This window comes from Trachinotus anak, unplaced genomic scaffold (assembly GCF_046630095.1).
Source record: "Trachinotus anak isolate AG129_WGS33_773 ecotype Australia unplaced genomic scaffold, CSIRO_AGI_Tana_v1 ptg000011l, whole genome shotgun sequence".
In the NCBI taxonomy this organism is placed as follows: domain Eukaryota; kingdom Metazoa; phylum Chordata; class Actinopteri; order Carangiformes; family Carangidae; genus Trachinotus; species Trachinotus anak.
Window position 1 is genome coordinate 8,220,692 of NW_027273862.1, and position 60,948 is coordinate 8,281,639.

Below are 60,948 nucleotides of genomic sequence, written 5' to 3' on the forward strand. Positions count from 1 at the left end.
CTCATCAAAGGCAACTCTTCCTCATCTCCGCCGAGATTTGCTGCTGATCTGAGTTTCCAATATTGCATCTCAGAGCGTTGCGGCTAACCTTTGCAACTGCCAAGAATGTGATTAATTTTTTAAATACAGCTGTTGACCTATTATTGAGATGGAGAGGAGCCACAAGAGACACTCATCTCCTCTCCTCTGTATAATGGAATGCATTATTGCATCAGTGTTTACAAGGCGTGCTAAAAGAGAAACAGAATGAGGGAGAAAGCATTAAATAAAGCAATTCGGCTAATGTCGCTTTGGGCCTTGTGCTCACACAAAATGTCAATCAAAAGTTGCAAATCTTTGATTCATTGCGGTTTGCTCTGGCAGCTGCATCTGAGAGAAGAGTGGTGACACAATGTGGAACAATAATTACACTGCAGTGTTAAAGTCCTCCAGTGTCTTGGTGCATTCATAAATAAAATATGTTCAAGATAATGGATTTATGTTCAATAATTCATCATCAGAATGTTTCAAACCGAGTGATATAATATGTGTCACACTATTCTGTAACACAGTGCTTAGCCAAATTAAGTTATCTTGAAACAGATTTATTGACAGGGCTGTTGCTGCATTCATTTACTCAGCAACCATTGCTTAATTACTCCTGCAAAGCACATAAAACAAACAATGCCAATAGACTGATTCTAAACCACTCAGTGTCAGAATTAACTGCACACCCAGGCTAACTATGCATTCATGTCCGAACCAAACAGCACTGAACATTACACACTTTATCCTCCCAAGCACTCTGAGCAGCTCAGAGTTGGAGTGAGAAGAGAGCAGTGGGACTGTGATATTTGTCATTCATGACCTTGGTGCTAGCCAGCCATACAGGCAGTTTGGTTTGATGACCCATCAGAGAATCTGTCTGGGTCCTTGCAAGAGCCAGAGGACCAGGGTGAAGGAAGAGGGTGACATCCAGGGCCGCGGTCTGTTCAGCTGGACCTGTGTCAATCAAGTGGGCCTGAAGATCCAGAGCCAGCTGGAGAGCCATGATACGACTGGCCCTCATGTCCAGAATGTCCCATTCCCAGTCTCAAGAGGAGGCCATGCTGGCATGCTGGAGGAAGCCACTTGTCCTCATAATTAATTACAGGAGTTTGTATGGTGTCAGACCACAGCATATTGCAGCTTTGCATTAAGTTGCATTTGTATAAATCTCCTTCAAACTAAACAGAAATTGTTTATAATGAAGGTGACATATATGGTTTTTATGTTGTGGTGTAAATGTTGAAGTACAAATCAGCTGTACTGGTGTAAAGCATTCCACAAAACCAGTATTGTGTTTAAATCAGCTATCTCAGCAACAAACAAATACAAATGGAAGAGATGCACCTGCAATCAACAGCAACAAGACAATTTTTTTTTGAAAGCTAACAGTATTTCATCAAATCACACTCACACTATGTGAGGTATTCCAATCTAGACGAAGCTTAAACATTCAACGGAGGCAAAAAAAAAAAAAAAGAAAAAGAAAACAATTTACATGCAAATCAAACCTTATCATCTCAATCTCTTTATGCCACTTTCGCAGACAAAATTGCATTCATATGCGCAAAGGCATTCAATTACTGTAGCTGTGGCTCAACTTTTCACATCTCAGCCTTTTCTATTTGGAGAGGCAGGCCCATGTACATTTAATAGGTAGCCATTCTGTTCCCCGGCTCTGCGAGGGATCACTGCGAGTGTGTCAGTTAGAAGAGATGGCAGCATGTATCAGTGCATGAAATAAAGCTCCTGCTCCAAAGTGACAGGCCCTGGATATTGTTGGCAAATGGATGTTAAATTCACTCTGCAACCACCAGCAGCAGCCCCAGCTATGAAAAATTAACTGTACTCTGGCTAAAGGGAAGGGAAATTGCTTTGCTAGATATACCACAAAATCCTGTTTGTGAGCTATCCATCTGTCAGATCTCCTTGCAAAAAAAGTCCTTCAGCTCTCTCTATTAAAGAGGCTGCATAGTCCTCATATGCTGTTCAGAGTAAACCAGTATGAGTGGAAACAAAGACGTGTCAGAGAGAGTTAGAGTAAATCCTAAATCTATGCCATAGACAGCAACTCAGTAAAGAAGTCTGGCTCCATGGGCCTCACAGCAGACGGAGGTGCCAGGTTCAAGTCAACCACCAGAGGGCAGTGATGCTGATGGCCCTTCACTGAAACCTCAACTCACTTTGTACAGTTTGTCTCAAATTTGTCTGTAGCTCAGCAGCAGTGAGTCACTAGTACAGAAGAAGCCTGATTTCTAGCAGTGATTAGGAGCCTGTTTCACCGAACACTGAAACTGTGATGAGTCACTGCTCTGCAACATGGTTTCATGCTGCACATGGTGATTAGTTTGCAGCAACACAGTCAACACACCTCCCCGGGGTGAGGTAAGGACAGTGGAAGCAGTTTAAAACATCTGTTATTCTTAATATAAAATTAATAAAAGATGAGTTTCAATTTAGGTTCATTAATGAGAGACAAAATGCTCACTCCACTCACAGTGCATTGTGGAAATGCTCCTGGAAGCCCCAGCTTTCAGTGCACTGGGATGATTTTGGCAACATCTGCAAATATTTCATCTGCGAATATTTATGCCTCTGAACACTCATAGCCCCTTCTCTTCTTTTACATCTACACTGCAAACTTTTATTTCCAAGCTAATTGTGCAAAAGTTAAGTGACAGAAATCTCTTTAGTTTAATAAATTATGACACAGTTGGAAATTACTTACAGCTGCATCATTTTGGTGTATGTGTAAGTAAATAGTATTTTTTGAATAACTTTATTTAAATGATGGTACAAAACCTGAAATAAGACCAGGGTAAGTCAGTGTTACCAGGTTTGTGGTTTTGTGATTCACTGGACTCTTTTCGACCTGAAACCGAGGTGAGTTTTCAAATCCTGCCACCAGATGTCAACACAGCACTTTAAATGTCTTCTGGCCAGTTTACAGATGGGTGTCGCTGTGGTCCAGGTCATATGACACCATATGACATATGACATTCACATCAAAAATGTAGTTTTCTGTCTGTGAAACACAAGTCACTTATAATGATCCTCCTTTTTCCCCTTGATGATCCTAGTGTCCAGGTGGTAAAAGACATGAGTCCATTTTGAGCAAGAACGCTGAGCAACATTTCATCAATGTCTTCAACTAAATGCACTTAAAAGCAAAATGAAGCGAGCTGGATCATGATTTTAGGACCATATGTGCCTGCAGAGGGGAAAATGGTTTCCTGATGGGAAATAGCAGGTCCGTGTAGTATTAAAGGGTGAAGCAGGAACACTGAAATAAACAGATGTGCAAGATACAGGCAACACCCACTTCCAGTTGTTTTTAAGTCATATGCATTGGTGTGTAGGACTATAGGCTATGACACAGAAACATAAGTTTGAAGGCTGTCATTTTGTTTTCTGTATGTGTCAGTTATGGAAAAACAAGAAGAAACCTATCAATAAGAAATCAATCACTGTCCTCACATGTCCCAGTCTGTCTGAAAGCTGCAATCCTGCAAAATTTCAACAAAACACAAACAAAACACGCAGATAGGTTGGGTTTCACAGCCAAGTGTTGATGACAGGTATGTTAAAGTGATGGGGGGGGGGGGGGGGGGTTGTTAGATGAAGTCACTAAACATAGGCTATAGCTTTTATGTATATCAGTCTGTCATGTCAGGACATCATGCCCTTTAATCCCCTGCTAGCTATCCGACTGAAAACTCCATTCGAGGTTTCCAATAAAAACAAGAGGGAGTCAGAAGTCCAACCATATGAGTAAGCATGAAGTTATCCCCCGCTCCTCTTTCCCAACCATGAGACTGCGCAGAAAGCATAAAAAAGTGCATGTGCAAGCAGAACTGAGAAAGTTCCTAGAGCCGGGGTGCAGGATGTCCCGTTAAGGAGAAAAAAAAATCCTCCAGAGGAGCAGAGGCTACACAAGCTGACGGGCTGGAAGGATCGCGACCCGGAGTGAACGGCACTGACCACCTTTAAGTTTGCATTGTTAACCTGGGAAAATGGGTTTTCCGACGATATTTAGTTGTCGTCGGATTGTTCTCAAACTGTTTTTGGTTCAGTTCATCGTCTTTCAAGCAACATACGCTGCCCCGTCGCCTATTATCAGGTTTCCAGAGGACGATACTATCCCCAAAACAGACAAAGAGATTGCTCTGGTAAGTTTGTTGGTTGTTTTTCCTAAAATTACTTTAAGTGGGTCAGTCAGCTGTGAATGAACAGTCCTGATTCCTGAAACAGAAGAACTGCACTACTGGGGAATAGTTTGTGTATTATTTATTTATTGCACTAATTCACTCGAAGAGAATTTAACGGTTTTCATGTGCATTTTCTCTTTTAGCACTATCTGAATAAGTTTTATGGATGCCCACAAGACAGATGTAACCTTATGGTGCTGAAGGACACGCTGAAGAAAATGCAAAAGTTTTTTTCTCTGCAAGAAACTGGAGAGATTGATGCCAAAACTGTGGAGATCATGAAAAAGCCCCGCTGTGGCGTCCCAGATGTGGCCAATTACAACTTCTTCCACAGGAAACCCATGTGGCAGAAGAAAGACATCACCTACAGGTCAGAGAAATAGCATTACCTGCACATTTCTGAAGAGACATTGGATTATCTTGCACTTCAAGTGAATTCCTACAAGGGCCATTTCATGATGGGAGTGAGTCCCAATTTATTCTGACTCTCAATTAATGATATCATGGCAGTTCATGACGGTACATGGCAAAAAAAAAAAAGTAACTTTACCAATGGACACAATGCTATAGATACATTTTATGTACCACATCAGGACATTATATATGATGTCACAGAAAGGTGAAATAACTTGACCCCACCCAACTGCTGCCCATAAACCAAACCAAGTTTTGAGAAATACTACTTAGAATATGTCTGAGCCACTCAATAACACTACAGCCAACCAGTTTGTATTGAATTCCCAAAGTGGTGTTTGATGAATGCACAAAGTATAAATTCAAGGCCAGAGTCTGCTTTGAGAGATGGGCCACGTCTTGGCCCCAGCTGACCTCCCCCACCCTCTCTTCACCCCCCAGTCCACCCCACTCCCATCCAACCAGTTGTGAAGTGCTTGCGTCTTGTGTCTTGCTAACAACAGCATTCCTACACAGTATGTGTCAAGTCTTTTGTTTTTGTTCTGTTTGAGGCTTACAACAATGTGGAACTGGTTTATTTATATCAGCGGTTTTGTGTGCCCTGATCATTCCAGCCCGTCTGCCTGTGTGTTTGTAAGGAAGACTGCAAGCCAAAGACAATAACAACTAAGAGATCTTAGACTGTTTTTCGGAAAAGGACAGTGAAGACAGGCGTATAACACAGTTAGTGGCAGAACATTGTTTCAGGAAGCATTTTCACCAGATGACTCATATACAGTACTGACTGACTGGCTTTAGCTGGATTCTTTTCCATGATCTTAACTAGAGAACGAGGTCTAGTGATAGATTTATGTACCTTCAAAACACAACACTGAAAGACTAGCCTGATTACACTGGCCTTTTGTTACTATGATGAGTTTTGTTTTCGTTGTACTTTGCTTGTCTTGGTTTAGAGTGGAACTTACTTTGTGTTTACTCTGTAGAATTCTGGGATACAGTCTTGATCTGGATGAGGAAGTCATCAATGATGCTTTCTTCAGAGCCTTCAAAGTATGGAGTGATGTCACCCCACTCTCATTCACTCGCATCATGGACGGAGAGGCGGACATCATGATTAATTTTGGCCGCAATGGTATGCCATGTATATTGTGAGATTTGTTCAATGCCGAGCTTAAAATGCAACTGCAGTGAGAATGTGTCCCTCCAACTCAAATTTAATTAGTAAATTGAGTTTATTTGATAGCAAAATGACCCCATGTGTCACCAATTCTGATCCCTTGTCTTGGGATATGATAAACGGTAGTGAACAGTAGTTCTTTCAGATCTTGGAGATACTTAATGGGGTCTTAATAGGGCACAGGGATGATATCTCAGGTTAACATTTCAATATTTTCTCCACAAAAACAGCTTAAGCACTCTAATAATCAACTTATGATTAAGTGAGGTTGACTTCCACTTCCAAGAGGAAAATAGAGCCCAAGTTTAGAAACAGTTGAACAGAAGTTCACTGCCTAGTTGACTGATGGTGAACAGTAACAGTAACACATGTTATTACAGTGTCTCCCCTCCTTGCCAAAAAATACGTTAGGAAATTGTGGTTATAAAACTGGTCAATCCAATTAAAACAACCATTTGATATTTACTCACATTGTTATTATAACACTCTGTCTAGCCATAGCTGAAACTTTCGAGAAGGAATTCAGCAGTGATTGAGGAACACAAGCAAAAACCAGCCAAATCTCGTTTTAGCAACAAAAATACTGAGAAATGATGTTTAAATAAACACACGAATGTCACGTCACATTAGAAATATTTCCCCACTGTAATTTGTAGTATGTCCTCGTTGAAACAACCTCTCTGAGCACATACTGACTGACCGGTTAGCTAACAGTTGTTGCCTGTTGAAAAAATAAAATAATTTATGATATTTGTGTTGATTTGGTTAATCTTGAATGATGTCATCAACAGAGCATGGAGATGGTTATCCCTTTGACGGCAAAGATGGCCTCTTGGCTCATGCCTTCGCTCCAGGGCCAGGCATTGGGGGAGACTCCCACTTCGATGATGATGAGCAGTGGACCCTGGGAGAGGGCCAAGGTAATGGAGAAACACTATTTACAAAAACACAGAAGTATATTGCAAAAGTTCCACTCACACTACAGCTGTCAATATAATTTGTATCAGTTTGTCTAAAGATAGATGGAGGTCAGTCTTTTATTTAAAACAAATTAAAGGGAGCTCTACAGTACAGGTGATGTGAATTTGATTGACAGCTTAAGTATGTGTCAGTTGAGATGACAGGACACTTATTTTGATATTGATAACACTAATTTGACTTTCAGATACTTTGTTTTGACTGTCTTAACTTTGTCTGAGCTTTCTGGCACTCATTATGGCAAATCTCAGCCATCTGGAAGCTGAATAGAAAGAAAAATCTCTGCTGCCTGCATTTATATTTGCACAAATTGGCGCACATAGTTTTATGTATTTCTCATTATCATTTCCTCTGTCTGAATTTATCACTTGTGTCAAAGTAATCTCTCACAACATTCAGAATGAACTATTTTCTTATTATATCAGTGCTTTTACAACATTGCTTAATGCTTACACAGTACCTTGCTTTTGAACTACTGACCAGTACTTTTCAAATGTCTTTCCATAGTCTAGGTAGCTATTTGTTTCCATTTTGTTCAAAACAATATTAAAGAGCTGCTGTTGCAGGAACTTTAAACTAGCTTGAGTAGGTAGTCTCTCATACTGAACACCATGTCACCCATATGGATTACAGTAATGCATTGTATTAAGGAATAAGAGAAAATTTGTTATAGCATCAACAAGCATCAGCATGATCCCTTATCTTTTTAACAGTGGTGAAGGCGAAGTTTGGCAATGCTGACGGAGAGTTCTGTAAATTCCCCTTCCTGTTCATGGGCACTGAGTACAACAGCTGTACATCCCAGGGCCGTGACGACGGCTTCCTGTGGTGCTCCACCACTTACAACTTTGATGAAGATGGCAAATATGGATTCTGCCCTCATGAATGTAAGTTTGTCCGGTGGCTTCCCTTTATTTTTGACTTAACAAACAGTCGATAAATAATATGACATTGCACTGTCTGTTAACATTTTTCCTTGGTGTCTGTATGGATCATATGTTTGTGGCCCCACTTGATGTTAGCAGCATTGTTGTCATGCCCTACTTGTATCTTACTGAACCACAAAGTTGGTAGAAGTTTGGTAAATATAAATAGTGCTTTCTGTAAAGGCAAAGTACTATTTCATATCAGATTATTGCTATATCCAAAGCTGTTCTGCTGATTTTGGACAGAAAGAAAGTAGGTTGGACCGTATGCCAGGAAACTGTTGTTTTTTTTTTCTGTTTGGAGTGGAATATGGAATATTTCTTTTCCAAGTTACTGCCCCACTTTAGAACATTGGGCTTTGTCAAACATTTTGTTTATCTGTGTTATGTTGCTGTCCATGGTACTAACATCATCACATGCCCATTACAACAAACTGCCAAAGTACACATGTACTAAGTTGTTTTATATGATGAGAACACATGTGAGAACTGGAGCCATCTGTTCTGTTAAGCCTTTGTATAGATGTAAGTTCCATTCCACCTATTTTCTTAATTATGGTTTATCTTCCTCTCTGAACACCTTTGTCTTAAATCGTCACTCAGGGATCACAGGGTCTTATTTGCTTTCAATGATCATATAGGAACTGGAGCTAATTCTTTGTAAGCAATTAAAACCTGTTAAAATGTTTATAATACTATGATTAGGTTTTGCTCTATATTTTTAATCTACATTTCTGTTTGTTTACCTTTGTTCTACAGTGTTGTTCACCATGGGTGGAAATGCAGAGGGCTCTCCCTGTAAGTTCCCCTTCATCTTTCAGGGGGAGAAGTATGATGGATGCACCACCCAGGGCAGGGATGATGGTTACCGCTGGTGTGCCACTACTGACGACTATGACCGTGACACAACCTATGGGTTCTGCCCTGAAACAGGTGGGTGGTGTCGTACACTGTCTGTTACACTGTCTCAGTTAGGATGCAACCAAGTAAAACCTTAGTTTCCTTTTCTGTCATAAAGATGTTCATTTAGTGTAGGTGTGTATACTGGTGTATACATTGTCTTCACTTTATGTGCTTGTGTGGATGCATATAGTGCATTTTACTGTCTATGTTTATTCTGTGTGCTGGTCTACAGGAATGCTCCAGTTGGGGTTTTCGGTCTTGCTCGTGGTCTGCTGAATGGCTGTTAAAGTATTTTAATGTGCAGTGGCAGGGCTGATTTTCCATTCTGTCAGTGGGAATGGTTTTAGGGTTGAGGTAGTGTAGTAGGGAGGGAGAGACAGTGAGATAGACAGAGCAAGGTACAGCCACTGGGGCTTTCATCTGGTTCTAATTGATTAGGAATGTAGCTTTGTTGTAAAGCCTTGTGCGATAGCTTGTACTGAATAAGAAATGATTTTTCTTTAAAACAGCACAAAACCAGTCTTGCCAAATTGAAAATGATCTCTCTGAAAGAAAATCAATTTGGGCGGGTGCTTCTTGGTTTTGTTCCAGGTGGATTAGTTATTGATGTTGTGTGTGTTGTGCCAGCTGCTTTCATGATGTTGTTTTCAACATCATCTGCCTTGATTTCACAATATAATACAAACCAAAGTGCTCTGAAGAAAAAAAAAAATTGGCATATGAATGAGATCATAAGACAGTGAGATCAACTGAGATCACTGCACATTTCACTTTTACAGTTTTACTTTTTGTTTTTCCCTCTAGCCATGTCAACAGTGGGAGGAAATGCAGAAGGAAGCCCCTGTGTCTTCCCCTTCACCTTTTTGGGAGACACCTATGAGTCCTGCACCTCATCTGGACGCAGTGATGGCAAAATGTGGTGCGCTACCACCAAGAGCTATGATGATGACCGCAAATGGGGTTTCTGTCCTGACCAAGGTATTACGGCATGGAGTTCTTGCTGTAGTTGTGGGAACAGCAGCCAAGTGGATTTGCAACAAAGGACAAAGATGAGTGCCAGACAGTTTAGATAATTACAAAAACTATGGATTAGTTACCCTTAGTAGTTCAGACAACTGCCCATCAGTCAGAATTGAGGGAATTTAGATTTTATTTATGGTGTAAGTGTTTATAGGAGCTGTTTATACGTTTTGCTATCGCTACATAGCCAACGTTAGCATTAACAGCTGTTTTCTTACCAGTCTCGAAGAAACATTGCAGGTGTAGCATCAAACTTCATTCCTTTATTCACCAAAGCTGTCCCCAGCAGTGGAAAGCAACGCCAATGTTAACTCTTGTCTCTCTCATATTTTCGCCTACTGAAATTGACACGCTAACCAGCTAGCTTGTCACTTTTTGTTCGTGAGTCACCATAGCCTCCAATCTGTCCTGAAGAAGTAGTGTTGCTCAGAGGGTGTGTTATAGTCTCTTGTCTTGTAAAAGCAACAATGATTGAAGTTCTTGTTAAGGGACAATCACCACCACCTGCTCCTGCCAGGAAATCACGTTCAACAGCAGTGAAAACTTAATCTGACTTTATCAATGTAACACACTGCATCTAATGTAAATATATTCTCCTTGTTCATTGTGTTGAATGTTTTCAGGCTACAGTTTGTTCCTGGTGGCGGCCCATGAGTTTGGTCATGCCCTTGGCTTGGAGCACTCTCAGGACCCCGGAGCATTGATGGCCCCAATTTACACCTTCACTAAAGACTTCAGACTTTCTCAGGATGACATCAAAGGCATCCAGGAGCTCTACGGTGAGATGAAATGTCATTTGTGGCTAGTTTCCTGGTCACGGATTAAGTCTAATCTGAGAACAAAAAAGTGTGTTTTCCTTTTCAGGAGCCTGGAAAGATTAATGTACTGTGAGTGTATAATTACTCCCTGAAAGATGAAATATTCTTGTAAATCTCTTACAATCAGGTGTGCCGACAGGCAAGCCTCTGCCTCCAACTCAGGGTCCAGTTACTCCAATGGACATCTGTAAGGAGCCAGTTATCTTTGATGCTGTAGCACAAATCAGAGGAGAGACCTTCTTCTTCAAGGACAGGTAATCACATCAAACAGGAAGTCCTAATATTGTTTTGACCTGAACTAGACTTCGCCAAGTTTGCATTGTTTGAATGTGCTAGTTGCACTGTTTTCATTAGCTCCATGTTTTGCTCTCTTGAAACTTGCAAGCACTGCCAAAGTCTGGCTGAATTTCCTGTCTGTGATCTATGGGAATAACGACAAACAGAACCCAATAGCCTAGTTCTGGCTTTATGACTTGTGTAAGTGAAATAAGGCAGTCTACGCAAGTTCGATTTCGTAATCATTTCCCCACAAAGAATGAGCAGTTTGACATGAGGTTTCCTGTTAATTATTGTTTCTCATATTGCAGTCTTGTGTCACTTGAAGATTGTGGTTTAGATGCTTGTTTCATGATGTGACAATTAATGAGAGGGTAAAACAACCTATTCCTCCACGCATGCAGTGATAACCAAAACAGTCATCAGTCATAAACACAGTCCACAGTTCTCTCCTCCGCCGGCGCCAGAGAATCCAAAGTCTTGTAAGATTACTGTGTGTCTACTGGCTGACCCTGTGTACAGGAGGAGTTTCATGAAGTGCTGTGGTTTGGTCAACAGTCATTGTGAGTCAGTGCATTTTCCCGTACAAAGGTGGGCATTTTCAAAAACAGCTGAAGTTTATTACAGTCATAATGTCAAGAACAAAACAATCATGTGGGAAAAGGAACTGATAGAAAACACAAATACTGTCCATTGTTTGTTATGATGTGTTCACACTTACAGATGTGCTGTGTAACATCAACTCCTTGCAATTTCAAGGTTAGCAGAGCTTTATATCTCTCATGGCCATTTTTTGGAAAACTTTCCAAAGTAAACAGGCCAGCAGACCTCTGTACCAAAACAGTGTAGCCTTTCAGTTAGCCTGGTCTTCCTCGCCTGAGAACGTGGACTTTTAAACCGGAGAAACAAGTCACAATCCTGCTCAGAAATCCTGCTTTAATACAGAATTACTTTTCACCTTGTTGTGGTTCTTTTCCACACATTTGGAGTGATCGACAGAGCAGCACATGAGCTCAGAGGGTGCTCTGTGGACCATGAAACTTTGGCCCAGTTGTTGGAAATCAAGCTGTTCCAAAACTTTATCCTCTTTGACACTTCAGACCGAGATGCAGCTTAAAAAAGAAAGATAAACTTACCTGATCATTATCTGTGCTGTCCTGGGCTTGGGTTGATATTTGATAATATTAAATATTGCCATATGCAATCTTTTTTTAAATACCAGAAAAATATATTATATGATATTCATGGTGTTCCCTGTGTTCTATTTGAATGATGGACTGCACCACTCTTCTGCAGTTTGGCCTATTTCAGCAGATGTTTAAACTATCATAATCCTCTGCAATAGTTTGTTCAGCAGCTCAATGTCTTTGTTGGCTTTCATGTGTAATCATAAGGCTTTGTACTGTGTGATTTTTTCAAGAAATTATTAATTTGGTATGCCTTTGATTTTGAATTTGAATTTCAGTATTATGTGAAAATGTGTCAGTGCTGGAGAAAACCAGCCACTTACTGTATCTGAAGGCAAGGGGTGAAATTTGAGGACAGAGTTCTCTCAAGACACTGAAGTGATTGTACAGTACAGTACAGGCTATAACTCTCCAAAGTCTGAGATTAGTAAAGTTTCCGTATGGGCCTGTTGTTCTGACCTTCACAGCGACTTAATTAGTTGCCTAAAGGCCGTGTCAGGCTTGTAAGCTGCAGAGCTCTGCAGTAAGCTAGCTTCAGAGAAAGAGCAGTGCCCTCTGGGCTCTAAGACTAATACTCACTTCACTGTTCTATTTCACAAGTTGGAGCCTCTCTTTTCTCCTGGCTTGGCATATTTATGATGTAGGACAAATCTTTACATGATGCAATGAGCAATGGTTGTAGCACTTCCTGAGCTCAGCATTTAACTGTGTCTGTCTGTCTGTCTGGAGGCTTAAGAATAAGCCAATTATAATGTCTGTCTCACAGAAACAGTTTGGCCAACCCACTAATTAGGTTCCTTGTGTATTTATGATTTATGGTAATTTTATAGAGCAAATACTCACATAAGTAACACATACTCATGTGCTTGTACCCTAGCATGTAGCCACAAGTAGAGGTTGATTACAATATACAGCACTTTCTATAGTTGTCATCCTTAAGATTCCAGTCCTAGTTGATCTGGCAACACGCATGGTGTTGATGGTAACAGAAATTGCAGTTTATTATTACAACAAACACTCGTTCAGCAGCTACTTTGTCAGATATACATCAGAGGAGCAACTGGTGTTGTCTCTTACAACACAACCAAACAAACTCATGTTGTTTTAATAGAGAAGTCAGTCAAGAATCATTTCAAACAAAGTCTGATTTCATGCTGCACATGATGCAAGTATTTTTCTACACAACAGCAGGTCACAGTAAAGTTGGTTACCTTGCTTAGGAGTTGGAGTTGGGCAGCTGACAAAAATTGCCAAATATAACCATTGTTTGACGTTGTGGTTCATGTTTTGCTGTTTCAAAATAAAAGACACCCTTTTTTTTTCGAGTCAAACACTTTTATGTGAAGCAGTAGGAAACAGTAGGAATTGTGCTATTTGCATTAGCAGTAATTTAGAACAGCTCTGATGGTGTAAACACAGTGAGCAGTAAACAATGAAGCTGTTATTAATAACATAAAATTGACTGAATTACATGCATGCATTGTTTTCCTGCAAATGGCTCAATTGGCCTTTTCACCAAACGTGCCACCCAAACAGATGAAGGATTTGTTGTAGCATGTTTTGGTAAATACAGCGTGTTTGCCAGTCTTAGTCCATTTACAGCAAATCACATACTTAACACAGACACAGACATTTTCTGCAGTACCTCATTATTTAGAATTTAGAAGTTTAAACTGTTTTCTAGTGTAAAACTTGTCTGAGATGTAGAAACAATTAAGTGAGTGCCGTGGCTGCTGATATTTCTGTCAGAATTACAGGACTGTTGCATCACAGACCTTTAACATCAACTTGCATTAGCATACAGGTACAAAATTATTTCAGTAGCAGTAAATGCAGGATGAATGGATTGCTACTTCAAGGTCTGAAGTCTCAGCAGTTGTATAGTTATACTGTACAAGAGAAAACTTGAAGCCAATGGCTGCCTAAGAGGTATGGCAAAAAACTGACAACACACTCAAAAACATTACCAGTGCTTTGTAAAAATCTCTATTCTTTCTGTTCTTACCAGCCAACTTAGGCAGATAGTTTTTTTGCCTTTTTATTGAATAGATGCAAGTAAAAAACACAAAGGGAGGAAAGGACAGCAAGCCCTCGGGATATTGTTGGTACACGGCCTAAACTTTGCAAATTGATTCGCATGAACATATAAAATAATGCAATTTATGATTAGTTCAGATTGGAATCTGTCTCCTCTTTCATCCTGAAAATCTATACAAAACTTTGTGTGTGTGGTATGTAAATATACTTAAAAGTTTCAGTCTCATCTTCATTTTGTCATTATCACAGCTCATCTTTGCAATTGGTAGATCTTTTTCTTTTCAAAAAATAGGTCAGTGGAAAAGAGTTTGGGAAGCTGCCGTTGTTGTGCAGCTGTGTATTGGAAATCCGGGCAAGATGGGTCTTGTTCCGCTGGCGTCGGCAGCCTTAGTCCTAACGAGAACCAGATGCTCATGAATCAGGCCATTGTGGCTGGCTCAGCCTGTGAAGCACTTGCACTAAAACCCCCTCTCTCTCTCTCTCTCTCACACACTCCCCACCTCCTCATCAACCCCTGCTGCTCCTCTTTCACTCTCACTCTCATTTCACCCCTGGCTCATCTACCTTACAATCACTCATCCGCTCATTCTCTGTGTGCCAGGTTCCTGTTCAGATCAGTCAACTTCAGAAGCAAGCCCAACGGTCCTATGCTAGTGGCCACCTACTGGCCTGACCTGCCTACCAAGATAGATGCTGCCTATGAAAACCCAGTGGAGGAAAAAACAGTCTTCTTCTCAGGTATGCTGGAGAAGACAAGTAACTGTGAAGAAACAACTGATTTAAACCTTGCTCAATATTGATGTCATATTACTTGAACTGCGCACCCTGTTCATATCATCCCTGTGCTTCTGTGGTGATCTGAGAAACAGAGTTGCACTTCCATGAGTAATGAAGAGGTGTCTTCGCTTTTTTTACCACTTAGATGCTTTTCCCTTAACGGTCAAGCACTTCTACGAACTGCAACATTAGGAGTAGCAGGAATGTTGGCTGAGCACTCTTGTGTGCAGTGTGCCCTGTGTGCACTCGCGGGACACTTGAGATATTCCACCATAGTTATTAGTGGTTTATGATGCATTCCTTGCATTTTACTAATATGACAATCTTCCTGAATACTGATGAGATTTACATAATATATTCGTCAGCTTTGAAGACTCCAAACTGCAGAGTTGGTTTGGCTATAGAAGTAGGCTTACTACCCTGGATGGTCAATGCATAACCTCACACTCATGATATGATATATTTGGTTAAAAGATTTTTAGGAATATGGGGTAAAACCTTGTTTAACATTCTTGTGTTAAAAGGTTATATCAGTATAACATATCTTTCTTTTTTACTTACTTTTTTCTCCCAGGCAACGAGATGTGGGTCTACAAAGCAGATGAGTTGGAGAGAGGTTACCCCAAGAGGCTCTCCAGCCTCGACCTTCCCACTGACCTGCAGCAAATCGATGCTGCATTCAACTTTAGGAAGAACAGAAAGACTTACCTATTTGCTGGGGACAAATTCTGGAGGTAACTTACGCAACCATTTATGAGCCTAAAACCCTTGTCTGACACACCCTTGCCTGTGCTGTTGCTGTCATTACCTCTTATTGCAGTACTACATCTGGATCTAGTTAGTGCTTGGAGTGACTTAAACTGTACTGTAAACCACAAAAGCTCTGTTAACTCTTACACAACATGAGAATTCATAGTGTTGACAACTAACTGTTTTATCTCCATGGGAAAATATGAGCATGTTTTTGTGTGTGTGAGGGAACTCTGAGGAATTCTGAGCATGCACTTTTACTTTCACATGTGTACAGATATGATGAAGATAGGAAGAGGATGGATCCCGGTTTCCCTAAACTTATCGCTGATTCCTGGAATGGCATCCCAGATGACATAGACTCTGCCTTCAGTCTTAATGGCATTGGTAAAAAAAATCTTTCTTTTTGCATAACTTGTAAACCTGTAGCATAAACTTTTACAAGAAGGTAGCAAAATGAGTTGCTAACATGTTCACGATGACAATGATGCATAGAGAGTATAATGTTTACCATTTGCAACAACTTAGTTTAACTTGGTAGAATGCTAACATTTAATGATTAGCACGAAACAAAAAGGACATTTAGGGATGATGAGAATGTCATTAGTTTTTGGCAAATTGTGGGAACCACAAGAAACCACAAGAAATGTCAGAGGATCACCAAATTCAAGCAATTCATCTTGAAGAGGACATTAATTTTATACATCAAGTTAGAGGGTAATCCATCCAATAGTGCTCAAAACATTTCATTGAAAACCACAAATGTCAACCTCTTGTTGGCGATAGATGGAAAGTCAGAGCACTACCAAAGTCATTATGATTCATCCTCTGACAACCATGAATGTCTGTGCAAAATTTTATGTTTGTTTGATATGAAGACATTTCACCAAAAAGTGCAGGTGACGCTCCAGAAAAAATCATGGGATCAACAAAGTTATTAGGATTCATCATCTGGAACTGTGGCTCTCTGCACCAAACTTCATTTCCATCCATCCAGTAGTTGATGGATAGATGGATCCAATATTTCACAAAAAAAACAAAAGGACAACCTCATGGTGGCATTAGAGAAACAGCCAGGGAATAATAAGTCATTACAGTTCATCCACTTGGGATCATGAATGTCTGTCAAAATTTCTTGTGTCTTTAAGAAGAGCTGAGTGAAAAGAGTTTTTGTGGTTTTGTTGGGTTTCGATTTTAAAATAACTGGTGCTGTGTGCTAGTTCCTTGCAGACTGGCTTTCCCTCTGGTAAGATTGCAGACAAATCCAATCAGCTCTATCAGCGAGTCTGTCACTGTGCCTCTGTCAATAAAATTCTTCATATACCAGAACTCAGCAAGCAGTGATAATGCCATCTAGCCAGAAGTGAACAGTTTAGAGCAACTGACTACGCAGAGAGAAATAAAGAAGTAAAACAGGCCAAAGGGAGGAGTTCTGAAGTTAGGGAGTCATCTGTGGTCTATTGCTAATAGAAGGAGACAGTCAGTGGGAGAGCAGTTGCTTTATATCTCTTGCTCAACGCTTGAATTTGCTATGAGTGAATAACAGATGAGAGGTTATGTTTGCTTCGCTTGTTAGTGAACAGGGCATTGCAGTACAAGAAGCCCAGTCTGTGGCAGTGAACCTTAGGCATGATACTGGTAAACTTCCTCTCAGACTGTCACTGTCAGCCATGTATCTTTGGGGTTGGAGGTGGTATGTAGATTTTTGTCTATGGCAAGCAACCAAGGATTTTTCCATTACTGCTCTCCTAACATACACACAGCACTGTAGGCATCACATAGCCCCTTTCCCACACAGTGAACAAACAAATTTCTATAAAGAAAGTCTGTTCCCTTCCACAGAGGTGCCTCTGTATGCTTCCTGATTAGCATAATTCAGAGAGAGAGAGGCCGGAGGCCTGATCGAGACTGATTACACTGTTAGTCCATATGCTTTTATTAGCTTGATTGTTTTACTGGTATTACAAGTTAGTTTTTCCCTTGTTTTACACAAACTATTTTTATGCTGTGGAAGACTAACTTGAGCAAGTATTTTGAACACAGTGTGCATTGTCCTTGTTTTTAACAGATTACAGCTACTTCTTCAAAGACAACCACTATTTCAAACTGGAAGACAGCAGCTTGAAGATTGTCAAGTTGGGCGAAATCACAAAGGACTGGCTTGGTTGCTGAGCATGTCCAAAATGTCTCGCAACTTGCTAATTCCTGTAATGATGACTGGCCTCATGAGGACATTGCTATAGTATCGTACACAACTTGAGGTCGCCGCAGTGCACACTGTTGTAAGTTTTTATCCTGGGAACTATGCACGCTTCTGTGGGAGACATGTCCTTTCCAGCCTGTATAACAAGCCTCCAGCTTAGTAGAAAGGCACCTTGGGACCTTCTACACAGGCTGAACATAGGCAACTGGATATTTGCTATATTACTGTGTGATATTGATATTGTATTTGTTATGCTGATGCAGATTTATTAGAACATGTACCCCCTGTTTTATTGTTTTATAGTTTTTTGGTTTTTTTTTTTTTTTAAAAACTCAGACATCAGGTATGTCAACACTGCATTGAACGCAGTGCTATACTGTGCTGTGAGATATTACCGTTTTATGCAAATTTGATTCTGAAAGGCTGTTTTACACCATATGAGGAATTCATGTTGGCTTAGAATCACTTCTATGTCCAGTGTACTAGGTGCAGTTTTATAAATGTATCAGTTTAATTAATTAATTTTGTCATTGTTGAGCAATACATTTGAAAAAATGAATTTGCACAACGTGTTTGACCGAAAATGGTGCTTTAGAGATTGCTTTTTGCATATAGTCCTAAATATACATATATATATATATACACACACACACACAACTTATATTCAGTGTAACTATGTCTGATGGGACTACTTAGTATTCTCAGAATGTCAGAAAGTAGTATTCGCAGGCACACATTATTCTTCATTTGGTTAGCACTTTTTATAGGACTATACAAGAGAACTGCACAATATGGAGACCAAATTATTGCCATGGCAACTCCATGTTGCATTTCACTTCACTAATGGTACAGAAAGATTAAAGGCACAGGTTGCCTCTAGAGGCTGTATAGGTTTGGTGCATGATGGAATCATGACAAGAGTACCGCAGTAGTATTGTTTAATAATCTTTTTTATATTCTCTTTTCATTCTTGGGTTTCAGCAATACAGTCATTGTGTTTTGTGTTGTTTTTAATGCTTGTGCACTTTGTTACTGTCATCAATAAAGATGAAAGATGGTCAATATAATGTGGAGCAGTGATAAACAGAGGAGGAGCTCCATATAGTTTGCAGTGTTGTGGGTTGACACAATTACAAGTGTTCACAATCCAGATTGTGAATATAGCAACCAAATACTAAATAACAGTGGTGGAAAAATGTTTCAAATAATTTTCTTTCAGCAAAAGTAGTAATACCACAATGTTGAAGTATTCTGTTGCAAGTAAAAGACCTGCACTCAAGTAATTAGTAAGTCTTAGCGGCATAACATACTTTCACAAAACTTTCAAGTTTCAAAAGTAAAAGTACTCATAATGCACGTAGAATGGCTCTTGTAAGTGATGTATTGGTATGTGTTATTTGACTGTTAACTCTGGAGGCAGCGTTCCTGTAGCTGGGCGTGGTGGATCAGTTTTCAGTTACTTTATGAACTGCTGGGTAATTCAGTCTATAACAATGCATGACAAACTGAGCATATCTTTTGTATGGAAAAGTTGAATTAGCAAAGTAACTAGTACTACTGTAGTAAAATAAATGTATATGGATAAAAAAGTACAATATTTCATCCTTAAATGGAGAAGCATTCTGAATGCTTCGTTGGCCACATCTCATCCGCTCTCTTCACGTTCTCAGTCACAGCGGTGTTATGAACTCCACTGAAAGTGGCCATTAAACACACAAGAAGAACATGCTAATCCAAGGGCTTGGGTTATACCTATAACCTTAAGTTACCCTGTGTGCACCAGAGCCAACAGAAAACCAGCTACAACTAGTAGCCCACAGTAGTATGGCTTTGATGTTCTCCACAGCAATGCTGGCAGTGAGCTAGCTAGCAATAGCAACATTTGCAAAACACATTCATAATATCTGTAACAGCAAGTTAGCTAACATTATAATGGATTTAGAAAGGCCTATCCAGATGGTGTTTATTATCATTTTTAAATATTGGAAATAGCTTTGCTAATTTCATACTGTAAGGAAAAACAACTGTTTGAAAATATAGGTCAGAAGTCTTACAATATAATCATTGACTTTCTTAATAATTACCATGTCAATGCAATAACATCAATTGAACTTTTGTTTTCAAATTGTATTACTTTTTCAATTACATTTTCATTTACCTCACAAAGGAACATGAAACAAATATTACTAAGTGCCAATACTGTCAAAATAGCCATTGAGATCATCAACAATGCTTTTTCAATTACCCACTTTAGCATCAGTGCTATTCAAAAGTAATTTGGAAATAAATTCAGATTCATAACATCTATTCACAATAATATCATTAATTACTTTCCAGGTCCTTTATTCTTACTGTAATATTTGTAATATTTTGTTATAATACTCTTTTCTTCTGTAATCTCATAAAGGAGATCAGTTTATTCTTCTCCAACTTCTGTTGTTCTTTACTTTCACTGGATCTTGGTTGTAAAGATATCTTATATGGTATTTTTTTTCTTTTTGCACACCCTTCGCAGACTTCTAGTCATCCATGGCTTCAATAGGACAATGTTTGTTAAACAGTCATGCTCTGTAGGCCTGATTAGAAAGGCCTCAATCTTTTTCTGGTGTCCTTACTCTTACTAATTTTCAGGAAGGCTCACTTTATGTGGGATTACAACAGTAGGAAGATGATCTCAAACATCACTTAAAAGCAAACCACTTGCTTGGTCATGAACATTGTTAAAGATATTAACAAATATGTGGCGCCTGCTCGGTAGCACCTCCTGTGGTGAAGAGTCAGGGCTGTCTTTGTAGGGCATGGCCAAATGAGGTTTTTTTTTTTTTTTAATGAAACTGCGCCATCTTGTGGGCTTTTATGAGAAGTTGTAAACACGATAATACATCACATAATACTCTTGATATCGGCACTCATTCGATAATTATACATCACCTCCTGTATCTAGTAGTATCTCTGCATGTTTTACACGGATCCACACAGTCTCTCTGTGTGGTAGCCTGTGTATGGCCAGTGAGACCAGTGACGCCTCTTTCTATTTGATTTGTAGTATTTCTCGCAGATAAGTCTGACGGGATGATAGCACCCATCAAACGTCCATAATGAGGCCTCGCAGAGAGTAGGAAACGGTGAAGATCTGTCGGCGGGGGTAAAACCACACAGCGGCCGGACTCGACCCCTGGTGCAACCAGGAGGAGGAGCTTCAAGCGCCGGAGTCCGGTTCCGCTGTCGCTGGTGCGTGTCTGCGGGTCGCCGTCTGACACGGAGAGACATGAAATGAGGGAGCAGGGCCCCCGCTGAGGAAGTGACATGATAACACAGCGGCGTCTACTCTACAACATTTGCCTGCGTCTTCGCTCCCTGGACTGCAATGCCTCCACAACGAGTCTTCAACCTGCCGAGGCAGCAATCTCTGCTCCTGCCCGCGGTCATCAACCCGTTTGTACAGGACACAAAACTAACCAAAGCTACCGTACTTAAAGTGAGTATGGTATTTAAGTGTAACGCTCATGTAAATGCAGGCTTTTGGAGAATATAGCCGTCGCTTGTAGAGGCTCACACCGCCGTGTTTCATCTGATGTGTGAGATTACATCCACAGGCTGCTGGGTAACCAGGGCCTATAATCTCCAACGGGGCTTTGACAATCGGCTTGCAATGCCTCGTTATATGCAGCACAAACAATGAGAGCAGTTGTGTGCTTTCTAGAAAGCTGTCCAGTGCTGTGGATTTCCACACTGATTCATATTTCAGCTCTGTGGAATGTCAAAAGCCAGGGTGTAGTTGACTCTGACGGCAGTCTTCCCTTCATGGTATAGGCCTACTCTAATTGATGGTGTATCTATGTGCCCCTCTCCATGCAGTGTGTCCTCCTGGGAATCTTCCTGGTCCCCCTTCGCGCCATTCTGCTGTCTCTGGTTCTCATGGTGACATGGCCAGTGGCTGTCATAATAACCTTCAGGCATCCTCTGAAAGGAGCTGTGGAGCCAATGACAGGCTGGAGAAGGTAACAAGGATACAAAGATCATCCCACTGCACCACAGCCTCCCACAGGGTCCCACACTGCCATCAAAGGCCATGGCCTCTTTGATATCAGACACACCTAAATGCTCAGAATTCAAACCACTTAGCACAATGCTGTGCCTTTTTGACATCGGTTTTGTTTACATCCACATTACATTAAAATTCTAACTTGGTTGCTCATATTGATTGAATTTGGCTTAAAGAAATGTTCAATTATCCAGGGTAGGACATCAGTTTTTTTTTTTTATAACATGTGACCACCATTTTGTCACCATATTTTAAATTTCACCTACAAAGAGGATGTTGGCCACTGAAAATGTATTTTTTGCATGTAGGTCCAAGTCATCCCTTTCAGTGCATTTAAACATGAGCTAATAGTGAAGAAATAGATTTAGCAAAAATGTGTTTACTTTCACTGTATTATTTTGATGAAGAAGGAGCAGAAGCAATGTGTTCGCTGGGTTCATAAACTAGACAGTAAAACACAGTAAAGGCAGTATATTCTCAAAATAATGATTCCTGACATGACTTGAAGAATGTGCAACTGCCTGCACTCCTGCTGAATCATGCTTCTCTAGATCATATCTGCACCATAGGTATAACTCCAGTTCAACTCCCCTCATTTCCTGTGGGGGCGTTAAGGGGAAGTGAAAACTGAAAAAGTGCTTTTCCCTTTATATACCAACCAAATTTTCATCATCAAATTGCTCTTTTTATCATTATTGAAATGAGCAATCCAATGTGACATGGTGGTTGAAATGCAGTATATTACCTGTGAGTAAAACTGTTGAGTTGTTCAGATAATAGGTGCAGCACACACTAACACACTAGCACAGTTCTGCAGCTGACAGAAAAATTCTTGTGACCTTAGACCACAGCTTTTTATGAGATTATGACCAAGCCTGCTCTGTGTGACAGAAACAAGACTAAGCTTATCTTCATGTGTAATCATTTATAGTTCACACATTTATTGGTTTCCTGTTAACAGCTTCTGAAATTGCCACAGTGGTTAAAACCCTGTGGTTTAGCTTTTTACTCTGATCAGTGAATAATAAAATTTCATAATTAAATTAGTATTTGTTTGTTTTTAAAGTGACTATTTTAAGTTCTTCTTCAAGTAATATTTATGATGGTAACAATGGAACAAGTGACTCCAAGTAAAATGAAAGTGAAAACTTATACTGTGAATCATCCACCAAATATTTAAATAATTAAGTGGTATTTGGTTGAGGGGCATAAAGACAAGTACATGTGGTGAAAATCTCCAAATGCAAGTCCGTGTTGCTCTGTGTCCTCTGCATATTTAAGCAGGCAATATCTTATTCACTTTATTTTTGTAAGCTGACAATATATTAAGATGTTGTTGATTACTTATGTTTGTGCTTCACACCTTCTACTGTCAAAACTGTGTTACTAAGCATCCTATTTTTAAGCTCCCTGCCACATTGAGCAGAAACATTAATGTAGCTTTAAATACTCATAGGTTAGGGTTAATCTACAGTATACTATGGCTTCCTACTCTTTCTCTAGATTATGAGGAAGTAGCTGGTAGAGGGAAATTTGTAGGATATTTCAGGGTTACAGAAAAGCACAAAATGGTGCAACCCTTCCTCTTACTAAAACATCAATTCAGTCCATTTGTCAAAAAAAAAAGTGACAGTACATTGTCACACTGGAGCAGACTGATCAACAAAGAGGGTCTAAAGAAACATGCAGGAGACATATTTAAAATACTTTATCAGCCATTACTATTAATTTGGATTGCATACAGTGCAATTATACGTGCACTGCTTTTGGGCTACACATTTATTTTTACTTTTAACAAAACTTTCCATAAATTCATGAATTCATTAATATAAAGTGTTGTGTTGTCATCACCAGGTTCATGTGTCGGAGGATAATGGCTGCCTTGGGAAGAGCTTACTATTTCTGCATGGGCTTCAGAGTGGTGGTCAAGGGCAAGCAGGTCAGCAGCAGTGAGGCCCCCATCCTGGCTGTTGCCCCCCACTCCACCTTTTTCGATGGGATTGTGTGCATTATTGCAGGCCTACCCTCCACCGTCTCCCGTGTTGAGAACCTGGCTACACCCATCTTTGGCAGTGAGACACTTTTTTATTTGCCTTGCTGTTTAATGACAGGAAAGTTGGTGCTTCAGTGTGCTTACTTGTTCTCTTAACCTCATGTGTGTGTTTGTGTGTGTGAGGTGTGAAACTTGTGTCACACCTCTTTTTATTTTACAACCTCTTGTTTGTTGCAGAGGGGTTGTAAGCTACGTAAGGCAAAGTCATTATCTTATGCTTCCTATAGGATACCATTCAGTTCAGCACACAGAACATTGACTTAGACCCTTGTCAATCATGACTTTTACAAATGTGGTTTGTAATGTAATATTCCATTCGTCTTTTTTGATAGCAGAGACACCACAGAGCTTTTTTCATTTAATAACTGTCACATAATGGTGATATCATCAGGAAATGACTGTTAATGGAAATGGTCTTGCTCTGCCTAATGCTAAGAAAACTTCGTGATTACCCAAGGCCTGCACGTGTAATAATAAGTGAAAAATATGACAAAAGCCAATCAATGTTTTCCTCTTCTAAGTGTGTACAGTACATTAAAGGGCAGTATGTCGTTTGCTCTCTCTGAAGGGTTTGTGCGCTGTCTCCAGCCTGTGCTGGTGTCCAGAAAGGACCCAGATTCCCGGAAGAATACAATCCAAGAGATTGACAGCAGAGCCAAATCAGGAGGGCGCTGGCCTCAGGTCTGTTACAACACACATCCACATGGACTGTCAACCTAGTCTTATGTATAGTTGCTGAGAGAGCTTTGTGCTTTTCAGCCAGGAAAACCAAAAAGCCATAACTCAGGATGTTGGTTTGTCTTCACAGTTTCCTTTTTCAGTTTTAGAGTGCCGTGTTCTATGAAAATGCCTCCTCTTCAATGCTGTCATAAAATTAACCAACATGCATACAATGTCAATGTGTTTTTCAGAGCCTTCCTTGCATATTGGTGGCTGTGGATTATCACTGTCTACTTGACAGAAGTTACACAGCGTGTGATTTTTAAGATGTACTAATGATGCTTTGTTCCTCAGGTTTTGATATTTCCAGAGGGAACATGTACAAATCGCTCATGTCTTATCACTTTCAAACAAGGTAAGATCTAAAATTCAAATGTAATGTAAATATAAGTAGGAGTATTTTGCAACAAAGCATACTAAAGACAAGGAAAATGACAACAGACAAACAAACAAGCAACTATTTACTACCACTTTCATCTGTTGTTTACAGCACATCTAGCATTTCCTCCTCGCATACAGTACATGTGATCCACATAGCAAAAAGGCTACACAGAAAGAGCACTTACTGCACAGCTCCATTTATTTGACGTGGTTCGTGCATTGATGGAATTCCACACACTGGTTTTAAATGATGCGAGACAATGGGGATATTATACAGTTGTCCATCAGCTTTCATTCATTTGGAATGAGAGATTACAGTCGCCATTTTTCTTCATACTGTGTTCTTACCCCACCTCCAGGTGCCTTTATCCCAGCAGTTCCTGTGCAGCCTGTGCTTATAAGGTATCCCAACAAACTGGTGAGTGATTGTGACAGTCATGCAGCATTAATATATTTCACCTTACATCCTTAGAGCCAAATATGTTGGTTCCACACTGTACTCTACTAGTTCACACATAAGATAAATATTTAGAGGCAGAACCATCAATGAATGATACATCCTGTTAGGATATACACACTGATTAACCACAAGTTAAATACAAGCAAAATACACGGATCGTCAGCAAACCGAATCTGAGTAAATTTAGGTATTGTTATCATCTTCTTATATTTGCTATTTGAGTTGTTAAGTTTTGCTGAATGAACCACCAACAGACTTTTGAATGCAGTCATTCACAGAGACAGACTGACAGCAACACCTGGAGCTTAACCGTATCACACCCCTACCAGCCAACGTGTGACTATCTCATCCCACTTTTAATGTTTTATGCAGTTTTATGTACTCCCCTCGATTTTTTTTTTTCCTCCAGGATACAGTGACTTGGACTTGGCAGGGTTTCAGCTCGTGAGTATGCCCTCTACAGATGTGCATCTTTAGCAGTGTCTCATGTTCCACCTGTAGTATGCATGTTTGATGTCTACTGCTACTTCTTCTTAGACAATAAAAATTATTAAAAACAAAGTAACATTATTGCCTTGTACTGGAACAACTGTTGGTCCTAGTGAACCAACACATGTAACCTTGCTTGTATTGTATGCAGGAAGACACTGCTGCTTCTAACACTGTGCCAGCTGTACACCACAGTAGAGATAGAGGTAACAGGCTTCCTGTTTTCTGAATATAATGTCTACATTTGTTTTTGTTTTGTTATCGATTTAAAAAAAATAAAAAATAAAAAAAACTTTATGTGAGGAAATTGTAAATTACAAGCATTTTAATGTTTTGATGTATTATATAATTCACTGTCATTTATGTGTGCAACTTGATGTGAATTCCAGAGTTTAACAGAGCACCTTGTTTGAAATCTTAATCCAGTCTGAATTATAGTTGGATTTTATGCTGCTGGTACTATATCAACTGAAGGGGGAGGTGTGTTTCCTGCAGGAGTTTGCTTTCTGCTTAACTTTTCTTGTGACCTTTTTTTTTTATCTGTTTGCTGTTTTTTCCAGTTCTTGCCGCCGCATATCCCGTCAGAGGAGGAGAGGAAAAGCGCGGCTCTGTTTGCCAGCAGAGTGAGAGAGACAATGGCCCAGTAAGTTAAATCACAGGCCTTAAGTGCACATTTCGTTATCGAGCATTCAAGAGAACAAGGTGCAGTAGAAAAGCAAAAGCATATGTGCTTATACAAGTTATCAATACAATGTTAAACACATGTAAGGTGATGAGAAAAAGAAGTGATGTGAGGGTATGCTGTTTAATTCTGCATTTTCACTGATCAATGTACAATAAATTTGGTTATTGCATTCCTCTGATCGGTCTGACCTTTGCGTATCTGCCTGGCCTGCTGCATCCAGCTCTTTACATGCATCACAAGCCTTTGAGCTGAAGACCGTATATGCAAACTGTTTGTTCACAGAGCTTTGGGAGTTCCAGTAACAGACCACACATATGAAGACTGCCGCCTGATGATCTCAGCTGGTGAGCTAACACTGCCCATGGAGGCCGGCCTGGTTGAGTTCACCAAAATTAGCCGCAAACTCCAGTAAGAAGATCTCACTTAAATACACATTGTTTTTGTCACCAGGCGGGGGAAATTATGACTGCCAAATATGGCTTCAAAAGTTTTATTTTGATATTGTTCAGTATGACATACACCTTCCTCATTGTACCCTTCACTTCACAGACTGAAGTGGGACAACGTGAGAAAAGAGCTGGAGGGCTTCGCAGCCATGGCCACCTCCTGTAGAGGAGGGCGGATCACCATTGAGGAGTTTGCTGGATTCCTGAAGCTACCTGTCAGCCCAGCCCTCGAGGAGCTGTTTGCACTGTTTGACAGGGTGAGACACATGTGTTTCTTTTCTTTCCCAATAGTTTTTATATGGCATTAGACTGCTGAATAACACCAACATAAATGAGTGATTAAATACTGAAGTTCCTGTTGCTGACACACAGCCAGGGTGTGGGAATACAGACAGGAACTGGCCCAAACACAACACACAGGAAACACACCATAAATATAAAGGTTGACAACATAATATGTGACAATCTTAATATTAAGTTTACAGAATCACGTGCATGTGGCATCACTGCATTTCATGTGTACCAATGAATGTAAAATAAGTAGGGGTTCATGTTGTGGGTTCAGGATTTACACAGCCTGAAGAGGAAACTATGATCAAAGCAGTTTGGCCTCATTCCCTGGTATGTCCGCCCTAGTCTGAGTGGGAGGAGGATTAAAAGCACAAAAACAGCCTCTAACATGCAGTTCAATGAGTAAAAAAAGAAATCTCTTTTTCTGAGAATATGTATGCCTCGTAACTTTCTTGTCATTGAGTATTACCTTTTATAGAAATCACTCAGACCTTTGTCTATGTGTTACCTTTTAAGTTCACCACACTCCCTTTAACATTAAAACCTGTTGATATTAGACAATGCTTCTATGTTTGTAGACCACAAAGGATAAAGCACTGTTCATCATAATAATCTGTGCATTTTACGACTCAGGCATTTTTGTTGCTGTCGCTTTCACCCCCATCTAGGACAGAGATGGCACCATAGACTTCAGAGAGTACGTTATCGGCGTGACCATCCTGTGTCGACCAGCAAACACTGAAGATGTTCTTCGAATGGCTTTTCAGGTAGGACAGAAGGATTCTGATATTGCTCTGCTTCTGCTGGGGCCTGTAGGAAAATAGACTGCTGTGTTTGAATGTACAATTATACAGAGACACACAAATGTACATGATGGTATCCATTTTCCTTGGGCCAATCAAGCTTGTACTTCCTGAACTTCCTCAGGAGTCTTTTGCCTTTGAAAGCAGCCTGAATTATCAGGGGCAGGTTTTCAGCACTGTATCAGAAATGTCCCATCTGCATCTGCATTTCCTGCAGATTTATTTATTTTTGTGCTTAATCTTTTTAGACTGGATTTTATAACTATATTAATATTACAATAAAAATAAGCAGATTTTAAAAAGTATTACATTTAAGATAAATCACCCGGCGATACCTTTACTTGATATTAGAGCACAGCGGGCAGTAGCAGTACTACTGTAGGAGGAACACAGGCAGCATTCAGGGGCTTGGATAATGTCAAGTTAACAATGTGTGTCTGTTGTGGAGAGCTTGGAGTCATTTTGCTGGCCATAAGGTCAAATGTGGTTTTGGACAAACAGTTCAAACAGTGTCTATGTAACATGGCAAAAAAAAAGCAAAATTTCATTTTCACAATTTCATGCAAGCTTTGTTTTTTGGTTTTTTTTTTATCACTGACCGTCCCCCATGCACACCTTAGATAACTTTATTTTTCTTGCATGTGCAAACACCTCAAAGGCAAATGTACATTTCTCCCTTGTTGTCCTCTCATGCAGCTGTTTGACACAGATGAGGATGAGAAAATCACCCGAGAGGAGTTTACCGCTCTGCTGCGCTCCGCTCTGGGTGTGTCAGATCTAAACATGGCCAAGCTCTTCAAGGAGATTGATGCTGACGGCTCTGGTTTCATCACCTTCAGTGAGTAGACGCCGCCTTAAGACAAATGTCTAATGCCAAGCAGAATTTTGGTCTTTTGTATTTTGTATTATATTGTATGATTACTGTATTATTATTTTGTATTATATTTGTGTTATGGGATGGGAATATGTGCAGTAAATAGATGCATATAGTATTTTATCATTAATGATTTTTACTTTCCTTATCCTAAGCTGCTCTGCTTCCTCGTGCTTTTCTCTGTGCCTGTGATTCTTCAGGTGAGTTTCAAGCCTTCGCCACGACCCACCCGGAGTACGCCAAGCTCTTCACCACCTACCTGGAGCTTCAGAGATATCAAGCAATCCAGGAGGCAAGGCCAGGTGATCTGGAACTGGCTGGTCAGACCAGTTCAGGAGTAAAACAGGAGGACAGCACATCTGACAAAAAAGACGACTGAGACAGACGACAACTGGAAACCCTGCCTGACTGCACTGAGAGACAGAAAACTGTATTCACTGCACTGAGAAGGAAAAGGCAGCATCCAGCCACTTCTAGCAAATTCACGTCATTTGCTACAGCAGAGCCATATTATAGGTCATGTGCTTGCCTTTTTATATACATGGGTTTTAGAGTGCTTCTATTTTCAATATTAGTGCCTTATAGAGATTTTAAAGAATAACTCCCCAAGTCACTGCAAAACAAAGGTCTTATTGCAGACTATTTCCATCCGTAAATTTGTGTGTGTGTGTGTGCGTGAGTGTCTGCGTGCTTTGGTTAGGCAAAAAAACAAAACAAGTGAAAAGCAAGTTGATGGTGACATGCAACAACTCATCAGTGTTTTAGTTAACTGTCTGAACCCTGCTGCCTTTAGAGTTCTAATGTTAGTGATGGTGTTTTATGATGTACTTAAATATTTTCTCCAGATCGCCATGTTTTTGACTGGGATGCACCATCCTCTGTAGCCCAAGCTTGCCCTGGTTTGGATTGTTGCTTTGTGAAACTTCTCCTTTGTCTTTGTGGTCTTCTGTAAATAAGTGGAGAAATTGCCAAACCAACATCTTTTTGAATATAAAGCAAAGATTCCTCGTGCTTCTGTGTTGCCACGTAATTAGTGTACAGTAAGCTTTATTAAGATCTCTCCAACCTGGCAACATGTAGATGTTCTGTATTAAAGCTATGCCTACCAAGAGCATACATGCTGTGTGTTACACTTTTTTCCAGCGCTCAGGGACACAGACCTTGTAAGACGGCTGTATAATTAGCCAGAGGTTTGCTTTGCATGTGTATCTATTTGCATTTCTACAGAAGATTGTTTTGCTGAGACAGCAGCGTATCTACGCAGCTTTAAGTGTACTAAAGCAAATCAAGCAATGAAAATAGGGCAATTTGTGAGCAAAAAGGCAACAGTGTTTCTTCACAACAGCATATTCCAGCGGGGTATACTTTCACATTAACTAGCACCAATGTTATTTATTTAGCAGGGTGGATTACAATTATGTGATTTTTTTTTTTCTTTTTTGTTAGCTCTGCAAAGTTTGCTTTTTAAAATAAAACAGGAATGCATTTTAACTCTTTCCTGACTTGTTTTTTTTATATATTCACCAGTGAGAGAACTTACAATGACTTTCATTGACTTAGTTTGTAATGAGACATAAGTGCAATTCATGGGCTGCAGCTTTACCTCGGGTTCTCTAAACCACCACCAGGTGCCAGCACCTACCTATTACAACTCTATGGTGTGTGTGTGTGGTCTGCATGTGAGTATCAGTTTGAATTTTAAACCTGTTTTAGCTTGACCTTTAAATTGAGGTTAAGGCTCAACAGCAATGAGTAGTACATAACGCAGAGAAATACTGTAGGTAGCTATTCCGTGTTTTCTGTGAAGTTTTGTTTTTCTTTGATTTAACTTAAAAATTCCCTTGACCTGAATCATTAACTGCTACAAATTGTCACATTTAATCATGTGTGAACTGGGGAGCAGAAGGTGAGGTGTGACGTGAATGATATCTTAAGGAAAATAATTGCATTATTGTGACCTATGCTTTAATTGCTCAATTTATCTGCATTACAGGATTGTGTGTGTTCCATTCCTTCATTTGACCTTTCTGTGATACAACCTGTTTCCACTTTGAGGTGGGAATGAGACTGTATCATGAGCAGATACAGTATTTGTCCACCACACAAACTTTTTTAACATTAAAGAAACAATATAGAATCACCATAAGAGGCCCACAGGAGAACAAATAAAAACATTTAGATAGTTTCTTAAGGACTTTATTTTGTACTTGATGTCACAGACCACACACATGCTTGTCTATGTGAATATAATTTCTCAAACTGAGCATTACATGTCATGTAAATCAGTGTGCATCCAATAAACGTTTTCATTCATCTCTAACAGATGAGTTATCCGTCTGTCTGTTGGTCAGAACATGGCTTTTACTGTGAGTGCTGGGAACATGAATCCACTTTGGGGCAATTTGCTTTTTCCTGCTCAACTGCTGTGAGGAGAGTAGTTCATCTGTAAGGAGGCCATAATGCTAATGCAAACCTGATATATGCTGTTCTAAATAGGCTACCACCTCTGTGAATGTGCACACACGCACACAAACAGACACGAGAAAAAAGGAAAAGACTTGCTCCATATGCACAGAGGTGGTTGAAATGAATGATGGCAAGCGACTCGCTTCATTAAAAGCTCGCTGTTAGACAAAACTGAGATTACCAGCTGTGATTTCCACCTTCAATTTGTTTTAACCTTTTCAAATGTGAAGAGGCTCATTTCATTTTAATCAAAATTGATGAGATGGCATGGAATCAATTAAGTCACATTGTTGCTGTGCTTACAACAGTGTGACACCTCCCCTACCCGCACAGCTCCCGCTCTCCTCTTTGGCCCCACACTCCTCCATCCTCCCTCTTTCCGCTGCATGGTTGTTGTATATTGCTGTATCCATTTCAGCCCTGCCTGGGGGGGTGATCCTGTCGCAGTAGATTGTGGGAGATATGTGTTGGTAATCTAATTTGGTCTCCATAGGACCTGAGTGAGTGAGCATCCTCTGTTTGTGGACCCAAGTTGGACACAGGCCTCATACGGATGGGGGACTCACTGTGCCAGGCTGGATGGAAAGGTCAGAACCGACAGGCCTCGCTGTTAAACTGATGTGACACTGCTGTGTGCTTCAATTTAAGCAGGTAGCCTGGCTTTCTCCAGCAAAATGAGGACAACTCCTGTCTGAGTCCCACTCCACAAGTTTAGTCCCAGAAATCCATTAATTTCACAAACTTTGAGGGTAGTTGCATAGTCCTGATTGATTTGACTTAAATCTAAAATCTAAATCTAAATCTACTACATCCTAAGTATGTGAACACATTTTTAACATCTATATAAATGTATTATATGCAGATTCACCCAAGACACAAGTTTTACCTGCTCTACCACAAAATCACAAGATGATAATCTTGCAATAGTTCAACAGACGATTTCAAAAACAGTAAAAAGTGACTGTGCTTCATTAGTGCAACAATGTTTTTGAACTGTTACGTAAGAGGAAGAAATCAAAGTTATTTTGTCTTTATGTTCCTATAGAATAGACCTTCCTGTTTAGAACAACAGGATACCTGGGTGACCCCTCCTTTGTCCTGCATGACGAACATGGACGTAGAGCTTCAAAGAGGCAGCACAGTGTGTGTTGTATGATGCATCTACAGCAAGAAGTGTGCAAGTGTGTATAGAAAAAGGGATTCTCTCCTCTACCTCACACATGACTAAACAGTGTATAAGCTATGATGCTTACCTTAACTGAAATATTCAAACCCAAGATAACTTGTTGGTCATGTCCTGATGTCCTTTCCCTTTAACTTATGTTATAATAGGTATTTTGGCAAACACTGGGATGTCTAGTCATACCTTTGCGAGGGAGGATGGAAGAAGATGGACCTACTGCTTTGTCCGCTCTCAGAGCAGATATGGTGTCCATCCAGCTGCTCAGTGCATAGAGTTCATTTAACTCTGATGGGTGTTGACTCCTATAGACCCTGGCACATTGTGGATTTTTACACATGTTGTCACGGGTCCTGCACTCACAAACACACACCCACACAATGCACACATTACCCTTGACTCCTGCAGGCTTGAGCCTGGAAAGCTGTCTCCTTCAGCTCTGCAGGGAGTTCCTCCAAACCTCATTGTTACGTTTCCTTATCGCACCAGATGACACCTTGTTGATTTTCTCTCTCCTATTATTCTCTCAGGAAAGTGATTGTTCCTCATTTCCCATGTGATGGTTTATAGGAACAGTGAAGGTCTTGGTGAGGGCAATGTTTGGGGAACTGTATGAAACATCAGTGGTCTAACTGCGATATCTGCACCGGTATCTGCCGCCCAGGTTTGTTTTCCTGCTCAGTAGTTTGGCTGTTTCACATCTCTATGTTTGATTCTTTTCCAGATGGTTTTTGGATGACGGGCAACAACTTTTCCTGTGTAATATTTAAGAATGGGTCAGTGTGAGGTTGTGATGAAGATATTTGTCTATTACTTGTCAGTTAGACTGGTGAAATAAAGATTATAGATTCCAAACAGACTCATCTCTCTACACTCTGCAAGAGTCTTCTGTGACTGTAACCAGTGTTTCTCCTTTTATTTCTAGGAACCGAGTGAGGGAAAGTATGCTGTGTTACAGTGTTTATGCAATAATATGTGTTGTGCAACAATTACATAGGAGAAAATTAGAGATGTCCTTATGGAAATTTAAAATGTGTCTCTTATAGGAGTTCAATCTGCCAGACTTGTCAGTCAATCACAGCCCTTTTTTCAAGCATTCTTCAAACACTCATGTCAGTCCTCATGCTGTCAAGCCTCCCTTTTTGTGCCCCCTAATTACTACCCTCCATTCCAACTCAACTTGCGTGCACCCCCTATTGTGTTCTTCATTCATCACTCACTTGGGGATTGAAGGGGTGTGACCCACTGAAGGATAAAAACCTGGTTATTATTTCAAGCATTTTGAGGACAATGGCACCACATTCTCTCTCATGTTTGCTTTGGAATGTATGTGTTGGTTGAAGCAGAAGATGAGGTGCTGCTGAGGAGTTCACTTTCCTGACCTTCACCTTTTGGTGCTACTCGTACCCCACACTTCACACATGCGCTGTTGGCTGCAGAAAAAAAACACTGCTTTCGGTTACTGGACTTCTTACTCACACTGCTATTTGTTCTCACTGAATGCATACAGCATTTGGGGAACAAGACTTAACATTGCTGAGGTGCTTAAATCTTTGCAGACACTAGCAAAGCCCTGAGAGAAGTTTAATGACACTTTGCCTTTCATGAGTCCTGAAGTGATTTAAAACCCACAGAGTTTACAATGGGGTGCAGAACAAAACAAACCCCACTCATTGCTAATACCATGACCTGATTACCGTGTGCTAATGACCTGGAACTTTAAGTCTAAGGAATGACAGAACAAGAAATCCACATTTTTTCATTTGTGAGGATAAAGGTCCTTGATGTGAGAAAAAATTTAAATCAACAAGCACTTTCCAAATTTTACAATCTCAGCTCACACATGTACAGCACAGTCTGGACAGTCTCATTTATGTTGTGTCACAAATCCTCTGATAAATGCCAAAGGCTTATTCGCTCTGTGAAAGTATATGTGGCTGTTACTGAGACTAGAAATCCAAGCAGATGGGTGAAAGATCAAAATGGGGTGTGTGCATGTGAGCATGTGTGTATGAGCAATGTGTAGTAGGGTAATGTAAAGAAGAAGCAGTGCGTGCTTGTACACATTTACAGACATATAGAGAGTCAAAAGGACATAAAGGAACAGAATATTTGCTGTGACCCATGCCAAATGCTCGGGTTAAATCCAGAGGGTCATACTGTTACTGGGGAGAGGCCGTGTCTTCTTTCATTAGCTTCTCATCCTAATGTGGACATGGGAGAGCCCAAACCTTCAGGCAGAGCGAGAGGTGAGGTCTTTGGAACTGTTCACAGCCAGAAGAGGGAATCCAAGATGATCAAAGTAAAAGGTGAAGGGTGATACAATTTTGCCTTGAGCAGCCCTGTACACCTTCATGGATACAGCATCAGTTCCTTTCTTATTGTCTATCCTCGATGTTCTTAGCGTCAGTTTCCATGAAATTGCATATACCACTATACATCACTTGTGCCTTATTTAAAGAAACCCACTTGTTGAATGTACAACATCACACAAGTACAGGTTTAGAAATACAATCAACATCATGATAGATGAAAGATTTGTTTATTCTTAGCTCAGCAGGTAACCTGAAATAACATATTCAAATGTACCTGACAATACAAAACAAAGTGCAGAAGAATACAACTAATTCAGTAAGAAAACATCAGTAATAACACATTATCCTTCCTTGTTACCTGGTCCTCTGCTTTACCATCGCTGCAGTTATTCAATCTTCACAAAAAAAACGCCCAAAACCAGCCCTATTAGGGTTTTATAAAAACAAGCACTGGAGAGCAAAGAGGACATTCATTGACTTTAATGGGATGAACTGATCAACCATATCTAATAGAAATCATTGCCCCTGGCAAAAGCTGCTGTAGAATTGAATTACACATGGAACACAATGCTTTTACTGCTTCTTAGAAAACTGTAATTCAATCTGTTTAGTACAGAGAAGAAACAGATAAAGTCTAAATTAAAACATTAGAAAAGTTTTGTGGTAAGTGAAATTCAAATACTCAAATGTGAAGCTGAAGGTAAAGGGATCCTATGTCTCTTGCAAACCCTTAAATCCAAGCTCCAATCTGAGACACAAAGACAGAGTCTGTCCTTTTTTCCCCACATCCTAACATGGAAAAACCTCTTCTTCAAATAAATAAACATGCCCAAAGCTTATAGAGTTTAAATCAAGTTTTTTTCTGAACACAGTATTTGATTTATAGAGGAGGTAAGTGGCCATATCATGTACCACTCTGCATGGATTAATTTTAAAACCACTGTACTCCCGGCTGACTCTTCCTCTGTCAAGTCAGAAGCAGATGCACAACTTTATGGGAACTTGAGCTCATCATGCCAAGTCAACATCAAACAGGAGAGAAAGTGTTCAATTATAAAAAATCACGTGGAAGAGAGAGAGGTCACCGACTTAAAAGCTCGCATTTTATATAGTCTCTGCTGGAGAAGGCGAGTCTTGTAGTTCCTTCAGGATGGGCAGTCTTCCCTCAGATGCATCTGGACAACAGCAGCATCGGGTCATGGAGAAGTGTCCTTAACTTTACCAAGTACGGAGGAAAGCCTTTTACTCCCAGGGCTTTAAATTGCTTTAGCAACGGTGACATATTCAGATAACAATTGATCTTTCTCATTATCCTTATGGGTAATGTTTTAGGTAATTGTTGATTGTTCAGCAAACAATGCGCATAGTGCGTGCCGTGACGTAGAGAGGAATTGGCTCTGAAGTGTCTTTCACTTGACACCTGCTACTGCTGTGCATCAGTCTACAGATACAATGTTTCATCTTAATGCTGTACTTGTATTAGTGGCACACATACATTAGGTCTGTCTGCTGTAGGAGCAACAATGTCATATATTCCCCGTTGTCGGTCTTAACCAGTGCCTCTCGCTGTGCGTTACTATTTTGAAACTTTACGCACAAACACCAAACCTCTCCAAACTCTCTGTTTCTCTTCCCCCCTCTCCAGCTCATGCATGCGGAGGTCTCAGCTGTAGTTTCGGAGGAGAACGCTCGTTTATCCGGGTTTTGTCAACGGAATTGCCGTCCTTATTCAAGCTCACCGACTCAGACCATCAGCTCCGCCAGAACCCGCAGGGGGCCGTGAGAGCGCCGGGCCAGCGTGGGCTTCGTACGCACCGCAGAGAAGATGAATATCCAGGTTTTGCCAGAACACAAGCTCTCGTCGGTGGCCCCGCTGAAACAGTGCAATGTGGAGAAAAAGGAGGTAGAACTGATACTGGTGAAGGACCAGAATGGCGTCCAGTACACCAGTTCCTCCATCATTCCCACCCCTGGCCACCGCGCAGGTCCTCCCGGATCCGAGGAGGACCGAGAAACTTGGGGCAAGAAAATAGACTTTCTCCTGTCAGTCATTGGCTTCGCGGTGGACCTTGCCAATGTTTGGAGATTTCCTTACTTGTGCTACAAAAATGGAGGAGGTGAGTAAACCGTGTATTTACTGATGGATAAATGCGCGTGGGGAGATGCTTAAACATTTTGAGCGGTCACAAAACTTGTCATGGCATGCCGCCAGGTTCAGAGACCAAATCCTTGTTGTAATGTAAGAAAAAGACAAGGGATAAAATGGGTCGCCAGGTAGATTGCAGGTTGTAGTAAGTCTCCACTGTATTGTATTGTTTCCATTTCTGTCCAGTCTTATTTTATTCAGGCGTCAGGTGCCAACGCGTTTCTATTTTTATTTTCAAATGTTTCAAAAATGTGTCGAAACTTAAGTCTTACTAAGTAAATGCCACAGCATTGTAATCTTAGATTAGATTTCAGTTATTTTGCTCTGTTGTTGTTCTAATTTTAGTTCCTTTAATCTCCTTGAATCAGCGTTTTAATAGTCCCAGGTGTATTGTTGAGGAAGTGCATTTAGCCTTCATGATGAAGGAAATACCTCATTTCATCCAGTCATGCATATGAAAAAAGATACTGAGTAAAACATCTACTTCTTAACTGTACCATGTGAGGCAGTCAGATACAAAAATGTGTCAATATCTCCTGGAAGATCCACACTTTGTTGCTGAATATACATTTTAAATATCATGCGAGATTTATTTGTAAATATATAATTACTGGTGTCCAGGCTCATGGTTACTCTGCAGCTCTGGACATAAGATAAACACCATGATAACTAGTATAGGAAACTGGTGCACTGCAGTGAGCGGGGGAAAGTAGTACAGTGTGTTTACCTGAATCACTAAAAACAGGTTGTTTTCCCGTCAATGTGTTTCCTTTAAATGTTTCAAAAATAGGGCAAAACTGTCTTAATAAACCAATTAGATTATTTTAAAACTGCTTTAATGTTGTGCCACTTTTAGTTCTTTAAATCCCATAAGAAGCAGTTCAGCCTCATAATGAAGAACAGGATTCCCTTTATAAAGGTATGTAGATGTGTAAAGCCCCTGATCTCTTTATGATACGTTTCAGCATCCACTTGCAGATGATTTGAATTATTTTTGATGAAAGCTGTTTTAAATATATGATTTAAAATAGACTGCGAGGTTGTATTTGCTTGGACGAAGTTAAAACTTGAAAACAATTGTCTGAGCTCTGGGTTACTTTGTGAGTCTGAATGCAAGAGAGCGACAGATTGCCAATGAGCACTGTTTTCAAACCTATTGAACACTGAAGCTGCAGTGTAGTAAGAGAGAGAGAAAAAAGTACAGTGTGTGTGGTTGAATCAACAAAGGACGGTTGTAAACAGTGTTGTTTTACCTTCAACACTCATGACAACAGAGGGCTCACTAGAAGGTGAGCTCTGTCCTCTGTTTGCCTGCGTGTCCATTCATGAGGTGAAAATCAACATGTTGTGCTCAGTGCCCCAAAGGGTCGACTCCACCGCTGGCCTGTCAATCATATTGGCCCTCAGCAAAATGTATTCATTACTGTAGATAATGTGTCATTTGTGATGGACAATGTCAAGAACAATTCAATTATGAGAGGTCATTTCCTTGTTGGTGGATGTGCTGCTGAGGCACAGCATGAAAATAGCTGTGAGCCTTCCTGCTTATATGGTGTGTTGTTTTTCCAAGAATGTCAAGCCCCTACCAACACCACTTTTTCTTTTTTTTTTGGGTATTTTGTTTTATCTAACACTTATTTTTAGATTGAGCACCTATCCTCAAGCATATATTTTTATTTTACTGTATGTATGTATGCAAGGTCTTAGGTGAAGAATGCTGAAGTGTAAACGTAATGTAATTATTCCTGTCTTTCTTTCTTCAGGGGCCTTTTTGATCCCTTACATTCTTTTCTTGGTCATTGCGGGGATGCCATTGTTCTACATGGAGCTTGCCTTGGGCCAGTATAACAGGGAAGGGGCAGCTACAGTTTGGAAAATATGCCCTGTCTTTAAAGGTGAACTATGACACAAACACAATACACACACATGAACCTGTGTGTCTGTTTACTTCAGACTCTCTTTAACTTAAACTGTGCTGCTTAATGCTTAATGCTTTGTCATACTCTTTTTTTATTTTCTTCAGTGTCTTGCCCTTTCATTTCATCCCTCTGGTCTTGTCCTTTCACCTTCATAGGTTCAGAAGTGTCACTTGTAACTAATCTCTCTGTCATATCTCATGCATTTTTTTTCATATAAATTTTGCTCTGCTTGTACTTGCAACCTTCTACCCCTGTCTATGTTCATGAAAATGTCAGTTTCAAATGAATGAAACAAAACCAAACCAGGATAGTCTCCATGGCGCACTGACGAACACGGCTGGAGTCAATTTAGCCGAAAGTCAGTCATTCATATTCAGCTGAAACACAACCAAAAATCTCAAATGAGACAGGATCTAAAATGTTGTTCATTACAGAGAAAAGCTTACTGACATGGAATTATGTTGTGACAACTTTAAACTCAAGCTTACACTAGGTTAATTACAGCGACCAGGCACTAACAGGGTCAACATGTATCTCTAAAACTATAGTACACATTTTTCATACTTTATAGTCTCTTATTCAACAGATTATTTTTTGATATTATCAGATAAGCACCTCTGTCTGCACTGTTGAATCGGCACCAGTCACTGCTTTTGTTGGCTCCAGCGCTGAGGAGGGTTTGTTATCTTCCTGCCTAGAATGAGTGGGTGATGGGTTTATGGACTTCTCTGTTTTCATGTGAGGACATTACATTCCAGAGGAGACAAAACAGCACATCCCAGAATATATCAAGAAAAACTGTGGGAAGAATGCATTAACACCCGCTGGATGTGTGTGTATTTTGAGAGGTTGGATAAATGGTGTTTATCAGCATGTATCCTGCACCACACCACAACAACCGTTTAGCCATTTAACATTTACAATATTGTATAGAACTTAGCTAAAAATGATTTTTTTTTTTATCTTAAATATTTATAACACAGGTGGCAGTGGGAGATGTTCTCAGAGATGTAGCTTCTGACAAATGCTCATGAAGTTAATATTACACAATGAGCTGCTTTAGTTTATCAATCTATACCTGCTATTTGTTGAGTACACCACCAATTCTTGTGTGATGCATCTGCTTTTTCCACAGTTAAGTGCAGTTAACTTCATGGTGGGATGCAGCATGTATTTATTCAAATGATCTGGAAACAGTTCACATTATGATACCTATATTAACAGCTGACAATACATGAACTATGGTCACTTCTAACAAGTATGCCTGTCAAGTGAATTTACACGAGGCTGATGTTCCTCTCAAACATTGAAAATAAACTAGTGTTGTACAGATACTGTAGGTGTATAACATCATATGAGCCATCATTTTGTTTCTAACCCTCACCAATAACTCTGTGATCCGCAGGTGTGGGCTATACTGTGATCCTCATAGCCCTCTATGTAGGCTTCTACTACAATGTCATTATTGCCTGGTCCCTCCACTACCTGTTCTCCTCCATGGCCAGCGAGCTGCCATGGCTCAAATGTGGCAACATCTGGAACAGTCAGAACTGCACTGACCCAAAAGCCATCAACGGATCCATCCTTGGCAATGGAACTTCTTACGCCAAGTACAAGATCACCCCAGCAGCAGAGTACTATGAGTAAGTGACATCAGAAAGTCATTTATCAGATAGCAACTTCTGTTGCTTCCATGCAACTTTCTGGCAATGCTGTTATTAAGACAGACTACAGTTACAGCTGAAGATACAGCTGAATGGAGATCATTTAAAAGTCAGGTGTCACAATGCAGTGATCTAACTCACTGTTACGTGGATAGATGTTATACTGATTAAATCATGACAGTATTTTCATGATTGCAGAAAGATCAAAGTAAATGTAGCCACTGTCTTCCTATGACTGGCCTTGGATATTTTGTTCACTGTCTATTTCATTTAGGCAGTTGTGACTGATACGATGTGGCTGAGTTGGTATTGAATACAGTCCACCCAGCAACATCACATGGAGGTGATGCTTTCTTGTTTTGTGACTGTTGTTTGGATTAGCACAGTATGTCTACCACATGGAACTGCTATCCACATGAAGAGTTTGACCAGTCACTGAAACATGAGTAGAGTTCTCCAAAATTATCCAGCCACAACTGTTTGCACTACAAAAGGTGTATACATAAGACAATTCAAATGTGCTCCTTGAAGTGCATGAAAAAAGCTCTGTCTGTTTATACTTCAAAGACAGCCAGTTCTCCCCAGCCTCTGGGAAGACTGACTGTGCAGCCCAGAGGAAGTCTGTGAAATGACTTGGACAATACAAGACACATACTAAGCATGACGTACTGAATACATTGAGCATACCACCTGGCCAATAATCCAGCTTGCTAAAGTTCCTCTCCCACTCTGCCGAGCTGCAGTGTCTCACGCAGTATGTTTATTTAATCTGTATCCCTGGATATATTTCAACTCCCAGGAGCCCTGAAACTTGATGTGTTCTAAGTAAACTCTTTTACTTATCTTGAGGAGGTCAGCCACGTGAATTACTACAGACCTTCAAAAAAGTGATGCAACATCACTCAAATAGTGAACCTAATCCGTAAAATCAGGAGGCACAGCACATATTCCTGGTGGACTGTTAGGCTACACTTAAATCATGGGAAGAAAAACAGTAGATGTACGTAGACAGACACTTACTTACTTAGAGACCAGTAGACTTACTTACTTCAAGACAGATCTTGCACGGGGTTAAGCTCTGCAGGGGACAATAAATCCTCCTTCTTACAGCTAGCTTTGAGTGCAGGAGCAATGCCAAAGCACAGCATGAGGGAGTGAGGCCAACTGAGTCAACAATGCTCTTGTTTGACTTCTTACAACCGTTTTACATCCACAAACCCCTTAGAGCCTCCAAATACCACTAAAATTCAACAGTAACACAAACTGGATAATGGAACATTATTTCAGTTTTACACCTAAGCTGATGTGCTTTGCTAGTTTTAGGAGTCTGGGTGCAAAAAACAGTATATCCAGTATTATTATTAAGCTTATATTGTAGCTCATGAGTTACCTTCAAAATGGCATTGTGCCATAAAAACAGCAAGACACAAACATTGTATTGTATTGGAGAAATAAGATTTTTATATTTATATTTTTTCATGTCTATGACATGTTCAGCTTCAGCCTATATACAGAGACTATTGTGTAAGATCAGTTTTACGTAATATTGCTGGTATGATGTCACAATGACTGTCAACAGGTCTTTTATCTGTCTTTTCTGCAAGACATGCGCGTCACATGTGAAAAATAGGCAAGATGTTGAATCTCTAGATCACGCAACAGAGCTACAAAGGCAGGCAGTGTGTCTACTCTAATCTGTTAACATGGGTGCCGAAATGAAAACAAAGATGTTCCGCAGCCACCACGCACATGCGATGCATCCAGTGTGTCTCCGGCCTCAGTCGCATCTGACGGAGCCTTTGAAATAAGAGAGCCTTGTTGCGCTATTGTGATGCAATCAGTCTTCAAAACAGCCCCAGAAGAATGTGGCTTCACAGCTTGTAACTTCTACACATTTCTTCATGAACTTTAAACATAAATCATATTCTGATTTCACCCTTAAATTTATTCTCTAAAAGTTATTTAATACAAGTTAAAGTTTACACCATGTGGCTATTTGTGTCACTGAAAAATGAAAAAATGAAGCTGGCGTAATTTTAACATCACATGTAAGAATTGATCAATAATACAGTATAAAACTCAATATGACCTGCCATGATGTGGGTAATACAAAAGTGAATTTTTCAATTCATGTGACAGGGCCTGTTTGGAAGACGGGGGCTATGTGAGGACAGGCAAAAACATGGCCTCTGCCAAAAAACTGACCTGGAAACAAATGATCTGGGCATTTCTTTGTGATTAATTTGATGACTTGTGCAGCATCGAGAGATGAAAGAAACCTCCCAGATGTTAAACGTTAAAATCACAGCATCATGTCAATTAACTTTACAGAATGAGGTCCATTGCTTGAAAGCATACAAATCATGACACAGTTGGAAATGAGCTTTCAGGGCTCTTAAGCTGCTCGTCGGAGGGTCGCACAGCTCTGAAAACCTGCTCTCCCCCAACGCCTCCCTGACATCGGGATCAGGAGGGTTGTGTCCAACAATTTTGGTAACTTTCTGAAACTGACAAACCAACACTCACATCCAATAAGCAAGGTCTGAACTGTACACAGCTATTTTTGTCCCTTGTGACATGTACAGCTGAGTCTCTGTAAATTTTCAGGAATAGAAACTACTTTATTTTAACTTTACCTTTATAATAGTAATAATATGTAGTTTTACTTATTCATAAAGCATTTTATGACCGAAGCATAAAGGTTAAACGCATTTCTCAAACTCTGGATGAACATATGAACTAAAGTTCAAATTGAAAAAAAAAAGGACAGAAATTTAAATGGACACCGACAAAAATACCAACTCATTTCATTAGCACACATCCACATCCTGTCTCCTTTTTGGAGCTAGCCTGAAGCAACCACGTCTGATTTCATGTCAAGGATAACTAGACTTGATAAATAGCTCTCATTTAAACTAAAAGATCTAATTACATAGACACTTGAGAAGATTGTTTTCACTTCAGTCTCACACGCAATTTAACATATTTGTTGAAATACTTACTTTTAAACAAAAAGGAGAGAATAATTTGTAATTAATTAAGTAAATTGGGTTGAAATTAGATAGAGTTCCTCAGCTGTGTTTTGATACTCAGGTCTATAGTCTCTTTTATTTATTTATTTTTCTCATGCCCTGTTTCTCATTCTGTAACCAACATTAAGATTGGAATGCAGGCAATAGTGTGCCAGCCTCAAGTATACAAAGACCAACTAATGGCAGCACTGAGTGTGAGGATAACAGCATAACCAGCTCATGGAGTGACAGAAAGAATAAATGTGTTTAGAGTAACAGGGCCAAAGGGATCTGGACTGATGTTATAGTGACCATTTACTGGCAGTGCACTATCAATACTATCAGATGAACAAGCAGCACTAGGGGCATTACAGCACAGCACCAGACTCTCAAGTTTCTCTCATCAAATAAGCTGATGTCCTCACACCGCTATCTGTGTCCCCAGAGACCTTATAGCTTTGAATTTATTATCAGCCAAAAGATAAATGAATGCTAAGGAGGACTTTCACAGATCCTGTGGTCCCTATGGGTTGTATGTCAGGACATACTTTAGTCCATGTGTTCCTGGGGTTTTTTGTGTTGAGCTGTTGTGTAAGCAACCTGAGTATCAGATCCTAATCCAGTTCCGCTGTTTATCCACCCATAACATCACATGCCAACTAAATTGAATCTTTCTTGAGGAAAGTCTTTGGACAAATCTGAAGGGAACAAAAGTGCTTTTAAATGTTTTACTGCAGCACATTGATGTCCAAATAAAATACAACCTCCTCTAAGTGTTTCTCAACTCTGGAGAGACATCTCAGAATTTAAAACATCACATAGTCTGTCTTTGTTGTTGGATTCATGTTTGCCCATCATGAATCCTGGACAGACAGATCTTTTTATCTGCTGAGGGCTTGTGGCCTTGTGAGACCATTTCACATAGCATTGTTTAAGCCTCAAAGCTGTCTTACCCGATGTTTGTGAACAGTTATAATATAAAGAAAGATTTTAAACTGTGTTAGTGATTTGAAATGGAAACAAGGAGCTGCTGACAACTGCGAATGGCCAACCATGGCCAGTGTTGGTCACTTTTATCATTCAAAACGTGCGAGCAATGAAGCAATGAACATGTAGTACCTGTCATGGGCTCAAAGATGCTTTGTCGTCAACAGAAAATGGTACTCCATTATGTACTCTTCAGGCACACCCATTATTTTTCCTTACTGCCAGTGGTGTTAATGGATACTTCATTTGGAAAATAGTTTCTGTCCTACCCTAAAAATTACCTCTCGAACAATGCTTTTGGTTTGTATTGGTGTAATTTGCCAAATCTTAATGGCTGTTTTGATGGAATGGAAACACAAATGTACAAAATTAGTTTCCTGATGTAGTTCTTAAGTTCCATTCATGACATTCTTAAAAGTTAATGGCCTTACTTGGTATAAGTGCGTGCTGTGACCTGTTTAACCTAGGTTAAGCTCTCCTATTTACATGGCTTATCTTGCTTGCTTGACCCATACATAAACAAAAATGTAACAAAGACAATTTGTGAGTGTGTCTATCCACGTGCAGCCCCCTTTTAGCCTCTGACAGAAACCTGGCAATCTCACTGTGGCTTCTTGTAAATCATAAAATGTCACTTTTACATTTTCTGTTAACAATGGATATAATGTATATTATATGGCTATAATGTGGTAATTAGTCGATTTCATAGCTGTGGGTAGGTGTATTTTATTTAGCTTTGGACGGAATAGCTGTTTCATCGTGTTTCCAGTCTTAATCTCAGCTTGGATAACCTTGTCTAGATGCACTTAATATACGTATGAGATTGGTTACTAATGTCTCATCTTAATCTGACAGAAAGCAAGTAAGCATATTCTGAAAATGTTGAACTACTCCTTTAAACATACTGTACCCTCATGTATAAAGTAGACGTTCTGTGGCAGTGCTCTTTAAATGAGCTCAACCTCGTTTTGAGAAGACACGTTAAGTAAACTGGAGCCTTTACCGTCACCAGATGACAGCAGCTTTTGACCAAAGTCCAGCGGCCAGAACAATTGTATGTAATGTATGAACTTCGCTCCTATCCTCCTATTGTAAACTGGGGTTGTATGCTTCCTTCCCCCTAGTCAGAGCAGACATTTCAAGAATGAGCTTGCACCTGGAAACAATATTTAGCCTGGGAAGTTAGAGACAGCATTTGTCTCCCCTTGTTTCATTATGTCATAATAAAACACCTGAACCTTTGAACACTCACCTTGATCAGACAGTAAGCGCTGGGCTATAGGATTGCTGCTAACAGCCAAACAAAGCCAGAGATAATTTTTGACAGTTTAAAAGCATCCGTGTGTTGTGGGGTGAGAGAAAGAAAAGTAGTTAATTCACTTTATAAGCCAGACAACAGATGTCTGTTTCATCCAGCGTTCACAAGGATACATTTACGTTAGGTAAACGATATCTAATCCTCATTAGCATTGAATAACATTGCATTGCATTTGTTGTCAATGATCAGATGTGCTGATGTGATGTAATGGTTGTCCCGAGAGCCTATGTTCCATAGTTCATCTCTCATCTTCACCTCAGGCGCTACAGTGTGGACCGTTTTGTTTAGACTCTCCCAGCCACTGTGGAACCTGGGCTGGCCTGTTTGACAAAATATGTATAAATGTTAAGATCTAGCCAAAAAGAATAACATCCGATAGCACAGGAAAATTACATCACATTATGTCTTTATAACTGATGCGCTTGGAAATACTTTAAATGCACAACTGAGGCACTGATGTTCATTATCAGTATTTATTATTGTCCTATGACTCCTGATGCACAATTTTATTATCTTTTAACAATAACAATCTATCAGCCTATGAATATTCCTAGAGGAATATTTGAAATACTACAGCTGAAAATTAGAGTATGCAGTATATCAAAATTAAAGAAGGCCTGGTTATCATGATGCATTTTTTTTTTTTTTCTGTGTGTCCTTATGCAGACGTGGTGTGCTGCATCTCCATGAGAGTAGGGGTATCCAGGACCTGGGCCTTCCTCGCTGGGAGTTGACCTTGTGTCTGGTTGTGGTGATCTTCATCCTCTACTTCAGCCTGTGGAAAGGTGTCAAGTCCTCAGGAAAGGTACAGGCCTGGACCACCAAACAATGATATCTGATCTTTTCTTGATTATTTTGTCTTTTGAGTTAAAAAAAAGTGAGAAGTTGAGTTATTTTATTATAACGGTAATATCTGTAGAGGAATTTGTAGCTTCTGCTACAGAGACATTTGCACATTATAGAGTAATACAATAAGAGTTTTTTTTTTCTTACTTCACAGTATTAACCACATTCTGTGTCTACTTATTAATAGACTGGTTCAATGAAAAAGGGAAAATGTGACGAATCTTTTCCCCTTTTACATATTTCTTCTGTGTGTTTATTCAGGTGGTGTACATTACAGCTACTATGCCCTACGTGGTCCTTTTTGTGTTGCTGATCAGAGGCATAACTCTACCAGGGTCCATGGACGGCATCAGGGCCTACCTCCACATCGACTTCAAGCGGCTCAACAATCTAGAGGTGAGAGACTATGCTTGTTAGCAAGAATTGGAAATAATTTGCATGGGTTGATATGGGATCACTAGGGAGTAAAAAAAGGGGGGAAGGATTGTTGCTTTGAGTATGAGTGTACCAATGCTGGACATACCTTCAGTTTTGTGTCACTCGTTGACCTATGGTTTTGTGTTAACCTCAGCGACTTCTAGGTCTATCCATCTATCTTGCACTGTACAAGTAACATTTACGTCAGAGTCTATGTGGATTTAGCCCTCAGAAAGCCCTCTTTCTGTGTTACTGTAATTCATTGAGTGGAGTAACTCAAGCTCTTATGGGGGGTTAAAGGCTAAATTCCCACTGGTGCCTCCCATACTAAATGTATATGTAGCATATGAATGAATGTACTGTGTACATGCACACTTAAGATGTTATCTTCCTCTAGCTGAGCTGTTCTACATGTGTTACGGTTGAGAAACACACACACACACACACACACACACACACACACACACACAATTACATACTTAATGCACATGTTTTGCAAAGCAGAAAAAATCTACAGCTAAATGCAAGTGTGTTTTCCAAAGAAAGCCACAAATAATGAAAACCAGCATGTATATTGAAGTCATTCACTGTCTGTGTGGTATTTGAGCCTGGAAAATATGACTTATTTCTCTTTTATTTTGCCGTAGGTGTGGATTGATGCTGCCACCCAGATATTCTACTCACTAGGAGCAGGATTTGGTGTGCTCATTGCATTTGCCAGTTATAACAAATTTGACAACAACTGCTACAGGTAAGAGTTTGCTCTGTATTTGTGATTTTTTGTAGCTCACAGCAACATAACATCCGGGTGTTGTTTGGCAGTCGGCTGTTTCCAACATGTAACTGAATCACAAAGCAGCAGAGGTGATGCTAATCTGGCCAGCTGACCCCAAAGGCCAGGTATTATCAGGAAAGATAAAGTACAGGCCAGGAAGCGTTGCTAGATTATAGCCAAGGGCTGTATGTTGACTGGTTTGTTATAGTGCTGCTCTTCCTCAGAAAAAGCAGGCGTGAGGTTGGATAATCTCTGCCACATTAATATCTTGCAGTGGTGCTGCTTGTGGCATATGCTATTGACAAAACAGCAGTTGTGGCTGTAAATATCAGACAAAACATATCTTGCCATAGTCACACAATATCTCTACAGCAGTTAACTGCAACACACTAACTAAAAAATGAAATGGTTCTTATCAAATGAATAAAATGACCCCCAGTTGGTGAAGTATAATGAAAAGCATCATCACAAAAGCTTCCAAGCTAAATCTAGAGCTGAAGCTAAATCAGTGCTGTGCTATATGTTATGAGCATTAAATATTCAAATCTGAACCAGGTAAAAGGCAACAGCAAGGAAGACCTGGCGATTTTAGAAAAGTACCGAACACAGACTTTTGCTTGAATACCCACTGAGGTCAGTAGCACAGTGGGTGAGCAGCAGTGTGTCCTTCTCCATACTGTTACTAAGAAAATCACATACTGTAAAAGTGTGTCAAACCCCGTAGGTTATTGTACTTAACAAAAACTGAAACTTCAAATAAAACAGATAAAAAAGCTAAAGTTTTAACCAAGTTTAGTTATTTAAATCTAATCTATCTAATTTGATTAAACATTACCAGAGCCTTGTCCAGTACTTGAACTGGGAAGTTTCTACTTGTTAAATAGACAAAAATTCCTTCCTACATTACCACTTTGCCTTATATTTAATATGCTGTGATGAATGTATATGTTTGTCATGTAGACGGTTTACACAGGCTCTTGTGACACATAGCTGGAGTGTGTGTTAGTCTGTGTGTGTGTGTGTGTGTGTGTGTGTGTGTGTGTGTGTGTGTGTGTGTGTGTGTGTGTGTGTGTGTGTGTGTGTAATGTCCTGACCAGACTGAAGAACAGGACTTAATACAAACTAAAGAGGTTCTATCACAACCTGCACACAATACAAAAAGAAAAGAAAGATCAAAGGGAAGAAAATGCTTCATTGAGAGAGTGCTGCTTCCTCATCACAGGAGGCAGCCGAGGTCAAGCTGACCTTGTTCGTTCAGTGAGACGAACAAGGTCTTGTGTTTCTTTCTGGATAAAAACAGAAAGAAACACATATGTGTGGCCACAGAACAACACACTAATCACCGCTCAAACCACCAACCAGGAGCAGAGAACAAAAGCTGCTCATTAACCTGAATATCCCCTCAAAAACGAAGTTTTTGGCTGAGGATCAACTCATGGAAAACTTTAAAGATATCAAGTAACACATGGCCCCATTTTGACTTTACTTATGTGACCCAACAGAATGGAAAATTGGCTTCAACTACCACTTAAATTACTATAAACAGCAGTACTGATTTTAGCAGTGGTTCAACAATTTTAGTAACACACTCAGTGTCATGTTCAGGACAAAAGACTGATACTGACTTAATGGTTTCTGTTAAAACATAAAGTTAGTGAACCCTAAGATAAGCTACAACTGAAAACACAAATGTAGAAAACTGCTTAAGTGGACCTTCAAGGAACTTCAAATGGAAAATGTATGTATAAGGGAGCACTGCTGTAACTTCTTGTGTGTTTTCCTTTTATAGAGACGCTCTCTTGACCAGCACTGTGAACTGCATCACCAGTTTCTTCTCAGGGTTTGCCATCTTCTCTGTGCTTGGATACATGGCTTACAAACATGGGGTGAAAATAGAAGATGTAGCAACAGAGGGTAAGCATATTTTTTTCTCACTTGCTATGATGAAAATGAAATGGAGATAAAAAAATAAATAAAAAATGGTCATGCATACAAACCCCCACCTTGTAAACATGTTGTTTAAGAAGTCCTAACTTTTGTGTATGCCTGTTTCTGTGTGTGTGTGTGTGTGTGTGTGTGTGTGTGTGTGTGTGTGTGTGTGCAGGGGCAGGATTGGTGTTTATCATCTACCCTGAGGCAATTTCTACACTGCCTGGCTCAACATTTTGGGCTATTGTGTTCTTCATCATGTTGCTGACTCTGGGCATCGACAGCTCGGTGAGTCCCAACAACTGTCAAGACTCCTCTATAGAAAATATACATGCATAGATTATGGCAAGATGCACAAATGGTAAACACTTCAAAATTTTGCAGGTAGCATACGGATAAATGCGCAAATACAACTTTAACTGATGAAATATGTTGTACATACATACGTACACCACATACTTGTAAAATGCTGGGTATAGGTCTACATAGTGCTTCAGCCTGCACAAAGGTTCAGACACTGATGAAATGTGTTTGGTTTTTGAACCAGAGATGGGAAAATCTGTGCTAACTTTACTGTGCATGTACAGAACAGAACCGACACTATGTATGCCAAGGCTGCTTGGTAATGATAGTAATGATATCCGTGTATCATGTTGTAAGACTTTCTTAACTGGGTTCCCCATTTAACTTGACATTGATTGGAAAATGCTGTTCATTGCACATTGACTGTGCAAGTGCGTTTCTGAGAAACATATTTTTAATCAAAGCACCATTTTGCTTTGATGAGGTGAGATTAACATGACTAATAATGTGAATAATTAGTCTGCTATGACGTGGAAATAACATAGTAGAATGTTTCCTGAATCGAGGCTACTACATAAAAATGTCAAGCATTTTGTTTTGTTTTCTTGTTTACACTTTACCTCCTGGCAGTAGTCTTTATAATTATTACAACTCAGGTTCTGAGTCATGTCACAATATGCTGCAACAGTAACATAAATAAACATGCAGGCTGACTTTAATACTTAATACGTTTTATACAACTACATAATACCAGTGACCAGTTTCATATTTGAGGTGTCTGTTTGCCAACTGCTCAGTGAGCCCAAATAATAAAGTGGATGATAAAGGGCACCCTCGTCCAGCTCCTCTATTGAGTGTAAAACTGCAAACCAATTTGATTCTTGATGACTGATGTAATGTGGACAAGTTGTAGAATTTAAGTAATAAAAGTAAACATGGATAAACTATGTTTAATTGTCTGCAGCAACAAAAACTTCCTTCTCTGACATTTCAAAAGCCCTAAGCACTAATTTAACCAAACATCCTCACAATGACTCACTCAGATGCTAAATAAACAAAGACCAGTTAAACCACCCCCTATCTGTCAGCAGACGTCCAACAGTAATTAAGTCATTCTTTCAAATCATTTTGATGAAGACCACATCCGTATGACATAAGCTAATATAATAGTTATGTGTACTTAATTGTATCATATCTTCTATTGTTACCCTTGTACTGTTATGGTGAGATAGGACCAAAGACACATTTCCAACCCTGACTGGATAAAAGAGTTCTCTTCTATTCAATTTGTCAAAATTGAAAGCAAGTAATCGCTAAATGACCAAGTTAACTGTAACTTTCGTTGGATATTAAAAAGTTACATTTACCCATGCCAATCTGAGTTGAAGACATTATGGTACATTTAGTATTGTACATCAAAAATGACATTTTCATTCACTTTCTCTAAATGCACATATGCAGTAATGTACAGTGATGTATAGTTTTTTAGAAATACCTTTCACAGATACATCTAAGATGTACACTGTTATTAAATGAGTGTTGTTGTACTATTTTTGACTAATATTTCTTGTTATTGATGACTGCATAATAAAGTATTTATACTCTGTGTAGTTTAGTAAATAAGTTAAATATACAGTACTGTATGTATCAGCATACTTAAGCATACTTTCAAAGTGCAGCGATCACAAATTGTCCTGTCATTTTGATCTAGTGATCTACATGAATCTACAGATCTAAAGGGATTTCTGAGTGTCCTGTCTCTGTCTCTGTCTGTGTCCATTAGATGGGTGGCATGGAGGCAGTCATCACAGGCCTGACTGATGATTTTAAGATCCTCAAGAGAAACAGGAAACTCTTCACCTTCGCCACAGCCTTTGGAACCTTCCTGGTTGCCCTGTTTTGCATTACTAATGTCAGTATCATGTGTTGTAGTGTGGTAATGTTACACCCAACTCCTGAATGAACATGTACATGTCAATGTCCAACTTTCAACATAATGCTGGCTGATGTAATTAGAAAAATCTGGCTTTGCACACTCATTCAGCCATGATGCTGAATGTGTACAAATACAGTGCATAGAAGAAATAGTACCGACTTGGCTGTTTGACATATTGTTTTAAAATATATGAATTTAGTAATATACTTTAAGTAGGGAGATTCTGCAGTGTGACAATAGAATAAATATGAGATTTCAACTATTTGTCGCCACAAACTAAAGTAGTACTAAAGTCTCATATCACGTCATCACAAAAATTACTTAAACATATCAAAGAACGCTTTCAAACGAGCTGTTACATCACACTCTGGTAAAGAATTGGAATTGAATTAAAGCTGTGTTCAAGGAGCTAATGATTATTTTTCTCTGCAGTCACTATTCATTCACATGGTATCAGCACGAAGGAGAAACACTCACTGATTTCAGAAATACAGACACTGGAAGACAGGGAGAGATGTTAGTGATTCACATGGTTTTCTTCCCTTAAATCAAATCAATAGATTTATTGAAAAAGTGAATGATGTCTTTCCCATGCTAGTTCTCTGGCACAAGATACAGATTGTACCACTCAGGATACAAATCATGTGAGGCTTGAGGTCAACTCTACAAAGTGTAAACAAGTGTATACATATTATGACTGAGAGACCATTGCTTATTGTCAACATACACAAGTCCACTTATCTTCAAGGGTGAAGATTTATACACCACACACGCACGCATGCACGCGAGCGCACACACACTAAATTCTCTGTTTCTTTCCCTCTGTGTAGGGTGGCATCTATGTGCTGACCTTGTTAGATAAGTATGCAGCAGGGACCTCTATACTGTTTGGTGTGTTGGTCGAGGCCATTGGCGTGTCGTGGTTTTATGGTAAGTAATTCAGTACTACTTTTTCTAAGATTACTACTTTTATATTATGAACATTTTCTTCCCACTACAAATGACATAGGCAACATGTGTCATTTTGTAATGACATTGCAAGTTGAAACTGAAACATCTCAGCCATAAAAATAACAACAACAACAACAACAAAAAAAACTGTAAATATAATCAGAAATTCAGTTTTAGTGATTGCAACTTACATGATATATTCAGTGTCACTTTTTCTGGAACAAACAGCAAAATGTGATGCATGTAATAACCTGTTGGCTTTATCTCCGTTCATGCAGTATCCAAGGGAATGTAACAAAGGACACATTATAAGACTGTATGCTGGAAAACATCGCAGACCCATTGTATCTAAACTATCTGCTCACAGTCACAAAGAAACAAATGGAAGAAACCTTGAGGTGCCCTATGTCAATAGGGCAAATCATCCCATGGCAGGCAAACCAGCCCAAAAACAATAAATATGGATATCATACAGCATGGCAATCTTGATACGATAATGAAGCTAATAGGTCAAAGACACATGATGCATTATGTCAGCCCAGATCAGCCTAGAAAAAAATATCAGTGAACTACAAGGGTGTAGACCATCATGTGTTCCATTCCCTTCTACTGTCCAGTGAGACTACATACTTGGTATGAAGAACTTGCTGTAGCCAGCTCTGGTTGAATGTTGAATGTGTCTAACTTTACTCCCCACAGTAAACTCTCTTGTGTAACGTGTGCTCTCTCCAGGTGTGGACCGCTTCAGCGAAGATATTGAGCGAATGATGGGCTTTAAGCCAGGACTCTACTGGAGGTTGTGCTGGAAATTTGTCAGCCCAGCTTTTCTTCTGGTGAGTGAAATAAAGAACCTTAAAGTAGCTACATTTAGGGCTGGTTTCCTGAACAGGAACAATGTAGCGTAAAGTGTCAGGAAAAGTCCAGTAACTGTCATTCATAAATGCTCACCAGCTGTATGACAGTATCATTCACTCCAGCATGCTGTAGATATGTAGTTCATGTGTCAGTGTTACAGTGCTGGCACACACACAGATTTAACACAGAAACAGATTTTTATTTCCATACCTATCAGAATCAAGAGCATTCAAATAATAGTTTGGGCAGCACACAGGAAAATAGACAGAGGCCCGTACTGAATCATCAGCAGTGCTGCCTCTGGCTTGTTCCAGAGGGAGGGAGGAGGACAGTTTGAACCAGGTGTGCCTCCTGGTGAATTTCTCACTGGCCGGTAAAATAAGTAGCTTTTGACTCCAAATGCATTAGAGGAAACACATGGCTGAGTTCACTGTTGTCCACGGGTGGGTGTAGAAAGCCATGTGCTTCCTTTAATATAAATGTTTGTTGACATCCTCCTTTGGACAACAGTGGAAATGTGCACTAATGAGGGGAATTGGTCATTCCACATTGTACACATCCTTAACAAAAATTGCCAGTTTAATGGAGTGCAGCAACTACAAGTGTTGTCTTTGCAGAGTTTTCATCATGTACCATTGTACTAACAGCAAAGGAGATGTGCAAAGTTATTGAGAAAATAATGATCACATGACCACACCTTACTTTCAGATTCCGCCTCATCTAGCCTTTTTCACGTAGCATCCATGGATGGTTGTGCACTTATATGAATGAAAATACCTAGTGTATGTATGCACTCAATGCCGATGTGCACATGCAAATGTGCTTTGTGCTGGACAGTGTGTAAAAATAAGGTCCTACAAATCTGAAGTCTAATGTTGTGGCCCATACAAGTCCTGCTGCTTCTAACACTCAACTAGACCAAAATGGTTTGAATGAATTTATTGACGGACAGTTGTCTTCTGAGCCCTACATTCATGTTAGCAGGACTAAACATGTTTGTATCAACATTTCTTACTTATGGACAAAACACTTTGGCCTTAACAAAGTTGACATTTTACATTGCCAAAGTGAACTGCTATGGGCTTAGTTCAAGAAAAAGTCAAGAAAAAGAGTGGTATACTGACCTCTCCATGATACATGACATTGAAATGATGTTTCCAAGGGACAGAGTGCAGGTTCTGCAGCCATGAATTTAGTATAGAATAGGTGAATCAGGTTACAGAAAGGGAGAAGAGATTATTACAGCATACACAGATGCCTAACTCAATTCAGTTTCATGAATGAAAACTTTCAATTACATTACAAAGGGACTTTAATAAGGGATGTCTGTTCTGATTAAGATGTTTTGGTTCTTGACCCGGGTTTCACTGTGTCTGTTTTACTCTTTTATTCATGTTCCCTCAATTTTTCTCTCTCTGTCTGTCTGTCTTTAAGTTTAAAGACTTTGACCATTGCAAACAGCAACACAAATGTAACATGCCACTTCCGTGTCCCCCCACCCCCACCCTTTCTCCTCTCTTTCACAGTTTGTGGTAATAGCCAGTACTTTGACATCGTCAGGCCTGAAGTATGATGAATACACCTTCCCTAACTGGTCCAATGTAATTGGCTGGGGCGTGGCCATGTCCTCCATGCTGTTTGTACCATTATACGCTATTTACAAATTCTTCAGCGTACCAGGAACATTCAAAGAGGTCAGTACCAAAACATGTTTGCCACAAAGGTTGAACAAAAAAATACTTGTAACCTGCTTTCTAAGAGTTTTTTAGTTGATTTTTGAGGAGTCATTGACTTAAATTTCTGTCAAGATGATCACTGAAGCAGAGGGCCTTATGGTAACAACAATTACAACTGACAGAAGAACTTTTTAAGAACAGTTTGCACTGGTACATGGTACAAACAAAACAGGATGTCACACAGTGGAAATGGGCCTTGCATAACAGTAGCCAAATGTAATCAGCAGTAAACAGTACAGTTATGGCTAAAGGGCTTACAGTATGTTCTTCTTTGAAATATCTAGAAAACAAGTATCTGATTTAGGACCAAACGTTCCTCTCTCAACTTGGTGACTCTTCAAAGAATTGAGTTCATGATTGTAATCATCAAAGCACCAGAGAGCTATTTTCATCCCTCAGCAGAGTGAAGTGTCAGCATCACTCTACTGTAACAATTCCCACACCCCTTTGGCATTTCCCATTGGTACTGAGGGTTGAAGGTTCCTCATAGGTTCTCAGGACACATGTTAGTCCTTTAAACTCCTGCCTGTCAAGTTTTGCTGCATCCCCTTCATGATAACCAGTGCAAACATCCCTAAAGTTCTTGATAAGAATTCCTCCTCAGGTTCCAAAAAACATTGGTATCACTAATCTGAGACAAAATCCAAGACTGACCTGTCTGCCTTCCCTCTTACATCTCAAACAGACTGTTTGACTCCCCTAAGAATATGCACATGTGAAAAGTAATTAAAAAAGGAAAGCACCTTATTATCATGTAAGAAATAAGTATTTTAAGAATGTACACTACCGGTCAAAAGTCTTAGACAACGTCCATTTGTCCTCTTTTTATTGGAACTTAAACAGTTCAAGTCCAGTGAATAACTTCAACCGAAAGTTGTAAAGAGTCTTTGGAAAAGAAAAATTTAAGTAATCAAAAACTTAATTTCATTCAAGTTATTTCATTTTTCAGGAATCAAGTAATGCGTTAACTTACAGCTTCTCTGCAGCAATGGAAGTGCAACAATCAAACAATCCCCTTTGTTGATAACTTACAAACCCTCTGTCTGTACAAAGGCAGTTTTAGAATAAAGTGGGTTCCTACGTCTCCTGATGGGAGGACAGTACTGTACTGCAGGAAGTTATGGTGAAAAAATAGAGCTGTTATAAAACTTTTGAGTGGGAATTTACATTGAGATTTATTAAAGGGCCAGTGTGGTTTATGCATGCCTCAAAGATGATACACATGTTGTGAGCTAAGAGTTGAGAATGATGTGTTGTAATTACTTTTTTTGCAGAGGATAGCCTATTGCATCACTCCAGAACATGAACATCATTTGGTGGCTGAAGGAAATGTGCGGCAATTCAAAGTAAGGGCAAATTTTTTGTTCTTTTCTGAGCATGTTAACTTGAACTGGCTGTAAAGCATCCTTTAATCTGGATTTGAACCTGTGAACTCATTCATGCACCATGACTAACTCCTAATGTGTCAAAAAAGACAGCGATAATACTTGTGGCTATATGTCTTTTATTAAAACAAAAGATGAGCATACAACTAACTTCTCTAAATGACAGGAGAGAAACATGCATGAATGAGTGAGCAAAATACATTGACATCTAGACACAAAACATACTGATGGCTTTCTTTTGTTTTCCAGCTCAGTCATTGGTTGGCCATCTGATGACAAATACAAAGAATTCCCTCATCCATCCTCACATCTGGTGTTTGGAGCTCCTGTGTGCCACCAGTGGTCGGAGACATGAAGAGAGCAACAGGCTCCAACCTCTCTCTGCAGTCCCCTTTCCTGTGCGTTTACCACCCAAGGCCTTTGTTGTCAACAGCGGCTTCAAGCACTTTGATTTCAGAGTTATGCTTGTTAATATTTTAAAATAATCCTACAGCTTTGGCTCATAAGGGAGGGGCAACCCATGGGGAAAATCTGCTGTTATTTGCCCATGGACATAATTATGGTTTTTTATATCCTATTTTAGTTATTATTATACTATTTAATTTCTATAGTTTTTGATGTGGGATTCATCTCCTAGAAGGGATAGAAACTAAAATAAAAACCAAAACAGTTCCTTGTCCCTGTGTATTACCATACAGGAGACCAAAACATTTCAATTTTTAAACTTATTTTTGGGCCTGTGCTTATTTATTATTATGTTATTAATATTATTATTGTCACCTGTTGTCACTCTGTTGGCTGAGTGGCTTATTTGTGTCAGTGCCTTATCAAGCGAGACACCCCTTGTTTCTTACATAAAATAAACTGCGTTGACTCAGGAACCCACGAAATCAAACCACAGTGTGTGGATGGGCAAGCTCGGTTTTGGACTTGTCCTTTGATACTCAAGTCAGAGAGCTGGGAGTCAACAGACCATCAAGGTCAAGCTCCTGAGCAAAGAGAAAACAGGCCTGATAAAATGCTTTTGCTTTTATGTCACATTTTGTTACAGAAAAGGGAATATTGCATGCATCAATCCAAAGCTTTAAAAAAATGAGGCAGGCTTCATTCACCTCTTAGCTCTGAAAGGCCAGACTCACAATCACGCCTTAATCTCAAAGACAGATTAAGCCTGAACCTGGTCAGTGTCTGGCTGCTTACTTAAGATGAAGGGGGGAAAATTCAGCAAAACAAATGGCGTAACTGTTACAAACAGTTTTGTGTTATTGTTGTGTGGCTTTTACTTTCCAAATTTTAGTCTGTTCAGTGCTTCTAAGGAATATCTGTGGCTTTTCCTCTGGAGACAGAAAGACAGAGAGAGAGAGGGAGAGAGAGAGAGCGTGTGTACGCGTGTGTGTGTGAGTGTGTGCGCGCGAGCGTGTATTCAGATTTTGTTGCCAGCCATACTGTATCGCTGTTAGAGTACAGTACATGGAAGAGTGACAGCTGTAAAATGTCTCTTTCACTGCACTCTGTATTAACTATTATGTTAAGTGCATGACAACAAACTCATCAACACATCTTGTGATGTTCCTCTTTTTCATCGCCATAGTAATGCCAACATGTTGCTTTAGGAATGTTTTTGATGATCTTCTCCTGTTTTCTCTTTTTTATTTATTGGAATGAAGTTGAAGTTGATTTTTAACCTTGAATCATAACAGAACACCCTTACTGAAAGGAATAAAGCCACAAAGAAAAAAACAAATATATGTGGAATATATAAGAAGATATAAAAATATATAAATATATTCTTTTGTTATATCTAATCTTGTATTTATCAAATTGTTTATAACAAAACGTGAATGTAAAGTATTTTAAACGTAACTCTCCACAGTCATAACATCGTGTTTGATGTATAGCTAAGATGAACTATTTAGAAAAAATATTCTTCAGTGTCACCCTGGGTTACTTTGTCACTGGCAAAGTGAACAAATAGGCCCTGGCTTTCCTGGACTATGTTTACAAAAATACTGTGTACAATACCAATGTCCTGTTGAACGTGAGTGACAACTATCTATGAAAAAGTCTGAAGTATTCACACTATGATAATAAAGAATTTGTTCTACACACAAACTTGATGGCCATGTGTCGTGATTTAACATAATCAACATCATTTTTCAAAGACTTTCTTTGATTTTGTGATCACCTTTGGTGACGTCATTGCTTTGATGTTTATACTATACACACAACAAAATATTAACAGTACTTCACTCCCACATTGTCAAATTCATGATTTGCAGGACCAAAGATATAACATTTTTTATTCCACACATTCTTCTGCCTTGTCAAAACCTGGCACTTACCCATAATGCAAATCTAACTGCTGACAGTTCAGCTGGTGACTTGGGTGTAGTAGCAGCTAATGTCACCTTGAGCATCAAGCAGAGATGAGGAGCAGGCTAGGCCAGCTCAGTTCTGTGTCTTGTGTGAAATGTCAAAACTATATATAAAAAAAAAAAAAAAGCCACACCTGAATCCACCATCACTCCTTTATCCTAAGTCATATGCTGTTAACTTCTAATGGTCATATGGGTAATGCAAATAATATTTACTTTCCAGTCTGAAACAGAGCATTGTTAATAATTGCAATATCACTTTCAATCCTCGTTGTGTAGTAGTTTAGCCCCCCCCCAAAACACACACACACACACACTTTTTCTCTAGCATCAGAAACTTTACTAACTCTGCTTAGTTTTACTGCTGACTGAGGGCTTCTCATTGTGGCTGACTGTGCCTTTCCACTGCCTCTCCCTTTGTTAGCCTGCTGTACCAGTGGCATACGGGCCTTCAGTGTTTATTCTTTGTGCCTTTGCTAGCTAAGCTGCTATTGTTCATGATCCTCTGCTGCACACATGCCAGGTTTCCACATCCATTAATTACTCTTGAAGAGATAACTTCTAAAAACCAATACATAATAGTGTTTTAAACACAGGTTCTGGTTAGGTCTTCTCTGGTTAGAAAAAATCACAGTGTTTATAGCAAGTTATTGGTGGAGATGACCTGGTTTTGACCCCTGTGTAGAGTTGAGACACAGAGTGGGTTAAATAGCCTTGATCCTACCTAAGACACAACCCAACACAAAAGCAGAGAGAAGCCAAAACTATGTTAAGCCAGTGGAATGCCTACATAAATGCTAATCTAACCATTTCACAACCCAACAAGCACTCCATCACCTGTAAATTGGGCAGGGCAGAAAAGTCTAAGGCGCCAGCTCGGGCAGTCAAGTTTAATTCCTTTACTCACAAGGTAGGATTGTGTGATGGTGCAATGGTTGGCACTGTAACTTCATGACATTATTATGGGCAACTCTACATTGCCCATAATAATAGTAATCTTTATTTATATCCCAGCTTTCTTAATAAGAATACAAATCGCTGCACAAAGAAAACCAATAATAACCAAAGTAACAACCAGAGTAGCACAGTAAGAAGAAAGCATCAATAAAATCACACAAAACTTTACAGATTACAAAACAAAGAGTAAAGGGAGAATGTGCACTAAATGCAATAAGCACATAAAAATCACTGTGTAAAAGTTTGTCTTTTTATTAAATATTACATTTTCAGGAGGGATTTAAAAGCAGACACCATGCCAGCTAACCTGTAATCTTTCATTAAATTAATCCACAACTTCATGGCCCTGACTGCAAAGGCATGGTCACCTGTAGTCACAAATTTTGTTGTAGGTACGACCAGTGAGACTGCCATTAAGGACCTCAGGTTACAATCGGGTACATAAGTCATCAAAAGGTCACTAATATAAGATGGGCATGACCATGAATGACTTTGTGTTAAGAAAAATTAAATAATTTCTTAAAATCACTAG

General features: G+C 39.6%; 3 protein-coding genes across 3 annotated transcripts; all 3 read left to right on the forward strand.

Annotated features, from left to right (window-relative positions):
* The first annotated feature begins 3,893 nt into the window (after positions 1-3,893).
* Positions 3,894-18,765, forward strand: mmp2 (matrix metallopeptidase 2). The gene is made up of 13 exons (XM_071488256.1): positions 3,894-4,193; positions 4,376-4,602; positions 5,630-5,778; positions 6,615-6,743; positions 7,515-7,688; positions 8,487-8,660; positions 9,435-9,608; positions 10,274-10,429; positions 10,596-10,722; positions 14,570-14,706; positions 15,320-15,479; positions 15,773-15,882; positions 17,564-18,765. The coding sequence occupies exons 1-13, from the start codon at positions 4,038-4,040 to the stop codon at positions 17,665-17,667; spliced, it is 1,977 nt and encodes a 658-aa protein (XP_071344357.1). The 5' UTR covers positions 3,894-4,037; the 3' UTR covers positions 17,668-18,765.
* Positions 18,766-20,556: 1,791 nt separating this feature from the next.
* On the forward strand, positions 20,557-30,436 carry lpcat2 (lysophosphatidylcholine acyltransferase 2). Its single transcript, XM_071488258.1, has 14 exons — positions 20,557-21,176; positions 21,557-21,699; positions 23,598-23,815; positions 24,365-24,477; positions 24,811-24,871; positions 25,257-25,315; positions 25,767-25,801; positions 25,998-26,052; positions 26,407-26,489; positions 26,814-26,939; positions 27,081-27,234; positions 27,937-28,035; positions 28,768-28,909; positions 29,146-30,436. Exons 1-14 carry the CDS (start codon positions 21,066-21,068, stop codon positions 29,322-29,324), a joined length of 1,578 nt encoding a protein of 525 aa, XP_071344359.1. The 5' UTR covers positions 20,557-21,065; the 3' UTR covers positions 29,325-30,436.
* Positions 30,437-36,019: 5,583 nt separating this feature from the next.
* slc6a2 (solute carrier family 6 member 2) lies at positions 36,020-59,196 on the forward strand. The gene is made up of 15 exons (XM_071489690.1): positions 36,020-36,131; positions 36,552-37,023; positions 38,816-38,947; positions 40,377-40,614; positions 46,618-46,756; positions 47,059-47,193; positions 47,862-47,965; positions 49,779-49,903; positions 50,094-50,206; positions 52,005-52,133; positions 52,988-53,087; positions 53,841-53,941; positions 55,490-55,657; positions 56,974-57,045; positions 57,334-59,196. The coding sequence occupies exons 2-15, from the start codon at positions 36,732-36,734 to the stop codon at positions 57,355-57,357; spliced, it is 1,872 nt and encodes a 623-aa protein (XP_071345791.1). The 5' UTR covers positions 36,020-36,131; positions 36,552-36,731; the 3' UTR covers positions 57,358-59,196.
* The last annotated feature ends 1,752 nt before the right edge of the window (positions 59,197-60,948 follow it).

What these genes read in the sequence shown, in the direction of transcription:
- mmp2 (XM_071488256.1), top strand. Translation starts at nt 4,038, where the DNA reads ATGGGTTTTCCGACGATATTTAGTTGTCGTCGGATTGTTCTCAAACTG. An exon ending in CAGACAAAGAGATTGCTCTG is followed by an intron (nt 4,194 to 4,375) that starts GTAAGTTTGTTG and finishes TTTCTCTTTTAG; the next exon opens with CACTATCTGAATAAGTTTTA. An exon ending in ACCTTCTTCTTCAAGGACAG is followed by an intron (nt 10,723 to 14,569) that starts GTAATCACATCA and finishes TCTGTGTGCCAG; the next exon opens with GTTCCTGTTCAGATCAGTCA.
- lpcat2 (XM_071488258.1), top strand. Translation starts at nt 21,066, where the DNA reads ATGCCTCCACAACGAGTCTTCAACCTGCCGAGGCAGCAATCTCTGCTC. An exon ending in CCAAAGCTACCGTACTTAAA is followed by an intron (nt 21,177 to 21,556) that starts GTGAGTATGGTA and finishes CTCTCCATGCAG; the next exon opens with TGTGTCCTCCTGGGAATCTT. An exon ending in AAAATTAGCCGCAAACTCCA is followed by an intron (nt 26,940 to 27,080) that starts GTAAGAAGATCT and finishes TTCACTTCACAG; the next exon opens with ACTGAAGTGGGACAACGTGA.
- slc6a2 (XM_071489690.1), top strand. Translation starts at nt 36,732, where the DNA reads ATGAATATCCAGGTTTTGCCAGAACACAAGCTCTCGTCGGTGGCCCCG. An exon ending in AATATGCCCTGTCTTTAAAG is followed by an intron (nt 38,948 to 40,376) that starts GTGAACTATGAC and finishes TGTGATCCGCAG; the next exon opens with GTGTGGGCTATACTGTGATC. An exon ending in CCCTGTTTTGCATTACTAAT is followed by an intron (nt 52,134 to 52,987) that starts GTCAGTATCATG and finishes CCCTCTGTGTAG; the next exon opens with GGTGGCATCTATGTGCTGAC.